Source organism: Haliotis rubra, unplaced genomic scaffold (assembly GCF_003918875.1).
Source record: "Haliotis rubra isolate DU_JTF1 unplaced genomic scaffold, ASM391887v1 Scf259, whole genome shotgun sequence".
Classification (NCBI taxonomy): domain Eukaryota; kingdom Metazoa; phylum Mollusca; class Gastropoda; order Lepetellida; family Haliotidae; genus Haliotis; species Haliotis rubra.
This window is the reverse complement of record NW_025766658.1, coordinates 212,521-284,609: the sequence shown is the minus strand read 5'-3', so window position 1 is coordinate 284,609 and position 72,089 is coordinate 212,521. Positions and strand designations below refer to the sequence as shown.

The following is a 72,089-nucleotide window of genomic DNA, read 5'->3' as shown; positions in this document are numbered from 1 at the left end:
TTTGGCTAAACTCGCTTAAAATCGCCAGTCGCCAGAAGGATGGTATAAACCCAGCTTACAATCGCCAGTAGCCAGAAGGATGGTATAAACCCAGCTAGGGTCCAGCATCGGAGTACATTTTCATATTGTATTGTTATTATGATAATATAAATGTTTTTACTGCTTATATACTAGCTTTAAATTATTATCTGTGGTATTCTATTTTTTTTACTGTTTTTTGTTGACAGGTTTTATAGTCTACAATATGTATTAATGTATGTCATGTTTTAGTCACGATATCGCTGACATATCACCGATGTGACTGTAACTATAATCTCACTCACTCACTGATGTATGTAGTTTTACTCTCTTGACGTCACGCCAAGTAAATGTCAATTTTCAAATGTACTGATGCGTGCATCATACAGGTTCAGTGAAATCAAGCAGCACCAGCTCTAAAAATGAGGTTACACTGATTGTTTCCGGTTGGTCCAACCGTCCGACTCGCTTCGCGGCATTAAACTTTCAGAGTTATGAGTGGAAGAACTTTTCAACAGGTAAAACGATCTTCTTTTTTCATTTGTTATGTGTGTATGCGAATGTTTTTGGTTTGGATAGTTCCCTCAAAAGACATTATCAGTGTTGTTTGTTGTTGACCACTGACAACGCCTATACAACCTCAATACCCCTGCTCGCACGACTTCAATACCCCTGCTCGCATGTCCTCAATACCACTTCTCGAGCGACCTCAATACCCCTGCTCGCACAACTTCAATACCCCTGCTTGCACGACTTCAATACCCCTGCTTGCACGATCTCAATACCCTGTTCCCACGACTTCAATACCCCTGCTCGCATGGCATCAATACCCTTACTCGCACGACTTCAATACCCCTACTCACAGAACTTCAATACCCCTGCTCGCACGACTTCAATACCCCTGCTCGCACGACTTCAATATCCCTGCTCGAGTGACCTCAATACCCCAGCTCGCATGACCTCAATATCCTTGCTTGAACGACCTGAATACCACTGCATGCGAAACCTTAAAGCCATTGCTTGTTCGATCTCAATACCACTGCCTGTTCGACCTCAATACCTCTGCTCGCACGACCTCAATACCCCTGCACGCACGACGTCAATGCTCCTGCTCGCACGACGTCAGTACCCCTGTTCGCACGAATTCAATACCCCTGCTCGAGCGACCTCAATACCCCTGTTTGCACGACTTCAATACCCCTGCTCGAGCGACCTCAATACCCCTACTCGCACGACCTCAATACCTCTGCTCGCACAACTTCAATACCTCTGCTTACATGGCCTCCATAACCCTGTTCGCACGACTTCAATACCCCTGCTCGCACGACCTCAATACCCCTCTTTGCACGACCGCAATATCCTTCCTTGAACGACCTCAATACCACTGCCTGCGTAACCTTAAAGCCATTGCCTGTTCGATCTCAATACCACTGCCTGTTCGACCTCAATACCCCTGCTTACACGACCTCAATACCCCTGCTCGCACGACCTGAATACCACTGCCTGTTCGACCTGAATACCACTGCTCGACCTCAATACCCCTGCTCGCACGACCTGAATACCACTGCCTGTTCGACCTGAATACCACACCTGCTCGACCTCAATACCCCTGCTCGCACGACCTGAATACCACTGCCTGTTCGACCTGAATACCACACCTGCTCGGCCTCAATACCCCTGCTCGCACGACCTGAATACCACTGCCTGTTCGACCTCAATACCACACCTGCTCGACCTCAATACCACACCTGCATACTACCTAGATGATAGGTTGTTTGTATGAAAGTATATTTGGTATGTCGTTGTCAAGGGGTGTGTGGAATCTATTTTTGCTATGTCTGCTTGCAGAGTCTGCGTTTGGAGGTTTGGTCTATCATCCAGGTGACGGAATGCTGTACTTCTCCTCTTGGGGTTCAATGGGGCTCTTCTCCTGTGCATGGGACTCTTGGCCGTCGCCCTATACGAGTGTTCAAAACTTTCACAAAACGCGTGAGTGTGATTTTACGCCGCATTTAGCGACACATCAGAAATATTTTAACAGGGGACACAACCTTATGGTTCAAGAACTCGCCCATTGTATCCATGAGGGAATCGAACCCGGTACTTTGGGGTTATGAGCAAACGCGTCAGATCTTAACACGTTTAGGAATGAATTCAAATCCTGAACTGAATACACATTTGGTGTGTTCCATCAGAATCTGGTTAGGGAAATGCGCTATCGTCTCTTAGCTTAAACACCACATGGGCATGAACACGTTCAGAATTTATAATGTTGAGGATGCATATAATTGTAAATTCTCCTAGTATTTAAAACACGTTGTTATCTTACCTTATTTTATAACACGCATACCATTGGTCAGGAATTCAAGTATTTATACAGTTTATGCCAAATGGGTTGTGCGATTCAATACACCGCCAAGACGAACGACGAAGTTACAATATTGACACAATATTATACAAATAAACCGAACTAAGATAATTGTAACAAAGTAACCAAATTCAACGTTGCACAAATGGTTGCACTTATGGATAAAGAGATTGCAGGTTCGTCTCCAGCTGTCTAGCTCGTTCGTCAAGCTTGTCCATGTTCTAAATGCCACAAATACTTGCTTTTACGGATTTTATATTGTGTAAAGTCTACAATAAATGATTTCAGCATCATACTATTCATTCTGTTTGAGAAAAAGAACTTACGAAGCATTTCTCGTGTTTCAGAATCCTTTGCTGCTATTGTCACGTTGTCATTAGACGTAAAGGAAAACTTCCTGTTTGTCCTGATTCGCCATGGCAAGGCGATGTGGAAGCCAGCCACTTTAGTTCAGGTGGTCCGTGTTAACCTGAAGCATAGGGAGCAAGATGCTGTGATGAACAGAACAGGGAAATATATGCAGCTGGGAAATAACCTGGCAGTTGACTCAAATTCAAGGTAGAAGTGAGTGAGTGAGTGACGAATGAGTAAGTTGGCCAGATAAAACTGAGTTAGTGAGGTGGTCAGTAGTCCTGGGCCTAGATTTTCGAAGCTCTCTTAGCGCTAAGATAGTCGTAAGTGCCATACATTCACATTAACTTACGACTATCTTAGCGCTAAGAGAGCTTAAAAAATCTAGGCCCTGGGCCCTTATTCTCGAAACGTTCGTAGCCCTAAGAATTCTTAACTTTGATCGTAACCAATGTGTTAAGAATGGGCTTAAGACGTTCGTAGGGCTACGAACGTTTCGAGAATAGCTAGCCTGGTTATTTCATTGACCACCATGTCAGATACATGTTTGTATCATATCACGAACCCACTCCTTAATGCAGATAATCACAGTACCGACAAAATCGAAACACGTAATATATGCAGAAGACAAATTCACCGTTTGTACCTTTTTATCTTATCTAATAGCCATGTTAAAATATACATTTTCAAATTAAACCTGAATGTATGGACAAGGATACGAACGTTTCGAGAATAGCTAGCCTGGTCATTTCACTGACCACCATGTCAGATACATGTTTGTATCATATCACGAACCCACTCCTTAATGCAGATAATCACAGTACCGACAAAATCGAAACACGTAATATATGCAGAAGACAAATTCACCGTTTGTACCTTTTTATCTTATCTAATAGCCATGTTAAAATATACATTTTCAAATTAAACCTGAATGTATGGACAAGGATATTTCTTTGTGTTATTTCTATGCGTGCGTGCTTGCGTTAGGCAATACATGTTGTTGATATCATATATGTATACTTAGCGTGATTATCAACATAAAGTATTGATATAGATATGTTTACTTGTCATCTACCTATTGCAATGTCGCATATACTGACGGGCAAAATAACTTCCCAACTATCAGAATATTTAATATTTAAAAACATCCATTAAATAACACTAGACCCAACGAACAATGAACTTTTATGAAATGAGGTTTGAACACAGGTAGGGTATAAAAACACTTTTCAAAATGAAAACTTTTTTAGCTCTCCAGTTGTTGTTCTTTTGCCAATACACGTCATCGTACTGGGTCGTCATAAGAGATTCTACGCCGTGACTCTAAAAACATCTTGCTCCAGTTGTTTCTTTTGGTTGGTAGGTGTTAACGGTTTCAAAGTGGTGCCTCAGGTGTTTATTAGGCTTCCGAGGAACTCTGTCTTGCTTGCAGAATGGTAAACTGAAGTTTTCCGCGTAAGAATGGTAATACAGTCGCATAGACCTTGACCAATGCAACCGGGCTGGGCGATATCCGAGAGTCAAAGTAATCCCACGTGATGGGCAATCGGTCCTGATACACATGCCACGTAGATGTCGTTTGACTGGTTCGGCCGATACAGTGTTCTAGTAACGCTGCTGCCATCACTGTCGCCCTCATCAACCTACTGCGGTGGTGTATGGTACGGATGTGTCGGTCGTCCTGTTGGGTTGTAACCTGCAGTGACCCTGTGCTAGGCCTGTCACAAACCTGTGGAGAGCCGGGTTAAAAGTGATCTTCAGTAAACCATGTTTGTCGGAAGAGGCGACTAACGGGATCGGATGGTTAGACTTGGTTGACATGTCATCGTATCCCAGTTGCTTAGATCGATGCTCATGATGTTGATCACTGGGTTATCTGGTCCAGACTCTTTTATTTACAGACCCCCGCCATATAGCTGGAATATTGCTGATTGCGGCGTAAAAATAAACTCATTCACTCACTTACTCACTAGGCCTGTCACAGGTTCTGCCTGTCAACAGGCAAGGTTGGAAAAGTACATACACCATTCTTCTGGATCAGCTGAAGGATCCCATTTTCGCCATACCAATGTTTCTCTGTGCTCTTCTGAAGTCAAACTGGAAACATATAGAAAAACTCATCAGGATTCAAAAGAATATTATTTAGAGTGGGAAGTTGTTTCTGCGCGTCGGTATAGTTCGACCAGTCGTGTACAGTGTTAAATATCAACAGAAAGACACGCTTTGTTTTTCAGATGGTTGTTCCTTGCATTGAATGGCAACATTTATAAATATACTTACGACCTGAATTCTAACCCAATCTTGCTGTGGAGAATGACGGCTGGTGTTGCAACACCTCTTGACTTTGATGGTAAGCTGTCGATTTCACACTTGCCTATGTCTATATATCTCACACCGAGCATAGGTAACTAAGCTTGAAAAAGCCGACTGACGACGGACGGTGATGCTTACTGAGTAATTGTGAGTGGTTTTACGCCGTTTTTAGCAATATTACAGCAATATCACGGCGGTAACACCAGAAATGGGCTCCACACATTGTGCCCATGGGGAATCCAACCTGGGTCTTCGGCACCACCACTACCCTTCAGCTCATAGCACCACTCACCACTACCCTTCAGCTCATCACGTACCCTTCAGCTCACCACTACTCACTCCTCTTCAGCTCATAGCGTACCCTTCAGCTCACCACTACCCTTCAGCTCATCACGTACCCTTCAGCTCACCACTACCCTTCAGCTCATCACGTACCCTTCAGCTCACCACTACCCTTCAGCTCATCACGTACCCTTCAGCTCACCACTACCCTTCAGCTCATCACCACTACCCTTCATCAGCTCACCACTACCCTTCAGCTCATCACTACCCTTCAGCTCACCACTACCCTTCAGCTCATCACGTACCCTTCAGCTCACCACGTACCCTTCAGCTCACCACTACCCTTCAGCTCATCACGTACCCTTCAGCTCACCACTACCCTTCAGCTCACCACTACCCTTCAGCTCATCACATGTACCCTTCAGCTCACCACTACCCTTCAGCTCACCACTACCCTTTCAGCTCATCACTGTACCCTTCAGCTCACCACTACCCTTCAGCTCACCACCCTTCACTACCTTTCAGCCCTCAGCTCACCACTACCCTTCCAGCTCACCCTTCAGTTCACCACTACTACCCTTCAGCTCATCCACGTACCCTTCAGCTCACCACTACCCTTCAGCTCACCACTACCCTTCAGCTCACCACCACCCTTCAGCTCACCACACGTACCCTTCAGCTCACCACTACCCTTCAGCTCACCACTGCCCTTCAGCTCATCACCCTACCCCTTCAGCTCACCACTACCCTTCAGCTCAGCTCACCACTACCCTTCAGCTCATCACTACCCTTCAGCTCACCACTACCCTTCAGCTCATCCACGTACCTCACCTTTCAGCTCACCACTACCCTTCAGCTCATCACTCACCACCCTTCAGCTCACCACACTACCCTTCAGCTCACCACTACCCTTCAGCTCATCACGTACCCTGTCATCACCCCTTTTAGGCTCACCACACTACCCTTCAGCTCATCACTCACCACTACCCTTCAGCTCACCACACTCACCACTACCCTTCAGCTCACCACTCCCCAGCTCACACCCTTCTTCAGCTCACCACTCACCCTTCCTCACCACTACCCCTCAGCTCATCATGTACCCTTCAGCTCATCACTACCCCTTCCACTCACCACCACTACCCTTCAGCTCACCACTCACCCTTCAGCTCACCACTACCCTTCAGCTCACCATTCCGGTACCCTTTGGCTCACCGCTCAGCTCACCTTACCCTTCAGCTCACCACCACCCTTCAGCTCACCCTTCCAGCTCACCACTACCCTTCAGCTCACCACTTACCCCTTCAGCTCATCACTTGCCCTTCACCTCACCACTTCCTTCAGCTCACCACTACCCTTCAGCTCACCACTACCCTTCAGCTCACCCAGCTCACCACTACCCTTCAGCTCACCACTACCCTTCAGCTCACCACGTACCCTTCAGCTCACCACGTACCCTTCAGCTCACCACTACCCTTCAGCTCACCACTACCCTTCAGCTCACCACTTACCCTTCAGCTCCTCATATACAAAACGAGTAGAAGAAAGCATACACTTGAAACACTCAGACGTTTTACAGACATTACTAAACCGAACTACTGCAATATGTTGCTAAAACGTACCATCGAGGGACCATATTTTGTTTGTTTCACCTTCAGCTTCCATCAGCCAGGAGTTTTCTGTACAGTATGAGGGAGATAGTTTTTGACAGTGTTAATATGCATTATCTTCATACAGGAGAGGTTATTTACATCGGGCAGGGTACCACCGTCATATGTTTGATGAAAGGTCAAGGTCACGAGTACATACGGACAGGCGCATGCAAGGCGGCAGCAGATGATAAAAACGTCACCGACATCATTGCAACACGAGATCTTGTTGTATATATGCACGATGATGGGTGAGTACACGACACTGTGAAGGATGTCACCAATGCATGTTGATAGATCATGATGGAGAAATATGATGACCGTCACTCCGTTCTGATTCCAAGGCACATATATCCCCGTACCCCCTGCTTGCCTCCCTATGGATATATTCCAGACAGCATCTGTCTCCCCCTCCCTCGTACCCCTTGTTTGGATCCCCGTGGGGATTCCAGGCATAATGTGCCCCCTGTATTTCCACCAGACTCACTCATACACCCACTCTCCAACCAAAAATCAAAAAATCCTAACGCATTCTTCTACAGGAACGTCAGCATGTGCTCCGAGGGCAAGCGCGAGAACTTACCAAAACCTGGTTTCACAACCATCAACGTGGCTGCACTGGTGGCGCAGTAGATACCAGGACGGATACAAATACTGAGGTTTTCGGTTCGATTCCACACGTGGATACAACGTGGAAAGCCGCACGGGTGATACACATTAGTAATATATATATATTCAATAAAAAATATTCCTCCCTCATCCGTCAATTTCTGTAATTGATGATGATGACTTAACGTTGAAGGAAAATAGTGCTGTAGTGACATCACTTTGTGTTAGCTTGACGTGGTGGGTTAGCTCTGTATATGGAAAATAAAGAGCCTTTTGCACTTGACTATCACACAACCTAACCAAACCTGATTACGTCCTTGGCCTCAAATAATCAAAATGATCAATGCCGTTCTTTTTTAAAAGTTAGTCAACGGTCTGTAAATAATCACTTGACCAGGCAATCCGGTGACTGACATTATGAGCGTCCATCTAGACTACAAGGTTTCGATGACATGCATCAACCAAATCAGCGAGCCTGACCATCTGACTGACTGACTGACTGACTGAGTTTGGTTTTACGCCGCTTTTAGCAATATTCCAGCATCATCACGTCGGGGGACACCAGAAATGGGCTTTACACATTGTGCCCATGTGGGGATTCGAACCCGGGTCTTCGGTGTGACGAGCCAACGCTTTAACCATTAGGCTACCCCACCGCCCCTGACCATCTGAACACTACATGGTTGGTTTGTTGTTGTACTCAGCAATATTCCAGCTATATGGCGGCGGTCTGTAAATAATCGAGTCTGGACCAGACAATCCAGTGATCAATATCATGAGCATCGATCTACGCAATTAGGATACGATGACGTGTGTCAACCATGTCAGCGAGCCTGACCTGAAGTCGCACCCGTTAATGACGCCAAGCATTGGCTGCTGAAAAGCATTCTAACCCGGATTCTTTCAGGTCAAACATAAAGGTGTACCTATTTACTGAAGATCAGCAGTGTAGAATTGTGAAATAGATAGACGTAAGATTTGCTTGTCCGTTTGTTACTTAACGCTTTAAGGCGGTGGTATGTAAATAATCGAATCCGGACAATCCAGTGATCAACAGTATAAACGTGGTTCTACGCAATTGGGTACACGTTGGACAACGACATAGTAATTTAGTTTATGTTTTTGTGGGGAAACACTGACATTTGTTATTTACATATGTAGCTGACATTTACGTTTATCCCAGTTCTGGGCGCTACAAGTAGATCTACGACTTCGTAACCCTCAAACATTCATAGCACCCTCAGTGAGGAGAGGGTTCCAGGCCTGCATCACTCAAGGTGGACATACTCGCTACTAACCGTGTTGACGTGCTTGTGAACCCCATCTGAGTCGTGGCCCATGTGCATATGCCAGGTGCGATGTTTTGATGGACTGTTGATCATTACCATACACTGAAACGTTTGTCTTTAGAAATGTTAAAACTAATCGCGGCAGTAAAGGTATGAGTATAATCAAATGTAAGGTGTCCGGTCATACATTCAATGAAGAGCCAATGCCCATGATATGTACCGATGGTAAGAGCATGTTGTCAAAGCCACAGTTGACCCTTCAACCAGTGGAAAGATCCTTTACATTGCATGCATACATACAGTTACCCCCTTCACCTGTGGAAAGATGCTTCACATTGCACACATACAGCGAAGCCCCAACTACCATGATCTGGTCCGATGACAGACCATGCTTAATGACAACCGTTACCCTTCCACCTGTCGAAAGACTCTTTACATTGCGTACATACAGTGAGGACCTATGACAACCTGTAGTAATGGCACTGTTGATCCCTCCACTAGGCTACAAATATCTAACATTGCAGACATTCTTAGGGGCTCCCGGGTCTTTCCGTGACGTACGACAGTGCTGTGTTACTCAGCTCCAAAGCCTGGATCAGTTCCGAATGTTTTATCACTTTATGCAAATATATGTATATATGAACCAGGTATTTCTGACTCCACCTCTGAGGCTCACGAACCATCGTGTGTAGAATATTAACTCTGACTGTAACTCACTCGCTAAATATCACAATGTCATAATATTCGCAGTTAGAGAATTATAGCGTCATCTGGACCAGTAGAGTGGGGACCCACTCATCTCGTTTTAACTTCAGTGATTAGGTTTGTGTGGGTTCGAATTCGGGAATTGAAGGACCGGTTATGGTTCTAACTCTGTTAGGACAACATTAGTAAACAACAGCAGAACAACTGACACGTCAGTTGTTTAATACGAACAATAAATCACTATTGTTAATTTAAGTTTAAGTTGATTGGTAGAAATATGAAAGCTATACAACGTACAATAGAAATATGACAACGCTGTGCGCATTCCCTGCGTTGACCTTTAGAGTTTGGACCCGTGAAGAACAGGGTTAGAATTGGTCTTCAGCAACCCATGCTTGTCGTAAGAGGTAACTAAAGGGGTCAGGTGGTCAGGCTTGCTGACTTGGTTGACACATATCATCGTATCCCAATTGCGTAGATCGATGCTCATGCTGTTGACCACTGGAGTGTCTGGTCCAGACGCGATTATTTACAGACCGCCGCCATATAGCTGGAATATTGCTGAGTGCGGCGTAAAACAACAAACCAAACCAAACTTTAGAGTTTGCTTTTCTGTTTTTCTTCACAGGTCATGACGAATGTTTATTTACTGATTGAATGCAGGCATCGCACATACAGTTACACGCCCAGGTGTCGAACTTCGGGTGTCTCGAAGTAAAAGCCTTGTATGCTTTTCTTTGGTGTACATTTTGTACTGGTGTCGAACTTCGGACAATTCGAAGTACTTACGTTGGTCCCTTGAACTTCGACACAACGGTGTTAAACACAACTCTTCTTAATTACTGCACCAACTGCTGCCTCAGGGTTATTGTTGCTGTGCGTTTTGTCCTTTTGAGAATACGCTATATATGATACTACATGGACAAATGCAAATTTGAGGTCAACACAACCAGCGTTTTAACCTGAACTGAGTTCAAGGAAAGTTGACACGTTGGTTTAAAGATACCTAGTATATAGAACCAAAATGACATAATTTGGTTGAGAATACCAAAAGAAGACAAGTGACAAAGTGAATGCTTTGTAAGTACTCATTCTTTGCGATAAAATACTCAGTGGAAGAGAATGGGATCGTGATCAATGCATTATGGCCTTACTCGCTCTGTGGAATAGGTTTTATACCTTATATTATTTGATAGACAACGTACCACTTCTAAATGCAATTCAAAAACTTTTAAAGAAGTGCCATAATTGAAACAATGTTCGGGGTAACGTTAACACCTGAATATGTGATTCCTGTGAACAGGATATTGTTAATAAACCAAGGATCATATTAACAATTTTACGACACTGATGCTCCTTAATTACTTTCAACAAAGTGGACATGATAAATGGAGCTACTGTCGGACATTTCCACTGCCAGGAAAAGGAATGTAAGCGAGTGAGTATGGTTTTACGCAACTTTTAGGAATATTCCCGCAACATAAAGGCGGGGGACACCAGAAATGGACTTCACACATTGTACCCATGCGGAGAATCGAACCCGAGTCTTCAGCGTGACGAGCGGGCGCTTTAACCATTAGACAACTCCACCGCCCCCAAAAGGCATGCACACATTCATTTTTGACGGTGGCTCAAAATGACAAAAATACACGAAAATGTTCCATGGAAATGTATTTGATACGGGCATCACATGTGTTTTGGACCCAAACCTGCAATACTTTGGCGACTATTTTCATGTTTAGCGTTTTGAGAGCGTTTGTAATTTTGTGGTAAAATCTATTTTTTAAGTGTATGCTTTCATTTGCCCGACATTTCATATCTTGCCCTGGCTAAGCCTTCGGGCAACACTGTTTGTACCATAATCACTGAGGATGGCGTGCTTTTGTATACGTCATCAAGCTGGTCAATGATAAATAGTACGCATATCTGTCAGTAGGGTCCAAAGATGGCTTAGAGGATTTGCGTATTTCACCGTTATTTGGGGTAATACATGCTTTCACATGCGCCATCAAATAAGGGAATTATTAATAATACATACATGCAGTTTAGGCAGCAATGTCCTGAATACGTCACCAAGACAGGATTTGTTGTTGTCGCCTAAACAACCATGACATATTGCCACGCTAAACAAGGCGCCACCTGCTGCTGGCGGTTTGTGTCGCCGCGAAAAGAATGTCATAAAATGCGATGATGTTTGCATAAATGAAACACTTAATAAATTGCTGTGTCACTAGAGGACAGGAGTTAATGTTAATTTGATAGATCTATGTTTCATTCATAACCTTTATATTGTGACCTCCATTAATTTAAAAGGTGTTGGAGTGAAAACGTCTGTTCCGTATACATGTACGTCAAGATCACGACTATCTTAGGTCGTCATAAAGTGGGATTGGTACCTAATGGGTACAGAATAATAGTAACAGTCATGCTTCTTTGGGTCTTGTGGAAGTTCATGGAGTACTTTGGAAATGTTTTCCAGCCAAGAAACTTGTAAACCGAATTGTAGTCCACACGAAGTATTTTGTAGAGTTTTGAACAATATTCAGAACGCATGACAGCTTGACAATTTTCTTGTTTGATGAAAGAACAAAGGGGATGAGGTCACATATAGGTGATAATAGGTAAGGTGCTCCAAGACCAAAACTAATAGGTTTCCTGTACGCATCTCTTCCCAGTGAATGGAAGGGTGTCAATGCGACCCATAGGGAATATAGATGTGGATGTAGGTTGCAGGCATTTTGCGTTTACGATTAACGAAAAATGAGGCAGTTTGTGACAAACCCCAACGGCTACCGTATCAAACTCTCGTAAGTCTAAGGTTTTGAACTTTAAAGTAACATGAAATGTTTCATGAAACACTCGTGAGAATACCATCCATGAGTATACTTGAACTCTTATCCCCACATACTCAAACAAACATAAAGTTTCGGTAAACTGTTCTTACTGCTCGATAATTTACAAAATCACTCGATTTTGTTGCCGATAAGCGCGACCTCCTCAATTGACAACTGCTCAAAGACGCTCAAACAACAGCAAAGATATAACGTTAAGGACCGTCAGCGTTCAGGTCGAGGACGCAGCCCTTCTCAGAATCACAAGAATCTATCCTTTCATGTGAAGTAGTTTGTTAAAAGCAGAGAGCCTTCCACATTGTCGCTTGTCCAACAGAACGGTCCAAAGTCTTTGAGTGGCATTTTAGAAATTTTGAATACAACATTGACAAACTTAATGGATAACAAAATTGATTCCTTTATTTCGTGAATGGGACGTTTTGCTACAGTTTCTTGTACCGTTGTCATTCCTGCTTGCCAACGGTACAAGACTCGGTATCGAAATGTCGTACTCAAAGAGATCCTCCAGTACAAAATCCTGATGTATTGCAGCAAGGCCTCCATCAAGAATGGAAAGCATTACCTCAACGACAAATTCCACGTCTGATACATTAATGATGATATGGATTCTTACAAGGATTATTCTATATATTAAAGTGTGCTCAAAGCGCTAACAGAGTTAATAGATGTAACATGTTTACAATCCATTTCTATTGAACAGGATGGTCTTAAGATGCTTCTTGAAATACGTTAGAGTTGGAGTTGATTTCAGATCAATTTGGAGAGCGTTCCATTCAACGGCAGCATTATATTCGAAGGATCTTCCGCCAAATGTCTTGAGCCTGGCGTTAGGGACCTTAAGTAGCATTTGATCGCTGGAACGGAGAGTTCTTGTAGGGACATAGTCCTCCACTAGATCACACAGATAACCAGGACCTGTATCACTGACACACTGATATGTGAGGGTGAGGGTCTTATGATATGTATCGGTTCTTTGACCGGCAGCCAGTGAAGATGCCTGAGTACTGGAGTGATGTGACAGGACTTTTTTTTGACAGTTTGACAATTCTAGCCGCTGATTCCTGGATGTTTTGCAGCCGTCTCATTTGTTGCGCTGGAGCCCCTACAAGCAGACTATTTGATTTAAACATATTTTATTCACAAATGTGAAAGAGATTGGGGACTATTACTATAGTCAATCCTGGCGAGCATCATTGAATGTGCAAGTGATGCAGCTGTTTATTCTGTGAGAAAGTGGCTTATGCTACCTATGTTTCGGAGGTGAATTAGCATGTTTTGACGAGGTCATTGATGTGCTTGTCCATGTTGTGTGATGATTCCAGCTTCACACCCAAGTATCTAGCATCTGTCGCAAGTTGATTTCATCACTGTCGACTGTGATGTGAGTTGCTTTGATCTTGTGCAGCCTTTTGTCAGGTCCTATGTGGAAAGCCTTTGTCTTGTCTTTAACTTCAGCATGTTGGCGCTAACTTTGGATGTACAGTCTTCCATCGTACTTTCATTGAGGAAGAAGGTCAGGGATGCTATTGCAGTTGGTGGAAGTTACACCAGATATTGACATTGTGCCGGTTACCGTTACTTGTGCAATGTCTTGAGGACTGTATACCGAATCTTGAAAATGAAATTATTTTTGCCATGTTTGCTTCTCTGAATAAACTACAATTTTTAGTTCTTTTTGCGTTTAGATTTGCCATTCAATAATTACTTAAAGGCCAATGTAATCAGACAGTAAGTTAAATTGAGGTTTTGAAAAGTTCCTTTGCTATGGTTAATAGAAAAATATGCTTTTCCATGTGTATATATTGCCACATCCGTGTCTGGTTCATTTCTTAGAAATGATGTTAAGACTCGCGTACTAGCCCCAACTCGATTACGTACAACGCTGAAGCGTTTCCAAGGGCTACGTTAAACAACAATTAACATAAGTATTGCAATTAATTCTTGTAAACCTGAGTCGTCAAGGTGTCCACTTACCAAACCAGTTTTGGCTGGGGGCGGATGGAGTGTCCCAGCGGTCTAAGGGCCAAAACATGTGCAGAGTTGAATGATTTGGGCACTCCTGCAACCTCTGATCAAGGGTTCAAATCCCGGTTTGCCCGATGATATTCCCAGGTTTGTCAGCACCTACCGCTTGGTCGGGTGTGTACCAAAAAGAAACTTTAAGAATAAAAGCAACTTCATGACTCCTTCATACATCTGTAAATGTGTTGATGGAAGCGTACAATGTTGCACTGTTACCGATGAGAACATAATTCCCTCGACTGCTCGGTACAGTTAACACTATCATTACAAATAAAGTTTGAATTTGAATGTTTCACCTTGGCTACCAGTTTAAATATCGTGTTCAGATTATCAATATCAACAAACCCGGACTTTCATGCAAGAGATGTAATCCAGGATCTCTGTGTGACTTGTTTACTGTTACGCTCCCGTGACAGACGTTACTAAGATTTATGATGACAGTTGAGATGAAGAAACAGCATGTGAAATTATATCAGCTGTGGCCTCGTGTTGCCCTCATAATGACACGTACATAGTTCCATTAGTTTTATGATCCGAGGTTAGAGGAGGGCGGACTCTGCCTTCACCAACATACGCATTTGAAGACACCTACCAGATGACGTATCTGTAATCGGTAAGGATCTGTGGTCTGTGAGGGTCTGTGGTCTGTGTTTACTGGTTTCGTGCGTCTGTGATCGGTGATAGTACTGAAGGGTTATTACCGGTGTAAAGTTGTATTTACAGTTGAGGGTGAGTACTGAACATTTTCATCGTACTGGCAGTCATACAAGGTTGTATGTTCGTCCATCTTTTCTTCAGTCTTACCATCGAGACCATGTCATGTTGGTGCGGCTGGAGGTAATGTTACTTATATTATGTCGTGGGATAGCCTTGTGGTTGGAGCGTTCGCTCGTCAAGCCGAAAGCCTGAGTTTGATTCCACACTGGTTCAATGCAAAGGCAAATTTCTAATGTTCGTTGTCGTTGCATTGCAAAAGCGGCGTAAAAATACTCATTCACACTAACTCACTAAATGATGCATGAATGTTCTTATATTGATATAATATATCATTTCTGTTACTTAATGATGCCTTTTTTGAAACATAATGTAGTTTTGAACAGTATATACTTGACTAGTTTTCATATGACGACGTACAATTTAAGTTCTATGCTTCCATGCAGGATGTCTTAGCCGTTTGCCAATACCGGTTTATGTTGGCATTATACATCATTTACAATTGTGTAATTTTATGACTTTCTATAACAAAGCTTTGCCATGAAATGTTTTCTGAGCATAGCTGTATATCTTTAGGGCATTTATATATAGATCATAACGGTTTCATTCCACAGACTAAACTGAACATTATGGCATATCATCCATTTTGTTTCCATTAAGTAGCACAAACTGAACCTACTCAGTGCCCAGCCTACACCAGGCACGTCAGTGTGTTGAGATGGTTGTGTCCAAAGCAACAATCAATTACATATTTCCGTTAAAAAGGTTTTTGAAAAGTTGACCCTTAAAGTAGTCCTTACCGATACATACTAATACAAGCAACAAAACCCTTTCCACACCCTTAAAAAATCTTAAAAGTCAATTCCGATTACATACTTCTCATCAAACGTTTAGACTCACTAGTGTAAATATAGCCACTTACGTCAGGCAACTGTTCTAAACTCAATTTTGCTAAGGCACGTTCAAGGCACGTCAGTTGTTCACCTGCAAAAGAATTCATTGAAAAAAGACCAAATATCGCACACAGTACACGGGGATTGAATAGGACGTCATTTTGGTCACTGATGCATTAGAACTTTTGTGCTGAAGACTTTACTAAGGCCTTGATCAACCCCCGAACAAACTACTGGTGAGTGGTACTGTAAGGTAAATGTTGCTACACAAATCTAACTGTGATCTGTGAATGTGTCGATATCCAAAAACTACTTGTCACGACAGACAAGGACAGTTCCATATCATTGAAATACTTTTGTCTCTGTAAAATCTTTTGTGTATGTAATATAAACGGCCTTTGACATATACTTTGCGTATTTAAAGGAGGCAAAAATATTGAAAGGGAAATTTTAAATTTTAAATTTTAAACAAAAGTAAGTTGAAATCGTTAAAAAAAACCCTTTGCGTGTTTTGCTTTTAATTCGTTTTCGTTATAGTCTGGGAGGTATACATTAAAAAACCCATCAAACGCCAAAGTATTAGAAAAACATTATACCCTACGTAGTGTCAACATTCTATTCAAATGTCATTAAAATGCTTTAAAACGTTCTGTTCAGAAAATAAGTGTACGCATTAGGAAAGTTCTTATTTTTTAGTCCCAAGAAAAGTTCATTTCGAATTTGGGTGCTTCGTGCAATAGATTCATAAATTTCACTTCGTTAAACCACACAGTGAAACTCTCATAATCCGGACTGTACCGACATCTGTGCACAGAATACACTCTCGGTACTTGTACACTGTACATTTGCTGTTTAACACTCAGTAGCATACAAGCTGTAAGACTGCTATTTGTGGATGCTAAAGTCCGGACCAGAACATCTGGTGACCTACATCATGACCATTGATCTGCACAATAACGTGCATCATCAAATTCTCCAATGGTGTGTGTGTGTGTGTGTGTGTGTGTGTGTGTGTGTGTGTGTGTGTGTGTGTGTGTGTGTGTGTGTGTGTGTGTGTGTGTGTGTGTGTGTGTGTGCTTTCCTGCTGTATAACCGTGAGGTGTAAGTATTCGAATATGGCATTACAAACCAATCAGTTAGGAAATGAAAGCATTAGCAAGATCTATGCCACCAGGTTAACTCGACACAATGGAAAACACTGCCTGACCATCCGATCCGGATGAAGTATTGTGAAATAATTAACAGACAATAAATTAACCCATTGTGGGGATTGTACTCGGACGCTGATGTTCATTACAGGTTGTTGGGTTCACGTTAACATTTCATCGTCCATACAACCCTGTTGAGAGTGGCAAGTCTCAGATTTATCACCACGCCAGAGGCGACACTCCCAACACGTAGGGGGGATCATCTACAAGCACGTGCTAAAACCCTAATTTACTGTTATTGTATGTATATTGAGATTAAAAAATCATGAATATAACATTAAATGTGTATTAGGAGATTGCTCAGTGTTCACCTACCGCCCTGTGTTCTCATGCATAACTACTTAATCACCTCTATACGTAGAATCGTGAAGTTTCTTTTCCTCACATAATTCTTAACATAAAAGTAACTTTAACTTTTAAGTACGTTTTCTTAAAAGAGTAAGCATGTCCTGCGGTGCCGTCCACCATTCACACATTTTTATAAAGATTAAGCATTAACTGATGCTGTTCAACAGTAATCTTGCCATGAGACATCTTCATACAGAAATCAGCTTCTTGACCATGATGTTCAGTATATATGAGATAAGGCCATTTTCAAAGGGGAAATGTCAAATTATGTCAGTCTTTTGAACAAACAATTGTTTTCATTTAATGTTCGATTTTGCTTTAAAAAAATCTTCAAAATAATGTATTGTAGCTAGAGGTTCTATTTTGCGGCTATTTCCCCGCATCCAGTCACGAAAAAGCTGATCTTTCTTTCAAAACCATATGTGTATGACATCCACGAGTATCCAGAAATTGTGTCATTATATACGAGTCGTCTACGTGCCAAAATACAACGTCGATAGAAGATATTTACACCCTGGTTGACTAATGGCACCCTTCTATATCAAGCAGTATTCACCGCCTGCATGAGGCTGGCGAGAATTACATACACTCCCGGACAAACGTAAGTATACCAAAATGAAACAGATATGAAAAAAAGTATCGGTGGAGATGTATTTCATACAGCTGTCACAGTTGTGATTTGGACCTAACGTTTGAAGCGTTTCGATGTCTGTTTTCCACCACTAGTAAAGTTTTGATGACATTTGCAAATTCTTTGGGATTGTTTTCAAATCCAGTGTTACTTTCTTTTGTCTTTCTGACTCCAGTATGTAGGTAATAGGAGCATGGGCGTTGACGTGTATGGACGTCAGTGAGGAAAACGTGTGGAGCGATGATGCATCATAAAGCAGCTACATGATTTCGACAATCATACTTATTCATAATCCGAACAATAAACGTCATTAACAATAGTTTTTAACACACGATGATGCATCTGACAATATAAGTTTATTACAGAGATAGATCACTTGTATATTTAACGATTAATTGAATTTAAAACCGTACACGCAGAAATATTTTTCCGACGATATTATCTTCTGATGTGATGAGGTATTCAGTCAGAAGGTGGTTATTTTGATTTGATACATGTAATGAACCTGCTAAACTCGAATGCTTCGCGCGGAACGGCAAAACGCTATGTCAACAAGGAATCTGACGTTTACCATTGGAGACGGTCTTAAATTGGACGGAATATGTCTGTGATTTACTCTTGTGGAATAGAAAGCTACTTTACTGTTCTGGTGGTGATAAATATGCCCGAGTTGATCATTAATGTCACCCACAACCCTTCTTACGCATACCTCACGCAGATAGGAATAAAAGGTTGTCGTTCCAAATAGTTTCGTACGTATATGTGAAGACGTATCACACTTATGAACTACTTTCATAATAAATTTGAACACTGGTCAGTCCAATTTTGAATGTATTTATATGTATACCAACGGATAAATAAGATATGACAAATAAAAAATATATTGCTAATTTCTTTCGATATAAGTCACAGAACAGACATTTATGATTTTACGAAAAGAAACAACGTCCGTTGTACAAAATTCCTACGCTATCATCAGCATGGAGTTATGAATCATCAAATTCGTGTTTGCGTTTAAAATATAATCTGACTAGCAAATTATTCAATTCTAACATGTTATATAGAAGAAAACCTTTATCACTGTAATGTAAATATATTTATTTATTTATGTAATTCCCCATCATATATGTACATGTATATGTACTATAGGCCTGTGGCCTCTTCAGTATGAAATAAAGTTTGATTGATTGATTGAGCATGGAGTTATGAATCATTCAATTCGTGTTTGCGTTTAAATAAAATCTGATACGAAAATTATTTAATTTTAACATTGAACTTAAGTTATAATGAAGTTTAAATTATTTGCATTCCCCATTGACAGCTGAAGGTCGTGAAGGAGAGAACGTTTGATTTTCATTCCTTGAAGCGGATTAGAATGAGCTGTCTTGACAAGAGTTATATTTTATATGTAGTTACTGTAAGACGATTGATCTATGTGTATATTGGAAACGTCAAGAATAATCAATATTGATTATTACTAAAGGCAGATTCCATTGGACATAACTGGCAAAATAGATAAACCACAGGCAATTATTGATAACAAAATGTGGTTGCAAAAGGTCATATCCCTATCATAATAATTATTTTTGTTCTCAGTTTAAAGTAATTATTTATAACCGTGTGAAAAATATACTTGTATTAACGCAGTGATATTCAGTCTATGCACATAAGATCCGATGGTAGGTGACCAGATGGTGGACACACAAACACGAGCAGGCACCTTGTTGGTGGTATAGAAACGTGCAGTATCATTGGACAAAATGCAATGACTATGTGTTCCAGTTCACCCAGCTGCAAATGGGTACCTTGTGAGGATGAGGCTGTGTGATACCTCGCTGCGCCTAACAGGCTGCATGAGTTGAATACGCCCCAGGGAGTTGAGTTGGTTGAAAGAATGACAGAAAAAGGACATCCGTTGATCAAGGGAACACTCCAGCGCCTTCAGCGTGTACTAGTTGCTCGGATATGTGCGCTATATAAATATCCTATAACAAGATGTAATGTTATTTGGGCGGTGCTGACCTGTGTACGAATGTCAGAGTAATCTGTGTACGCCAATGCAAAGGTAAACTGCACGGCCCCTGACTAGCATATTCATGCTGTGAAATGTTTGGAATGCACAACGCGCATATCACAAACTTTGCTCGTATTTGAATATGTTCTTAGATGCAAAGAAAATATACCGAGTTTATTTTTTTAAAGTAATTTAAAATTCTAAGAGCTATTGTTGAATTGTCATTCCTGCATAAGTTTGTGAAAGATAATCTGGAGCTTGGTAAGTTTGTTTAAAACTAAATTAGTTCAATGAAGCAGTGAAGACAGAAATGAATTTGCAACCACATAAGCCCAACCATATTTCAAATGTAAATTTGTGATGAAAAATGCAAATATATTATATTTTAAACATAAAATTTCACTGGTAGCCACCAGCACTTTTGAAGTATGCTTTTGTTTTTAAGGTTTAAAAGCTTTCATTCAAATTATATTTTGATAATTACAGCCGAAAACGTGTTATTAGGGTGACGAAGCGAAAGCACATTCAGGTTTTGGATAATATCGCTAGCCAAAGATATTTGCAATTGAAAATGAATCAAATGATAAAAACAATTTATAAACAATCCACAATTTATACATGCATACTGACAATTACACTGGGCGGTATGTTCTGATTTAAAATGTCAATATCGACGTACTGTAAGGTAGTATAATACGTCAGTGCTAAATGATTTCAAGTCTTGGCTGTCATCAGTGTATAGAGGGCAAAACAGTTGTGAGAACAATATAAATGGCCATCTGAAAATCAGTGATGACACATTTTTCACAAGTTGTTCACATATGCAAATAAAAAATTAAAAAAAAAAAAAAAAGGCAGAAATTCTGCCGACCAGAAATAAGTGACATGTTGTAACCTCCTGGACCAACCAAAGCGTCGTAAGCCAACCAGACAATAAATCTGATTGTCCGGAAGTTATTGTCATCACAGCACCTACAATGATTACTAATTACAATAATCAGGGACTTCCTCCAAATGAAATAAACGTTGCATGACTTGTTGTTATCGTTATATGTGACGATATACATGTTCTTGAGAGGACACCTCACATTTGAACTCACTGGGTGGTATGGTTCGTGGCTACGGTTTAGAACTGCTGCCTGACTGTAGTAAGCTTGTCTGACTCGGTCATGCAGGTAACATACAGCGCAATACACGATATTAAACTCTTTTTTGGTTAAATTAACTAGACAGCTATGCTTCACCTCCCTTGCACGCTATTCAAGGTAGTAAATATAAGGGGTTCATTTATTGTAGCCCTGACGGGAGTCGAACCCGGGCCTTCGGTGACACTAGCGAAGGTTTTAACAAGAAGGATACCCCATAACCCCACATTTTCCAGATATATAGATGGATGTTATGATGGGTACGAAGTTCCCGGGGCCACTGTTTTCAGACAGTGACGCCTCTGTGACTGACAACGATGGCTCTCCCACATGGCTCTCACACGTGCCAGGCTGTGAGCCGGTCGATCTTGCCCCAAGTCACACAAACAAGGTGCACGCAGCTCCCACCTCCCAGTGTAACTGGGGGTATTGTGTACAGGGCACAAATATGGATAGATCTGATGACGTTAATTCGTGGCATTGGGTATATCTCCATGCACTAGTGTTAATAAAGAACACATTTGGCACACAACGTGACATGTGACGTACAATTTTTTTTTTTTCCTGTTCTCCAGTGCTAGGTTGTAATGCTAATCCATCATAGGGGCGTTGGGGTAGCCTAGTGGTTAACGGGTTCGATAGATCAGCGTGCACGGGGATTTCAACACTCAAACAACAACAACCACTTCTATTACCACTACTGTGAGGTGAGGTGAGGTGAGGTGAGGTGAGGTGAGGTGAGGTGAAATTGGGTTTGACGTCGTGCTTGAGAATATTTCGCTCATATGACGACGTGCATGCGTGTGTATGTGTATGTGCGGATGCTTGTACTAGCCCAGACTTAAGCTGGTTTTATAGTGCTAGCCCACTGAGATACCATGCCGCAGTGAAGCATGAATACCCCACTCAGACACATTATACTGACTCCGAGCCGACTAGTCCTTGTTGTACCCATTAATGCCGAGCGCCAGGCAGGGACCAACAAGTACCATATTTTAACGTCTTTTGGTATGACGCGGTCGGGGATCGAACCCTCGACCTTCCGCTCTCCGGGCGGCACTACTGCTAGGGGCGGTGGGGGGGTAGCCTAGTGGTAAGGCGTTCGCTGGTCACGCCGAAGACCTATTTTCGATTCCCCAAATGGGTACAATGTGTGAAGCTCATTTATGGTGTCCCCCGGCCGTGATATTGCTGCAATATTGCTATAAACGGCGTACAAACATACTCACTCAAAACTAATTATCATTATATACTGACGACATTTTCATGATACATCAAACACCTTATTGATGACAAAATGATTGCACGTTAGGAAAATGTTAAAATCATATTGAATGTATGTTTGTGACCAACTGATGACACACGCTAAAACATTGATAGTGTATTGATACACTGATGACATATGGTGAAGCACTGGTATTATGTTGAAGCCTTATTGGTGACATATTGGTGACATGTTGAAACACTGAGATCATATTGATGTCACATTGATTGTGAACTGATGACATTTCGAAACATTGATGTCATATTGAAGACTCATAACAAACTGGTGACATGTTTTAAAACATTGATGTCATACTGTAGCAACAGTGACGACACATCGATGCCATCTGTAACACATTGTTTTTATATACATTTTAAGCCACATTACATCATTGCAATGGCATTGATAACATACCGATGGCACGGCACCACATTGACGTCACAAGGGACACACTGATATCCTCGATGCACCATTAATGGCACCTTGCTACTAAAATGGTGATATATGCCAATGAAACATGCTGAGAGTATGATATATACTGATGTCACATGTTGAAAAGATGATACATATCAATGGCACATGCTTGCAAGAGATGACATACTAATGCAACGTGTTGAAACGATTATATATGCCACCAACACATCTTGGCAAGATGATATATACTTATCACACATGTTTGAAAAATGATATATACTAATTACATATGTTGAAAAGATTATATACTAATGACACAGCTTAAAAAATGATATATACTTATGACACATGATGAAAAGGTAATTACTAATGTCACACCTGAAAATGTAACGTTCAACTTATCGTTATACTGATGAAACATTGAAGAATACCCATGGAAGGTGTTAACTCATTGATGACATGCTGTTGACACTGATGACGTGGTGATGACGCGGTTTTCACCAAAATTGTATATCTCTAACACGTACATCACGTTTCTCCCATATTTAGTTGAACCGTGGATACACTGCCAACACAATTATAAGGCGGTACACCCAGCTCACTCACTAACGGACTACTGCGTCTAGAGGCGGTCCACGTAACATGGTCACACCCTTGACTGTTTGTCACGAACTTAGGTGACACGTGAGTCCGCAGTGATTTACATGTGTCCCACTACATGGAAGGATTACCGGCCAATCAGGTGGCAGTGTGTATACTGTAGTGTGTTCAAGCTGGGCAGGCTGGGACAAAGTGACAGTCGACCCATGTGACAGTTGGTGTGACTTATCTCCCTCACATAGGTTCCAGTGTCAATAAATCTGTTGACTGACATTGGGGGAGTAACCGGGTTTGCTGCCAGAAACACAGCCATTCTGACACTCTTGGTAATGCAGAAGGTGGCAGTGCTGGTTTGTCAATACATTATCCAAATGTGCCTTGATCACCTAAAATCCCTTTCCTGCATTTACCTATTTTTGTTCTTTAAATAATTATTAATTATTCCATTCACCATCTGAAAACTATTGACCCCAAAATCATTACCCCCAACCAGTAACTGAGCAGACAAAAATAAATTTTTAAAATTCCATTCCAAGACACGCATGCAAGTTCCAAAGAGCTATCCTTCAGACAAGGATCACATAATGTGACAGACCAAAACCACAAGAAGAGCCTTGTCACTCTCACCAGCTTAGTAGATATACATGGTATTCCTGCAACCCATCTGAAATAGTTTATCTCCTACTATTACAAGAAGCTGTTTAAATCCAGTAAACATAAAACTCATACGAAAACTAATGATGGTATAAAAGTCTTTGAATGTAACGTTCTACTGGAAGAGGTAATATCTTCCTCACGACAATACCCAAGGTAAATGATGAGGGGTAAACGTCAGGCGAGCCCTGTTCTGAGGAGGAGAGGCTTGTGAGCGACAGCACCAGGATCCCAGGCCTATCAAACTGTGACACCCGTCACCCATCCCACCATTACTCCAGTAATTCGGTCCTGAATGTATAATTGAATATCTGAGGCGAGTTTCGTGTACTTTATACACATGAGGCGGCTCTGTGCGTTCTGACACCTTACCGGACTTACACGCAAATCCTCCCGAGGTAAGATATGTTAAATATATTTTTGAATATGCAAAATTGCTAAACTTGTATGTCATTTGTAAATGGATGAGTATAGTTTCCCGTAGTAAGATAATGATAGACAATGGACAAACGATATATTTGTGAATGTGCAAAATTGGTTAACTTGTATGTCATTTGTAAATGAACGAGTGTAGTTTCTCGTGGTAAGATAATAATGGACTTGTGTGATTAGTTTCAGCTATGTTAAGGACAACGCACAAGTAATTTGCATTTAATGTTTGAGCCAGCGCCTTAAAACGTGAATTTATCTGACTTACATTTCGGCCTGAAAGTAATAAAAGTAATAAATCAGTAATAAAATACACTATGAACGCTGAAATAAATTAAAAAATAATAAAAATATATAAATAAATACTGCACAAATACAGTTGCATGGAACTTTCATACAATACTGTTATTATACGTGAGAATCTTTACCGTTATGCTTCGATATCCAAGTTGCATTTCAAGAAATCCGTACACTCATACTGAACGTTCATTCCGTGAAATGTGGTGGGCACTTCGTTCAGTTATCAGGTCTTTGGGTTATATGTTATTCAGCTGAAACTCTCGCTACATACGTGCCTTAGATTGGACCTCATTATTGTCTGTGCCTGTAGTAAGGTTCTAGCTGAATTAATATTTATAATGGATTTACACTGAAAAAAGGCATTATAGCTTAATAAACTACACTTTACCCTCCTTGATAATTACAAAGTTGGTATCAAGAACTACACTAATAGGTTATCATAATGCCATTACGTGATATAACAAGGAGCCCATACAATACAAAAAAAATATGAAAGTCTTTCTATGTTTAAGAAGATTAAACATTTAATTCACCCGTTAATGTCATCATATGAAAATGAAAATGTGACAGTGTCGTTCCGAGGGTTGATTATGACGTTTAAAGACATTAAAACGTACTCTTCTTTAAAACAAAACCCTTTCTAGTAAGCGCTGATTTCGTCCTTCATAAAATGGTTCTTCTGGCTTTGCAGGCCCATATAGTAGACAGGCAGAGCCAGTTCACTAACTCTGTTTTGCTTCATATGTTCTGTTATCGCTGTGGCCGAGACTGGTCACTCCCTAGCCCTGTAGATTCTCATTGATATCATACATGTGAAGGGGCGGTGGGGTAGCCTAGTGGTTAAAGCGTTGGCTCATCACGCCGAAGGCCCGGGTTCGATTCCCCACATGGGCACAATGTGTTAAGCCCATTTCTGGTGTCCCCCGCCGTGATATTGCTGGAATATTGCTCAAAGCGGCGTAAAACTAAACTCAGTCAGTCAGTCAGTGATACATGTGATATCGCCTATGATACCCAATCAAATACATCACCATCGAATAATCTTTTCTTGTTTGCATAGTTTTAGCTATCATCAAACATATGCTTTAGTTTCTTATGCCTGGAAGTTTAATACAATTTCCTTTCTACTTCTTGTATCAACATCTGCAAATTCAATAATGTGTTTCAGCTATGACAGCTATGAGATTGAACACTTATTTGTTGAAAAACAGCCTGTTTTCGTGTATTGTACAATCGAATGTTGAAAGGGCTGTCGTTTTTGTTTATAAACCGACTAAATATAGACAGATATGCCTCACAGGGAAATTATATTACATATTAGGTATTGTTATCACCTCACAAAAGGACCAAAAAAGAGTCAAATCTTAAAAATCTGCGTATATTTACTGGCGTTACTGACAGTGGCTCCGAGAATATATCATAAAAAATAGTTCATGAAAGGAAATTTTGCTAGTCGGCATATTTCTGCCATGCTTCAAAGACGGGTGGTTGTTTTGGCAATATCTTCAAAGCTGAATATGACATATCGATCAGGTGTGGTTTATAGCCGTTTGTGCACTTGTTGGAACTCTAGACTTGTCATATTGAGTAATGTGGGACGGCCACAACTCACAGTAAGTCGTTACTCAACAGCCGATACGGACTGCCGACTGTGTGGTGAGTTATAACAGTGTATTTTGCTGATGAGTGACATTGATCAGAACTGCTGATACAGCGCCCAATGGTCATTGTATGAAAATTGGTACTTCCGGTCAATGTTGAACGTGTCCACGTATATCTTTTTCAGCTGTAGAGTTCTCTTTATGTGTATGTAATTTTAATAATAATATTGAATCCCATACTTTGTGATTATTAAGGGACCTATGCAAAACATTCATTACTAAAGTCCTGGACTCAAAATATTGCTTTGAAAGTACAATGTGGTTCCTTTGTCGATGGGATGATTTGAGGACTGCGATTGTTGCATCGCAAAATGATTGGTTTGAGGGAATACAATTATCGCATTGCTGAATGATTGATTTCGATGAATTCAGTTAAGGCATTGCCGAAGAATGGTAACTAATGCATCAAGGAAGGACTGAAGTGAAGTACAGTTATGGCATGTAAGAAATTTGGCATGGATATATTATTAATTTGAATAAATAAAATTAAACGACAATGCCCAAAATACTTATTTGAGGGAATACAGAAATGGCATCGGGAAAGGGCACCGGCACTAATTTACCTGAATACATGAAATGTCATCCCTGAAAGATTGTTTTGAGAGTATACAATTATGACATTATCGAGAAACACACTGATGTTTTACACATGTAGCTTTGCTGATGGATTGATCTGAATAAATTCAACTAAAAGACACTTGTGAGGGACTAGTCAGGGGAATACAATTTGGGAATCTTCCGAGCAATGTATGTCAAAGAAAGTAAACAAGAAATAGCCATTCCTCTGGGCAACAGTTATGCTCTGCTCCTCACGGCATATGAATCAGAATTTCCGCCAAGTTTGGCTAATTCCGTATTTTTGCTCAGACGTTTAACTTAAGCCCTGAGTATATCGATGGTTTATTGAATAGACGATTCCTTTCCACAGATTTCCTCACTTGAACGTTAAGAAAATGAGACCAGTGGAACCGCCTTGTGTGTTTCATATTTAGATCTATGCATATAAATTCAGAGTGACAAAGGCCCCTCTACGAGGTTGTATGAGAGGAGGGGTGATTTCAGCTTTCCAAAAGTTAAATTTCCCGTTACGCCAAACAAAGCTCCAACCTTTTGTGTTTGCATTTCAAAATGTTTTGGGTAAAATCGAGCCATACCACTCAAGCTACAAAAACCGTTCGATCAAGGTTACAACATTTAATTGCCTAGGACAGCTATCAAAAGACTTTGATGGTAGACATGAGGAGGATATAAAAATATGCCCATCAGTGACAAAAATATATTTTGCGATGCAATGCCCAATTTTGACTTGTACCCTAGGTTCCCGAATCTGTTTAATGATTAACAAACATTGCACATGTTTATGACGGATGCCACCGGATGGACAGGATACGCTTACCATTTCGCGAACACCTAGTGACAAAACTATGTGATAGTGTTTCCTAAACACATACTCAGAATGTAGTCGAAAAGACATAAATTGAGTTTGCTCCTAGCAAGGAGTGTCTGGTTATCAGTTTTGTGTGTTTTGTAACAGTAGCGAATACATGATGCTTTTGTGTTCCTTAAAGTCGTCTGGTTATCAGTTTGTTGTAACAGTAGCGAATACATGATACTTTTGTGTTCCTTAAAGTCGTCTGGTTATCAGTTTGTTGTAACAGTAGCGAATACATGATACTTTTGTGTCAGTCTGTCTAACTGAAAGTGTCGTCTGGTTATCAGTTTTGTGTGTGTTGTAACAGTAGCGAATGCATGATACTTTTGTGTTCTTTAAAGTCGTCTGGTTATCAGTTTGTTCTAACAATAGCGGATGCATGGTACGCCTGTTTTCTTGAATGTGTCGCCTGCAGCTGGTTATCAGTATGTTGTCTTGAAACATTTTCATGATGGAGCAGACTTATTTAAGCTTATGTGGTTTACTAACAGTCTATCCATCAGTTGTCATCGGGTGTATTAAAGAAGCGTTAACAAGACTTTGTGTTTTGTCATTCATGATTAATGGATTGGTTCATCCGAAACGACGGTCGCTGCAATTCGGGACAGTTATGGCGTTCTTTCAGAAAACGCCTGTCACACGTCAGATGTCCCTACACGAAAACATGACAAATATGCACTTGAAGCTAAAATCAAAATTTCAAAATTGTCAGGAATTGGCGTATTTAACATAATGTAAATAAATATACTAGTATTTCACAATATACGAACATTTTGATATATAATATTGAACTTAATCAAACTGTGACGAACAGATTCGTCTATTTCCACACATTGTGTTTGTTTTGTTGTCAGTGTTTACGGACAATCAGTAAAACATACCCCCCATTACTGGAACAAATGGTACATGTAAAACAGGGCAATGCAAACAGGACATAATTGTTTTCACTTACCTATCATCTATGTTACCACCCTCCACGTGTAGCTATCATCTATGTTACCACCCTCCACGTGTAGGCTGATAACAAACGTTGACGTGTGTAACATGAGTAGACTATTTAGAAAAGATACTTTTACCAACATTATTACAGCAAGTGAATCGACTATAGGAGAACAATATTTCATTAAACTTAATCAAGCAAACGTTCACCACGAATGGGGCTTAGTGAAACAACTGTTGTCGTATCATGGCAACTTCACACTGAATGAAGCTGAAGAACCAGGGCGAATTCCTCGTTGTATGTGTAAACTGTATACACAAACATTCTCTCGGTTCCAAATCTTGGTTTTGTTGAACCGAGTAAAAATTCTTACTTCCATGTGTAAAGACACAGGCCAGCAAAAGCAAAGGAGGACATGTAGCGTCTATGAGAACGCTTTTTTGTTGGGTAAATGTTCTATTCCCTAATTCCATTATATGCACAATAAACTTAGTCAGCACCCCCTGACACCCTCTGACATATCCCATTATTGAATGAGCCCCGATGCTAACCGTTTGGACTGACTGACTGACTGAGTTTGGTTTTACACCGCTTTTAGCAATATTCCAGCAACATCAAGGCGGCGGACACCAGAAATGGGCTTCACACATTGTACCCATGTGGGGAATCGAACCCGGGTCTTTGGCGTGACGAGCCAACGCTTAAACCATTAGGCTACCCAACCGCCCCGCTAACCCTTTGGAGCATCTCTAGGACATGATTAGTCGTCGTGTGCAACAAAGGGATTTTCCTGTACAGAACCTGGCCCAACTGGAAGCTGCTTTACACGAGAAATGGAGTAAGAGGATCAGGAGACTGACATGGGGTATGAGGAGGAGAGTGCTGGCTGTCATACAGTCGCATGGAGGTTACACTTGGTATTGGCCTTGAATCGTGTGAGACACGCAAAATGACATTTTGAATGTTCACATTCACCAATACATTCAACAATAAACATTCCACGGCCATACTTCTACATACATGGTCTTGTATGGAAATCAGTGGGGTTTTTTTAAATGAGCAATTATCATCATAAAATCAACATGGATTCCAGCCATTTTGTCGTTTTTGCTGAGTCAAAGGATCATACGGGTCAGAAAAACTCATGTTTTTCCATCGTGGTCATCACGAGAAGCTTTATGTACGTGTTGAAAACCTGTTATTGCAAAGTTACAGGGGTGCTTAATTAAGTTCTTTGTGTATATTATCATAACTGGGTTTTGAACCTTACGTCTGTATTGTCTTCAGCCTAACATTTTGATAACGTTCAGAAGTTTTAGGTCCAGTTCATTTGGGTTTAGGTGTCATTTTCCCGGTGGCTAGTAATGGAAATGGTTTGACTGATTCTATTTTGAACATTAAATATATTTTGTAGTGTAAACATGTAATATTTGCAGGTACTAAAAGAAAAGAAATTACCAGTTTAAACATGTTAATGCTTGGAACTAACACCCCATTTGTTCAGCATTACATGTTGGATTCCAGTAGTTAACGTATTTCTTAGTTTGTAAATCATTCTACATTATTAAGTCAGCGTATTACATTCTGAAAAGAACCGTAATTAAACTATTAGTGTAAGAGGAAGCAATATCTGAAACTGGAATAAGAGAAACGCCCGATATCACTTGTTAAACACGTTTCCTATTCTTTAAAAACTAAATAGACAACTATGCTAATGACGTAAAACGACACAATTCATATATTGCATAATAAAAAATGAAAGTTAAATTGTCCCGAAGTCTTTACAAAGCCAACCCAAAGTTGCATTTACTGAATATTCTACATTAGATATTTTGCATAACAATAATTGAATGTTAAATGTTCATGAAGAGTATAAAAGCAAAGTCAAACTTTCAATTACTGAACATTCTATGTTAGAACCATTGCAAACGGAAGTGTAATCAGGCAGTGAAATAACATAAAGCTCTAACTTTTTCGTTCAGTACGTTTTGGTGCAGATTCTTCTGAACTGAAGCGTTTGGGGCAGTTTAAAGGAGTGAATTTGGCACAGACAAAAAATATATGCATCAAAGAGGGTTCGAGTTGACCCTGGTTTATCACCAGCTTGGGGCCCTTGCCCCTCAATCAATGACGATTGGAAAACATTTCAACATAACTGTTAATCTTATAATCAAACAGCTCAATTAACTTGAAATCCGTAAATGGCCACTTTTTTCAAACATGAACAGACAGGAATAGACCGTTCAAAGCCCGTTGTGTTTGTGGTTTCATGCCTGACACAAGTACCTTGTCAATCAGAGACGGCACTTCCTTGCCACCAAGGGTGTTAACACCTTATATTATTCAGCCACTAAATATTAATAATTTGCGACACACATTCCAGATTGTATGTCATTGTCCTAAAATGTCAACAAAGGGCCACATTTCGTACATCTATCACTTTTTCTGTCTAACTGTCCATCAAACTCCACTTTATTTCAGGTCGTCCATTAAGACATTTTTTCGGGTTCGGTATAAATCACTATAAAAGAGTCAATTGATGTAAGCACAAAAGCGAGGCTTGTGCTCGGTACAAGACCCTCCCTTCTGGTGTTATGTAAATCCTGGTATGAAGCTGCTGTCGCTACGATTTATATCCTAGCCGAAAGCAAGGAAATATTTATAAGACCACAGACTGCCCGCCTTAACCAGCTGCTGTGTTTATAATGGCTGGTTTAGCAGTACAGCTGGTACAAATTGGTCTTTATCGGCCTTTGGTTTAAGCATTGGCTCGTCACGACCGGGTTCGAGTCCTCACAAGTATTCTAGGTGTCCCAGTCATGGTATAGCGGAAACATTCCCTTAAGCTGAGTACAGCCAAAATCATACAGTCTTCATAAGGTCAGTTTAAATCTGATGATAAGTCTTTCTATCCAGCTTTTAAAGTGCTCGACTCTTGATCGAGTCTTTTGATCAAGGTTATAACATTAAAGAAATCAGCTTAGCGTTCAAAAGTTTTATAATATAGACATAAGGAGGACATTTTCAAATGTATGTTTTTGTGCCGTACATGATGTCGGGTGCCGCCTGTGGGACAGGATGGACGGGAAAACACCTCTTTATTAGTGATATCAAAACCACATACATTCAAATAATTTAGTGGAAATTGTGGTGTTATTTACAATGTCGCTTGTATTTAAAAGTTAACGGATAACCTGTGAATGAGAACAACCCACACACATACACACTCTAGGAGAATGTTCATGGAAGGAGCACCACTCGCACATCGTACCCTGGATCGAATCCAGTGGGACAAAAGTTCATTTCATGTTGAAAATGTTTAATACTATTGCGAACACATCATGTTCTGAGTTAACAGAAGTATTTGCCGATAAGTACGTAACTACGCGTTTACAGAGATCACGTTTGAAAACACATTTGTCGCCTTGACATGATGGAGATAAACGTACATTTTTAAAAACAATCGATGTAGTTCCAATGTAGATTACATACCTCATATAAATACATTTGAAACCTCCCACTAAAGTGATCGACTCCAAACCACGCTATATACTCAGTCAATGAATGTTTTATGTTTCCATGACAACATAATGTCAGCAGAATGTGCGAAATAAATTAATTCGAATTTGACGGAAGAACAGATCAAGTTATTTTAATTATGTCGCTTTCATTTTCAAATGGCACGATATGTTTCAAAATCATGAATATCAAAAGAAATATTTATTCATATGCCAAGATAAAATCGATGGATTTAACGGATCAAATATAACATAAACTCATATATAAGTTTAAACTGTTATTCCTTCATAATATATATTCACCTGTTAACTTTCAAATGTTATTGATCAGTGACCAAAATTATTCCAGTTGTGACTTCCACTTTTGACTTTTACCATACATTTTCATGTTTGCTAAGGTGTACAATTGACTTGCCTTTGCATGTGATGACGGGTCCCATTGACGTGATGGTATAGGTTCACCTTTCACGAACACCTTTAGTCATCATTGTGATTTATAAACACCTGCTCATGATATGGCCTGGAACACACAATGCTATAAGCAGTGTCTTTTTCATATAAATTAACCCGACCTGTTCGTGGTCATTATTCGTTGTATATGGTTTCTCTTCGTGCTTCCCGTTTACAAAGATTCATTGTTTTCGTTTCTGTCAAGGAATATTTTTGCACAAATTATTTACGGAAACACAATAGTCTTCACCCTAACAACAATCAATGTTTTCTTCTAAAGGCGACAAGAACCGGAGCGAGTATTTCAAATGTACCTCATAAAACCTTACTTTCAGGTTGAACAATTTTAAGGATAATGCCATTGCAATGTTATACAGCCCTTGTCAACTCTGTTTTCATAATTATTTTTCATATATTCATCAGTACAAATGAGGTGAGGTGAAATTGGGTTTAACGTCGTGATTGAGAATATTTCGCTCATATGACGACGTGCATGCGTGTGTATGTGTATGTGCGGCTGCTTGTACTACCCCAGACTTAAGCTGGTTTTATAGTGCTAGCCCACTGAGATACCATGCCGCAGTTAAGCATGAATACCCCACTCAGACACATTACTCTGACTCCGAGCCGACCAGTCCTTGTTGTACCCATTAATGCCGAGCGCCAGGCAGGGACCAACAAGTACCATATTTTAACGTCTTTTGGTATGACGCGGTCGGGGATCGAACCCTCGACCTTCCGCTCTCCGGGCGGAAGCTCTAACCACTACACCAATGAATATAGAACATTGTATTCTATTGAGTGCTTCCTGGATCTAGGATCTTGGTTTTCCTGTTTTATACAATGAACTGAAGACTGAAGATGTCCTCCCTTGGACCAACGTTCCCACTTTTTGTAATGAAACTTTGTGAATCATAGCTAGATCCGGGTCAGAATTTGTCTTCCACAAACCATGCTTGTCGTAAGAGGCAACTAATGGAAGCGTGTGGTCAAGCCCCCTCTTGGTTGATGCATGTCGTTGTTTCCCAACTGCGTCGATCGAGGCTCATGATGTCAATCACTGGATTGTCTAGTCCAGACTCGACTATTTACATAAATAGTCATATATACAGCTAGGAAAGTGGTGAGTGTGGCGTTAAACACCAATCAAGCAAAGAACAGTTGTGTTACAATATTTGCTAAGCTGTTATCCATATCCACGTTGTCTTGCAGGATGGCTACTGTCCAGTTGTGGTGTGTTGCAATGGTTCCCATGCTGTTCTTCATTCAATTGATCAATGGTCTGAAGAACGGCTACGTGATGGAGTTGAACTACATGTGTAAACCACGACCAAAGACTGGGTTGATGGCCGTCCCATGGGACTGCAATGGCTTCGTGCAGTGTAACCATTATTTTGCTATATGGACTAACTGTGCTACCAGCTTGGTGTTTGACCCGGTACAGCAGACCTGCGTGTCACCGCCTGTCTCAGGACCTTGCAGATATCCAGAAGGTAATCACAGAAACAGCGGACACTATTATTTATTAGTCAGCACACCGTAAAAAATAAAGATAAACTATTTGGTGTGATTTATGGTATGTAACTAATTTGCACTAAACCAGAAATCAGGAAAGTAAAGAAATTAATATAGAACCATTATGTTTTTGTTTAACTCTGTTTTATTTCCTCAAAACTGGAGTAAGAACTATTGGAAATAGCGGTATTCCTATCTAGGCATCGTGAACATTAAACAAATATTTTAGAATTGAAGCCTAAATGTTTTCAGAGAGAGCTAAAATGTTTTGCCCTGGAATGCCTGGTCTGAAGTTCCTTCACCCCAAGAGCTGTGCCATGTTCTACGACTGCAGCCAAGTGGTTCCCCAGTTTGGCCTGGGCCTGTATGAGAACGAGTGCAAATACCCCCTGCTGTTTGACAAATATGAACAAATATGTAAGGAGCCGGGAGATGCCAAATGCGGAGACAGTCCCAGACCTCGTGATAAATGTGAGTATGCCATACTTATCTGCATGGTATTGAACGGAGAAAATGTACATGTGGTAGTCCTATAATTCTGTCATTGTTTTTATAATTCAATCAGACATTGGATGTGGTATCCAAACAACTTTAGAAGTTATAAAAATACGAATACAGTTATTAACAACACCCCCACCCACCCCCAAAAAAATAACAAAAAACAAAAACAAAACAACAACAACCAAAAAAACCCCCCAAACCCAAACAAACCAAAACAACAACAAACAAACAAACAAAAAAACCAAAAAAAACAACAACAAAAACCCCAGAGTTGATGCAAACTCTACATGGTAAATCGAGTCCAGAAGTTGTATCCTACTTCAGCTCTAGGTGCAAGTGCAGCTAGCCAACCGGACTCTAGAATACCGGTCTAGAATCCTGAACTATATGTTACTCGACACTGTACAAAAGTTAAGTAGTACAGAGGCTATAATTCATAAAAGGCAATACATTGTCCAGGGTGCTAGTAAGTAACTCTGTGGCAAAACCTTTGTTAGAACTAGATCAGGTTTTGTATGACTTATGAAGAACTTATGAAGGTAGATCGGCACTCTTGGAGGAATTAAGCTATCTTATGAGCAGGCAAGTAAACAGTTGCTTATACGACAATCAGTAAATTGTCTCAACCACAGAGCATATCCCGCGAGTGTCTATATAAATGTCCCTAGCACTCAATTGTGTGAAGAGGAAAATGCTCTCACATTTAGGGAAAGAGACTACTTACATTGTTAAACATAGGGGGATTTGATCAGCAGCATCCGTCTAAATATTCTTGTCGGTCTTTTACGGAGTGAACTTATGACCAGTATATTTCCAGGTGCAAGACTACTCCTTACATTTGTTCATAAGTGAGACAAGAATGTGTAAAAGATTCCTCTTGGTAATGCGTCGTTGATTCCGTTTAGACCCAAAACGATGCACGTCATCCAGTGTTTTATTTTAGAGATAAGTTAAAATTCCAACAATAGTTGGTGTAAGTCCCCACTGTTTTGTACACCCAGGTTCCTACCAGCTTGAGTGTCTGGACGAGGCGTGCAAGGGTCTTCCCGACGGCAAGAACCCAGTGGTTGGCAGACTCTTCCTTCCTGACTACCTAGAGTGCGCCTCTCAGCTCGTGGTGTCCAGATCAACGTGTACGGGGGAAATGGTGTTTGACCCTGTAATTCTTCAGTGCTCAGAGGATGTCAAAGGTAACGTTGATACATTTACTTGTAAATGGTCATATTTAAAGTAATACTAATGCACCTTGCAATAAGTTGCCTGGGATTGTGGAGTACTACTACCATCGCGAAGGCTGCTACTTCGACGTATTCGAATCGAACTACTTCTACTACCACCAAACACTACTACTTCTACAACTACTACTACTGCTGCTGCTGCTACTACTAGTATCTTGACAGTTAATACTTCCACCACGGCCATCCTTTACAACTGCTTGTTTCAACGCTCCACAACAACCACAATACTGCTGCTATTGATACGACTACAACGACTACTGCTACTGACTACATATGTGACCGCACTGACTACGACTCCATTACCGAGTGCAGCTATTCACAGTTACTCTTAACACCCCATACCAATGCTCATGCTGTCGATCACTGGATTGTCTGGTTCAGAGTCGATTATTTACAGACCGACGCCATACAGCTGGAAACAAACAAACAAAACAAAAATAACACTCCATCCACCTAAAATGATTCCACAACTCACTATAACTACTACTTACTACTATTTCTAATACCACAACCACAACAACTACTTTTGACCACGTCTATGACTGGAACGACGGCGACTGCTGCCATCAACGATAATTACAACTACCGTTTCTACTGTTCTACAGCATCGATCATCAAGATATGTGAGCGTCTCCCAGGCCTGAAGTTCCCGGCGTCCACGAGCTGCTCCAAGTACTACGACTGCAGCAGGCCATCCTGGGACCCCGCCCTCGACCCCTACCAGAGGGAGTGTCCCTACTTCCAGCTGTGGGACTCCGGCACGTTTACCTGCAGTCAGTACACTACTGTCAACTGTGACAGCAGGTTCGAGCCCCGGGCGCCATGTGAGTCATTATTCTCATATTGATCAGTAGAAGACAAATACCATGTGAATACACAATGTCATTCAGAAAGTGGTCAAATGTAACGCGTGTCATTCAGAAAGTGGTCAAATGTAACGCATGTCATTCAGAAAGTGGTCAGATGTAACGTATGTCATTCAGAAAGTGGTCAAATGTAACGCATGTCATTCAGAAAGTGGTCAAATGTAAAGTCATTCAGAAAGTGGTCAAATGTAACGCATGTCAGATCTGGCGTTACACTTTCTCAGTAATACTTTCTCAGTCCCATCCAGGACTCTCAGAGTCCGGCCCCTAATTACCACAAAGTCAGCCACTTTCCAAGCAAAAGGGCGTTTCACAGACTAGAACACGTACTTTGTGTACCCTACTGACAAAGTATAAATTGGTACAGATCTCAACGACAAAAGCTGTGAACACACACTGTCATTTACAGAGGGGTACACACACTTCGCGATCTAGACTACCAGTTGTGGAAGCCTGGGTGGTTGAGTGGATTAGATGAGTTGTGTGATGGCGATTAGCAGCCTGACTGAGAATTTGGGTTCGAAGCCAGGATGGGGCTCAGCCCAAATAGTTATAGAATCTGCTCTTTACTGACATAGCATGCGTTAATTAGTCCAGCTGTTTGTGTGCTTGTTATCAACAACGATATTGACACACACCACGACCCCTCTGATCACCTGTCTAACTTCAGGTGACTACACTGTGGGTCAGTGCGCCACGGGCACCTGTATTCCATGTGAAGCCACGTGTGTCGGAGCCATGGACGGTAAAATAGCCTTCCCGGGCGACAGCAGCATGTACATCGAATGTAAGGACGAGAGGACCATCAGTATCGACGACTGTGCCGGAAACTACGTCTTCTGGGCGGACCGGGGGAGGTGCGTGGACCCAAGTATCGGTAAGTAGAACCAGTCCAATAGTTTAACTAGCATGTAGACGGGTCCACGTTATTTCACTTGTAAGATTTCGGTGAGCAAGGAGTTGGTAATGGGGATGATTATTACATCTGAATACAACCTCGCCAATTGAAATCAAATCACATGAAGCGTCCTATAATCTTCTTGTTTACTGCAGTGTCAGATGTTTGAGAATATTCATGTAAGGAGGTTCGATAAAAGCTTGTAAAATAATAATAAAAAAAGAAATAAAAATAAAAATATACCATTGTAGCCCTTTGGAAGAAATGCGAGATCATGGGCACTTGGTAACTATGTTATAAGTTCTCGAAAGACGGCTCACAAAACTCGTAGCGCTGCGGACGCTATGTAAATGCGGAACCTGGGATGATACCGGCACCATACACCATTAATTATTAATTTTATCAAAATTCCAAATGTTTTTAAGTATTCAAAGACCTGTAATTCATCACCCGTCGATTCCATACAGTGTATTGTTTCCGCGCACTTTTTACAGTACCTGTGACAACTACAACGACTATACCTACAACGTCTGGGGAGACCACAACAACCAGTACAACTGCAACGACTAAAAGTCTTACAGCTTCGACAACAACAACTCCTACGACGACTGTTACCACGCAAACAACAACCACCACCACAACCACCACACCTCCTCCATCTACTACGACAACAACTACTGTATCTACTAGTACAGCAACAGATACAACTACAACTACTCCATCTCCAACAACTACACCGACGACATGTACTGACAATGACTGTATAAGAGACAACAGGATAGCAGCCCTGGAAGAATTTCAACGGAGAATTGAGTCAGGTAAATGACTTCAGTTATCAGTAAATGAAGTAATCGATTCCATGGAAATGCGGTAAAGCACATCTGCGTAAATATAGCAGGAAAATATATTTTTGAGAAAATGTATTGCCTACAAAATCTGGTAATTCCATACCGTTGTTCCATGCTCAGTGTTCAGGATGTAGAACCGACAAAAAAATCTAATACAAAAGAAATTAGAAAATACACACCGTCACATTTTGACAATCAACTAAGGACACCAAGAGTCGAATAACATCAACTTGCCTAAAATCAGACAGATATAATATGACTACCGGAAAATGTTCGTGGGAACAAATATTTCTTCAAAGTGAAGCCAACGTTTAAAATACTGAAACGAAATTGGCTTGGCAGAGTTGTGTCCCTTTGCCGCACCAGAGACTTAATAATGATTCTTATCAGATTCGCCCCGATTATGGTTCTTAGTTTGTCAGCAACATTTCCATGCTCGTGCATTATTTCAAAGTGGTAAGCGTCAACGATATGCTCCACTTCACATTTACCTCCCACATGGTGCTGTGATATAATTGGACTACTTTCAGAGCGGCGTTCACCCAAGCTCGCTTACTAATGCTGAAATGATGAATTATATACGCTTCACACCTCTTGTCATCTCTATATACTACTCAGCTTCATTTTCTCTCCCAACTTTACCTTACTCAAAGATTGAACTCGTTTTGCAGCAAACAAATACTGTTTTCCTCCTCCGAACGACCAGTCAAACAGAATTGTCTCCCTTTCCTATTCCGCGGGAATTACCAGAGCTTCATACACATGCCCGACTGGCCACGCGATATGTGGAGTTGCTGCCATGGGAACGTGTGAAGGGGACAGGTGGCAACAACCACCTGGCCGGTGTGTACAGAACGTGTGGGGCCCGCCGGTAAGCACTTTGTTACACCTGTTGTGTATTTACTTCTTACTCTGAAAGTTTGATTTGTTTAGTGACAGGAGTCAGTCTAACTCTCACTCAAACGTAAGGGGTGAGTGAGTGAGATTAGAATTACGCCGCTTTTTAGCAATATTCCAGCAACATCACGGCGGGGGACACCAGAAATGGGCTTAACACATTGTACCCATGTGGGGAATCGAACCCGGATCTTCGGCGTGACGAGCGAACGTTTTAACCACTAGCCTAACCCACCACCCCCAAACGTAAGGAATATATATGAAGGCTTTACATGACGTCGAATTTATAAACTGCTTCCTTAGTTTGCTGGTTGTTGCGATTGGGTGTCCAATATGTCTTTTCTTCATAGATGATTCTAAGAGAACTAACTTGAACCATCATGTTGGACTGGTTTTAATACATCACATTCGGGAGCTAGTATTAGGTATCCTAGCTGTGAGAGCGTTCACTGGTCACACAGGTGGGTTCAATATCTCATTGCAGTACGCTCCCTGAATACAATTTATGGCGAATAAAATTATTGAATATTCCAAAACCGTACTCAGTCACTCATGATAAATGATATTTTTGTATCGGAGCAATGTAATACCTTGATTGGTTGTTGAAGTGATTAAGTCTGTATAACATGTTCGTTCCAGCTGACGGTCTCCGACATCCAGATCGGGTGTCCCCTGAAGCCCTGGACTCGGATCCAGGTGATGGGCATCCTCAGCAGCTTTAACTCCACGTACGTCCTCACCACTCCAACTATCACAGTCCTCGTTATAATAAGGAGATACGATGTGCTTTCAGATTTCTCAGCACTCAAAAATCCGAATATAATGGTTGTCGCTATTATGTGATACGTTATGTTATGACTTATGTTCTGCTGTCAGTCTTCGTGGTCTATCACAATGGACTGACAAGAGGTTGCATTGGTTGACGTAACTTGTTTCGTAATAAATTGTTTTCGGAATATGAAACTCAACAATTAAAATCGAGAAAAAAAAACAACACTTTGAGGAAAGGTTTTCAAAGGCAGTAAATAAGTCCGAAGGCCTTCGAGGATCTAATGCTTGTCCACTAAGTTCAGCCCTCAAGTGGAAGTATAATTTCCATCCTCAATTGGTAGCTGAGTAAAAGGTGAACTACACCGAGCGCACAAATACGTCTCGCAGTTTGGAAATCTGCTGGTATTTCTCTACTCCGTGATGGTATCTAATGGCATTTAAGGCAAAGCAAAATGACTAGCTAATAGCGTGCAGTATGGGCTCCATTTGGGAATACATATCAATTAATGATAACAAGGTTCAATTTACCAAACATTGCATTTCAGAAGCTTTAACCTCATGAAGGGAAATAGTCCACTTCTAGAAGTAACCTTCACCTTCGTGGATTCAACGCCACCTTGCCGTGTGGAGGTCAGTCGCACGGTAGCGTCAAATACTGTTATAGAGGGGTCAAAGGACATTGACCTGTATCCTGGAGATGGCCTTGACCTGAACGTGCGCCTAGGAATGAATGAATATTTTGTGAGTACATATTTGTCAATTACTAGTATATAGCTGTATACGATTACAGGCTATGCTATCGAAATTATCTAGCTCCTAACACTAATGCTGTTTTATCACCGCCTGTCAGCTTGCTGTTTTATTTTATTTTTATTATATTTCACGAAAGTAGGCTGGAAGCATTCTGTGTTTTCGAAAAATATTAAGAAAATAAAGTAAAAAATCAACTTCATCATAAAACTTGAAAACCTTTAATAGATGTTTTGAAGAAGGATTTTTATGTACGTTTGCACTTGGTAACGTGAAAGAGCATTTGGTTCATATAATTACAATGGAACCTATTTCATGTGCTGCAGAATACAATAATTCGAACTTCTTTCCAGGTATATATTAACGACGTCCACATAGCACCCGTCCCCTATGCTGAACCACCAACCACAGCTGACCGTATCGTGCTGGACCAAGGTTTGCAGATGGGCAGCAGACTGGACATAACACACTCAAGTAGGTTGTCGCTTATCATCCTAGAATGTTGAACAATCCAGTGTATTGTATGTCCACTCTATTGATAACACCCTTGACTCATTCGCTACAAAAGCGCCGTCCCGGAAGTCACGAACTTAATTAGGGTTTCTTCAGAATTTCTCCAGCTGTAACCGATATGTGGTACGTAGAATTGGACGCAAAATCAGCTCTAGTAGTGAATGGATCCAGGGTACAATGAGCATACAATCGGAGTACAATACCTGGACCAAGGTATCTGATACATGTGGGTACTCTACAAACAAACAACAGTAACAATTCAGTCATTAAATAATCTTGAAAATTAGGATTTTTCTCTGCACCGTGGGAAAATGTAATTAAAGAAAGTGAGTCCTTTAGGGTGTTATCTAATAAAGGGAATGGCAGGTTATTTTGGGCGATTATCTTATTCATCATCAAAAAGCTACGTCTCTTTCAGTTCAGAACTACATATCTCTACCAGTCTTGGCTCATTGTGTGACATCGTAACTCCACAGTGTGGGCGTCATAATATCAATCACTGGTTGGTCTAGAATGCTGGCATAAGGCTGGAATATTGTTTAAAATTATTCTCCCTTCCCTTAGCTTTTAAGCTGCTATAAAGGGAGGTAATTCTTTGGCCCACTTTATTCTGATGCTTTGTCAATACCAACATCATTTATTGTTAAACCAGATATTCTACAGTTGGAAACTGATGGCAGTTCCGCCGTAGACCTCTCAACAAGAGGCTACATGATCGACGGCAACTTTTTCACCTTCGGAGTCGAGGCATGTGAAGACATCACCGTCACATTAAGTCTTTCGTCGTCGGATGTCGACACCATCACCATCAACATCGGCAGCAACGGTAACACCGTGTCCACAGTCACGGCTTGCAGCACATGTTCAGTGATGACCAAGAGGCACAGTCCTCTAGCGTGTGGAGAGTCTAGACAATTCTGGGTTTCCATGTACAGCACGAACCCTGTGAAATTCAATGTTGGAACTGGTTTTGTGGACAGTCCCGAGGCCGACCTCATATTCAATGGTGCTGGTTACCGACCATCAACAGATTTGGGTGAAGGCGTATTACAGAAAGTTACCGTTATGTCAAACAAGGGCAAGGCACGATGGAGTATATGTAAGTATTAATATGTTCAAATATTTAAAAACGCAATATATTATTCACCAGATATATCCGGAACAAAAAAGGGATGACTATTATTTTGGAAAATAATCTTATGAAATTTTGTGATGATTGGGTCGTTAATCAATACTGCACTCACGTCAATGTCAATTTATGTGTACTTCAGCTGTCAAAACTCATTAATATAAGGGGAATTATAGGTTCAACGTTCCTCATTCTTTTCTCAGTAAGGAAAATTGTTTGGAAATTGTGCTTGTTAGTAAAGCAATAAATGTTGGAACGTGTGATTAGCCTTCGTGATGTGGCTGGTTCACAAGGAGTCTTTGATGTTTTAATGGATGATACAACTGCGGTCCTATGGACATATCAGAAAATTGTAATCAAGGGTTGGAATCCCGCTTCGTCCTGTTTTAAGGTTTGTAGGCGCCATCGTCGTGCTCATGTATTTTAATGTCTGAAACCTGCGTCACTTCCGGCTTTAGTCGTAGAGCTGACAGGAAGCAATAAAATAAGACATCGCTCAAAACAGCGTCAAACCCAAATCACTCACTCACCCGAAACTGCAATACTGTTGACCGCGGCGTGACTAATGACCAATACACCCAGAGTTGAAAGTTCAACTGTTACTTTCTGCTCCAGCTCAGCCCGACATCGAGCGGTGTGGTTCGCCACGTGCAATGACTAACAGTATTCCCCTTCTCCTGCCGGAAACTGCCGAGGTACAATACCGGTGTTCGGAGGACTTCGCCTTTTGCGGAACCTCGGATAAGATGACATGTGCCAAAGACAATCTGTGGAAGGGGCTTATGGGAACATGCGTGAAATCCATATATAATAATATTCAGAAGGTGGGTGCTGATTTGTAAAGAGATTATTCCAGGAATTGATACTGTCAGTTAGTTTTGCAATGCATGCTTCTGGGTAGAAACACAGGGAGACGCCACTGATGTCATAGTCACTGTGGATGATGGGGTATCTAATACAGATGTCCGATTTCCTATCACCCACCCGCCCTGGATTTTCATTTTGACTTGAAATAATGAGAAATATTTATTATGAAACACATAAAGGTATCTTATCTGAATTTCCCCGAGCCTATGTACTAAAGGGTAATCTTAATTGTGCACAATCGTAAAAAGCCCACGTCACCTTGATCACGAAAAACTGTTTCCGAAGCCAAGCAACTATATCTAAATAATAAATTCATCAAATTTTAAAGACTATTATCGAGTGATAAAAATGGAAAGTTTTACACAAGTAAGTTACACCATTCGTTTGAAAAAAATGTTAATTGTATGTTCTTTCCCAATTCTAATGTGCTCAAAGCACACACTTTTGCCCGACAGAGTGCACTTGAATTTCATTCCCTTCTCCCTTATATCATAACTTACTTACGTTTGGCGCTTGAAGGTTAACAACATCGTCACTAAATGATCCTACCGGGTGCCCAGTACTGGGTTCACTGGTGGGTCGATATAGGCGTATGTCCAGCAGGTCACTTGCCTGTGGGGACACCTCATGTAATATTGTGGGGAAGGACGTACTCCCTTAAAACTGTAAGGCGTCAATTTTGTCAAAAAACGATCTCCCGTTCAGCTGCTGTCAGCAATCAATGCTCCTTAACTTCACCTGTGGCATGAACGCTGAACGCGGGACCACGTGCTACACGTTCATTCGACGGGAGGTCCGTATTCTTCCAGTATTCCTTCTGGACAATGTATACAATGTGTGAAGCCCATTGCTGGAATATTGCTAAATCATTCTCGTTCACTTCCTGTCTTCACACATCCATGAACAAATGTAAGCTGATATAAGTTAACTTGCGTGTGTCAGACATGACATTTCTCTGTTGACGTCTTCAGCCACCCGTCGGTCGATCATCCATGTTGAAGTTGAAGTGCAGGTTTCAAGAGACGTCGGCAGTGTCGCTCCATTTAATGAAAGGATCTCAAAAGTAGGTGGCGTGTATCATTGTCTGGATAACAACTTCTGTACTGCTTGTAACGTCTAATCAAGGCTTCTCTTGCCACTTCCCTGTCTTCAGGTGAAATGTACACATTTGCGTTAGGATTAGATTGAAAACAAAAATAAACTAACGAACAAACAAATTTGAAAAAAAAGAAAGAAAAAATACAAAAGAAAGTAAAAACATACAAAAAGCAAACGATAATAACGATAAAGGACTGCTTACATCCTACCAAGGTTCAAGTTTCAATACTGAGACCCGTATCCAAAACACGACACGAATAACCACTTCTTGTTTGCTTGCGTTGTACTCCCATCAAACTCATGTGTACATTTTGTTTATCCCGTCAGATCATACACATGTTATGTGTTTACATGTTTGCACACAGAATGATGAAACGTCTTACAAGCAATTTAGTTGTTATACATAAATGATTTACTCATATAGTGGTCATTTGTGGACTTGACCCGTGAAGATCCGGGTTAGAATTGATCTTCAGCAACCCATGCCTGTCGCAAGAGGCGACTAACGGGATCAGATGGTGAGACTCACTGACCTGGGTCTCCTTTTACTAAGGTTAACCTTAACTCCCATTCTTTAACATTGCACTAAGGTTACCTTAGTGACTTACGATCAACTTATTGCTTGGTGAAAGGAGGCCCTGGTTGACACATGTCATCGTATCCCAATTGCGTAGATCGGTGCTCATGATGTTGATCACTAGATTGTCTGGTCCAGGCTAGATTATTTACAGACCACTGCAATATTTGCTGGAATATTGCTGAGTGCGGCTTTAAACAACAAACCAAACATCTAACTCTTGGTTTCAATCTGTAGGGGTAATATCTAACAATGAATTCCTTTCTGTTTTCAGAATTACGATTAAACTGAGTGATCTGGCAGGGGACATGAATCTTGTGATGACGATATTTCAAGGAGGGTTTGACTTACATAGGGTGAAGGGCGGGGTGGAGATGGACGCTGCTAACGTCCCTGGCGTGTCATTCACGACGGGAGAGGAGAGACACGTCGTCATCTATAACTCCTACACAGGCTACAAGGTGATACAACAGTGTCAAACCTCGATATGACCATCTTCAGATAGTTGTTAAGCTGTTTTCGACCGCTTGTAACAATATTCCAGGAACAACTCTTTTGACGTTGGTGTGGACGAAAGGCGTTGTGATCAACCTTTTCGTTGACAATATATAGCGTTTTATTAATAATGCATCCATTTATATAACGCCAAACTCCACACCAGGTATGTTCATAGCGCTAACAATCAAATCACAGCACATTATTACCCTAGATAACCCAAGCTGTCTGTTAGGCACTAGAAGGTTATAGTCACATGACTTATCCCGCCTGATACCCATTTTCTGCTGGGTTAACAGAGGCAACTCTGAACAAACTCACTAGCCTAAGGTGAGACCACATGGATCACACGTGCTTCGTTGTGGGGCAGGACTGAAGTCCTAGACACATTTACTTTTACTACATGCATCGCCGAATCAGTATGGAGGCCAAAGGCTGACTGATCTGTGTGTTTCTAGATCTACGAGGTTGGTATCTTACTCATCTATGTCTTTCCGATCTCTCACAGATATCTCACTGAGATCTCTCACTGACCGGTCCGTGTATTTCTAGGTGTACGTGGATGGGCAGCTAGCCGGGACGTTCAACCACACCGACACAGCCTGGAAGAAGGTGCAGAAGGTGGATGTTGATGGTTTCGAGATGATGAAGAGGGCGGAGCTGGCACCAACAGGTAGGTCACTCGGCTCAACAGTGGAATGATTTGTTATGTGGCTCAAACTTGGTAAAAACATTTAGACATATAACATGTCTTACAAGTGGTATAGATATTCTCATATGTCGCAGGTCTTAGCATCGGTATTGATATCTAGATATTGTGTATGGCACAAGATTGTTAGTGATATTCTAATATTTCGTATGGTTTGATATTCAGAATTATATCCAGAAAGCTCATGTGGGCCAACACTGGTATTGATTTCTAAATTTTTTGTACTGCTCAACGTAGGCATTATCCAGAAATTATCCAGAGACTGAATAGATATTTTTATACAATATCAACTTTGATATGTTTGTTGAAATTGTATAGCGAAACCAAAATAATATATACCTCCAAGCAGAGAAGAGGACTTTCGGAAAGGAATCTTTTGTGTAGATATCCAGATTTTGATACGTCCTGAAGTTGTTTTTGTCAAAATGGTTTGAATGATTGTCAACCCTCCCCTAGCCTGACTCCCACCTTATGTCCCAGTGACCGGGATGCCAACCTGCCCTCCCCCACAGCTGAAGGTTCACAGTACCGTGGTAGCAGAGGACCGCACCCTGGGAGGTACGGCAACGTACGAGTGTGTCCCAGACTTCACCTTCTGTGGCGACACCGACACCATCACGTGCTCAAGCGACGGCAGCTGGAGGGGTGGACAGGGGTCATGCGTCCAGACCAGATGGCTGGTCAACAAGGTCCTCACCGAGGAAGTAAGATTATTCTCTTGATCGTCGGGGAACCAAACGTCAGCGTGAGATTTAACCAGACTGAATTAACTGCTGAACAAATTCCATGCGGTGTAATAGATTATGTAATGATGATTATTATGAATTGATCACTGAACATCCTTGATGACACCAGGTGTTAACGAAAAGGGTGAACACCATTTCTCTTTTCATGCAGTCGCAAACCTTTAACGAGTATTAAGGTAGTACAGGGTTGTCGTGATGGCAGTTCTGTTGCAGTGTTCTCTTATAACTAAAATATGTTCCCTGCAACACGCCATTTTCCCTCTTCCCTTGCTTGACAACGACATTAGAATCTATGTCGAAACGTCGCCTATATCACCACTTGCTTGACAACTACATTAGAATCTATGTCGAAACGTCGCCTATATCACCACTTGCTTGACAACTACATTAGAATCTATGTCGAAACGTCGCCTATATCACCACTTGCTTGACACCGACATTAGAATCTATGTCAAAATGTCGCCTATATCACCATTTGCTTGACAACGATATTAGAATCTATGTCGAAACGTCGCCTATATCACCACTTGCTTGACACCGACATTAGAATCTATGTCAAAATGTCGCCTATATCACCATTTGCTTGACAACGATATTAGAATCTATGTCGAAACGTCGCCTATATCACCACTTGCTTGACAACGACATTAGAATCTATGTCGAAACGTCGCCCATATAGAATAAAGAAGTAGTATATCCATACAAATAGTCCTCATTCTTCTTGTTCCTGCAAGTTACATGCGGTTTGGGTGCTGGGGCAGCTTATTGGTTAAAGTGTTCGCTCGTCATACTGAAGATACGAGTTCGAATCCCTACGTGGGTACCGTGCTGGAAACAAATGATATCCCATTTGAATTACGCTAAAGACGTCCTGAAACAATATCTACTTATTTACCCAATAGTTTCAATCTTATAACACCCCCTGGCATTCCATTTAGGCCAAAGTAATACGAAAAGGGTCATTTGACATGTGTGATGCTTATGTGTGTGGTCTAGACACGTGATGTAAACGCGTGTGACGTTGACGTGTGTGATGGTGATGCGCGATGATGACGTGTATAATGTAGACGTGTGTGATGCTGACTTGTGTGTTGTTGACGCGTCTGATTGTGACATGTACGATGTTGACGTGTGTGATATTGACAAGCCTGATTGTAACGTGTGATGTTGACGTGTGTGATATTGACAAGCCTGATTGGGACGTGTGATGTTGCAGGAGATGACGTTCCAGATCCCAGTGTGTCTGTACACCAATCCCGGGTTGGTGGAGGTGAAGGTCCAGCTGGAACTGAAGGGAGGCCCGTAAGTCCACAATGACTGTCTCTCAGATCCTCATACAAATACGTCACTATCAAAAGCAAATCTACAATTATTTTGCAAGTCGAAATCTATTTAAAAATCATTTCAGAGACTAAATATCCTGGCACGTCTTTGTTCCACAGCTTTAGATAATATATCACACGACATGTGTATTTATCTGTCTACGAAGCACATAAATCTGCCAGTGTATATTTAAGTAGAAAGTCAGATTGGATTTTCTTTGTTGAACAGAAAATTACACCAGTGCCCAGGCATGGCAGGTCAAAACAGTTCCTAGACTTGACCTTCTTAATAGAGGTGTGACGATATTGAAATGTCACGATACGATACGTATCGCGATATCTTGGAACGATACGATGCGAATCACGATATGCTGTCTTTAGTTATTTTCTTTAAAAAAGTGTATTTTGATAACAAGTAACAGTGTAAAGTTTGACATAACCGTCAATTTCTAGTGAAAATTCACAATTTTTAGGTCAACGATACATATCACGATACGGAAAAAAGTATCGATATATTTATTGTCAGAAAAATTATCACGATTATCGATACTACGATATATCGTCACAGCTCTACTTCTTAATGTCCTGAGATCCATCTGCAGAAGTAGCGAGAACTGCGTTCTCATTTTAATGAGTTTGGTGCCGGGCTTGAATATTTCTCAGATGATTTGTAACGTTGCAAGTATTAATATTGTTGTTTTATTCCTTATGCGTACCTCTAATATAATACGTCTTTGTCCACGATCCTCAGGTTCTACCTGGAGCTCCGGCCCCAACACGCTGGTTATGATACCCACAGACTGGACGTCACCGAGGGGTCGGGCACCTTAAACATCGCCTTGACCCCAGACGCGACCCCCGTAAACATCCCTTCGTCAGATCTCGTCGTGACCTTCACCTTTAAAATATCGACAGAAACAATAACTGTAAGTACCTCCATCAGCAAAAAATACCCCAACAACAACCCCCCAAAACAACAGAACTAAAAGAATAAACCCAGAAACGAAAACCGAAAACGCCGAATCCCTCCTTTTTACAAAAATTCTTTCTCGTTTTCTAACTGGCACAGCTACTCATTGTTCACAATTGTTTACTGTCACTTTCGACACAATATGATAACTATATATTGTTGTAGACTGAAGTATTACATTGATGGGGTTTCCCAGTCATCACTTACCACAGGAATCATTAATATAAACGTGCATACATTCATGTATATTGACGTGACTTTGTAAGGACGTGAGACTTTGTATGCACATTAAAGGTCCTAAGATAGAAATAATCACCTTTTAAACCAATACTTAGGTAATTAATCATGAACACCTTATCCCCCATCTGTCCAATGTTAAACAAGTTACCTTACGACTGGATGGCCTAATGGATACAGTGTCTGCCCACAGAGCGGAAATTCAGTGGTTTGATCCCCGACCCATATATCAAAAGACGTTAATAGATGATACTTGTTGTTTCCCTGCCCTGGGACGGCATTTATGGTGACCAGCTGACCAGTCCGGATGCGGCGTAATACATCTTTCAGTCATCTACTTCTTTGTTTCAGTATATGCTGGGGACGAAGGTCATCATGATAGTGCCCACCACTTACTCTCACTTCAACATGCTGGCCGTTGGGAGAAAGGGAATCCTTTTACAGACTGTGGCCATGAGCAATCAAGTACAATCTTGATGATTGAGATGTGTCTTGTGCAGCAGTTAATTATTTTTTAATTAAACATGTGGCCTCGCTAGTTTACCGTCAAGTCAAGGGTGCCACAGCCCAGTGTGCCTAGGTTATGTCCATTAAGTATACAGGCATCCTTGGTTTCGAATGCAAGGGTCGCCTTTATTATATGGGTATTTGTTGCTTGCTCTATACTTTTCGATAACATCCTCAAACTTCTTTCATGGGCATTGAAGAAGTTGAGTTGATGAAGAATGATGACAATATTTATGGATATACAACTTCCTTTATTGTGTGAAAGGCGACGTTTCCACATATATTCTAATGTCGTTGACAACGACATAAGAATCTATGTCGAAACGTTGCCTTTCTCAAAATAAAAGAAGTTGTATATCCATAACAATTATCATCATTCTTCAAAATCCTAAAATATAGGAGATTACACCTCCCCAAATCTTTCAGTTCAAGTGTATTTAACCTGACAAATCAACCATGATATAAGAAATAAGATGCTGTTTGACTAGTATATTAGATAACAATTGAATTTGTTTGATCTTTTTATTATCTTTAGGGATAGATGTATTTCAAAGCTGTATTGAAACAGAGTTTGCATGTAACAAGAGATGTCACCACTGAGGGATTTAGAAGTGGGAGCAACAAGGAGGGGTAGTAACATATTGATGGACAACTTCTTTATTACAAATGATCACTGATTTGATAACGGTGTTAGAACCTTCGCCGAAATTTCGCTTCCTTTGTAAAAAAGAAATTCTTCATATATTTATTTGTATCATTCCTTAAAGGGGATGTCGTACTGGCAATAGCTTTAATGACGCATGGAATACCTCTTACACTCCGTGCACCAGAATGCGTGTTTGTGCTTGTTGGATTGAGAAGCTAGTGTGTGACGAAACTGTAGAAACATCGGACGTAGGTTATATTGGCAGGAAGAAGGAATATCAAACAGGTTATAGTGATTTATGGCAAGAATTCATTTCTTATGCCTAGCGTAGCTTGTAGTGGTGTTATAACGGTTCATATAACGGTACCGTACGATAGCGTTCACAAGATCAGTGTTTTAGTGTTGTTTTAGTGTGAACCATGTAACGTTTAAAGGTCGAGTGTACTCAGTCGTATTAGAACCCTCACAAGTCGATCCAGTTGACAGATTGACGGATCAAGACGGTCTGGTCGATTAGAAATTGTCAGAGGAACTGTGGAGCACAGGTTCTCATATTGACACAGTTCGCACTAACTGCTGTCTGGACCTTGACAGGGAATTCTCAGAGAACATATTGGAACTCGTCGCACTATCTATTGTCTAGACCTGGAATGGAAAGTGTCAGAGGATATGTGGAGCACAGTCTTTCATATTTGAAATTGGTCGCACTATCTACTGTCTAGACCTTGAATGAGAATTGGACAGTCCCTCTTTAAAGCGTTTTGAATCACTGCTAAATAACATTAAAGCTTTCGTCACCACATGGGTTAGTGAGATCACTGTGACGTCATAATAATTACATTGACGTTATAATGACGTGTTATAAAATGATATTTTCCTAAGAGAAAATGCTCATGTTATATCACTGAACCATCTCGATATTTCATTTAAAATGTGTAGTGGGGGAAATGGGAGGGTGATACTTCATTACACCGTAGCAATTACTGAAACCTTTACCCATATCTATCATTTTATTTGTGATTATATTCACAAAAAGAACCATAACGCTAATTTATGATATACTAGATTGTATATGAAGGTGCATAAAATAGAAAACAGCGACATCTACAGTGGCACCACCGAGCTGTTGAGACGATTCAGGATCCGGTACCATGACTGGCTCAGACGATACAGGATCCGGTACCGTGACTGGCTCAGACGATACAGGATCCGGTACCGTTACTGGCTCTGATTATGACCCTTCGTATTTAAGGAATATGTCCTGTGACCTTGAGTTTCATCAGAGTGTGAGTCAACGACGTGCATCATTTGAGTTTCTCCTCATTTATCTTGCACACCGTGCCGTAACTGAAATACTGTTCAACGCGGTTTGAACCCATATAACTCACTCACTTACACACATGTCCGTTGACGTGTAATAAACAATCTACAGAACTGGCATTATTTATTTTCCGTGTGAAGAAACTGCATGTTAAACATTCGTATAAATGAACCGTCGTGACGATGCGTCTGTATGCTAATAAATATCCATGTATTATGTATGAATAAAACAGTATTGGTATAGAAATAAACAAATAACTATCGTTTACATCGTGTGTGTTTATGAATACAATTGTACTATGCTGTTGGTAAAAAGAAAGTCTACACAAATTTTGATGGAAGCAGAACATTATACAAACAAGGAGTGGTCATTCGGTGTTGAATTTTTTGTTGGGGTATTATCGATATCACATGCATTCTATATGCATCGCACAACAAGTGATGTGACGTTTCCAGGGAAAAGGGCGTCGCAGTTTCACGATAACAGAGAGAAGTACTAATTTTCAAGTATTAACTTTCTTTGCCCGGTAGGGTATTTCTATAAGCCCAACAGAGCTGCCCCGGTCGTGCAGCTTCAAGAGGGAGAAATGATTTCTTTGTCTGTAGAAATAGCCTCGGCTTGTGTGTGCATTCACTTCACTTATAGACCGTGCGCTTTGAGGTCCAGATGGGGGGCCTGGAATTTGTCCCAGACAATTCTGGAAAAATATCAAGAATGCTTTAGAAATCTGAAAATAGAGGAAACTCTCTGTCCAAAAATACATCACTTCAAACCATTTTGGGTTGTCCTTTTAATTGTTTTATCTGCTGGTGGACAAAACACATCTTGTCTCAGAGCTCCCTGTCCATACGTGATGAAATATTACAAACACGCATTTTGAAAACAACATACATCTTTATTAAGTGCGGATTGCATGACTCTTATACAGCGACCTTGGGTTCGTGGCACCAAACAGTACCCTTATCAATAGACTGAGGAACGTACCTCAGATAGCTTAACTTTGTAAAAGTACATATTTGCATTTTTCGAGACAAATTTCCACCATTGCAAATCACAGGAGGCCTCACGAGGTTCGAATACATAAATATTATTACCCTCGTCCTCACTGAACCAAATTAGTTTTACACAAAATTACACTGGCACGGATAAACAAGCTGTTGGAGTGATGAGTGACAGTAAAACAGACAAAATCAAATTAGGCAACATTTTTCAGTTTACAAAAAGAAGAATAAAATACTCAGTACACCTTCTGTCCCTTGGTACCATGTAAGTCGATGGTCAGGAATATGAACAACTTTGGTGAATGAGTACAGTTAAATATACAGTGAATGAGTGTAGTTTGACGCCGCTGCTAGTAAAATGGTGGCGTACACCTTTGAGAACAGCAAATATTACTGTTGAGAATCTAAACCGTCTTTAGACTTGACTAGCGAACGCTTTACCCACTGAACCACTTCATTTGCATGAGGCTTTACACACCAGGGTGATTATTACTCTTTATTAAGGACGGTCAGAGACCCTATCTTGGTGCCTGAAGATACATTGATGAGCTTCACGTTCCTTAGGGAGGATTCATATGGATACGTGAAAGTCGCTCCCCCACTGAGAGAAATCTGTAATAGAATGTACAGTTTGTTTAATGAAAGGCTTGAAAAGAGCTATTGAATCACAGCCTTAAACATATCTCAATAATCGTAACATGTTTAACATTTTATTATTTTAAAATACTTAAACAAGTAAATCCCTTTAGAATTGTTATTTAGAACATGTTTATGACATGTTCATCAGTACATTGTGTAGGATTTAAACATGTTTAAATAAACTGCCTTTCATTCGGCACTAAGTCAAAGAAACGGACTTTAGTGATGAAAACATATATTCAGTTCAGTTCATTTCCGTAATTAGGCCACCAGCCCATATTACAAATCCAAGAAACCAGTATTAGCAACACTTGAGCACCAGTAGGTATGTTTAAGGTGTTAACATGTCATGAATTTAAACGTGACGAAAACATACATATGCAAATTCGTATGCCGATGAGGTTCTAAATGTGATGTGTTCCTATATCTTGTTTCTTCTGTGCTATATATCTCACAGGGGCGTGTCTCGCTTAGAAACAGCGTTAGAAAGACATATAGGTGTATAGAACCAACCCTATTACTATATAAAAGGAAATGTATGTAACGACGAAACCACCCTTGGCTGATCCAAGCTTTTGGCTTTGAATTGTGGAGGTAGCTGTTTTCGGTGAGTTGTGGCGTATAACTTTTGAAATAATGATCCGATTGTGACCATTTATAGCTCATTTTGTAGGGAAATCATCTTGCTTTTGATTCCTAGGCCTCGGCGGGGCCTTAAAATATTTTACGTGGTGAAATCTAACTTTGATTGAGGAGAAGGTGGTTTCGTCGTTACATCCCTTTCCTTTCATATAGTAATAGGTTTGGGTCTATACACCTATATGTCTTTAAGCGAGACACGCCCCTGTGATATATCTCACATGATATACGGAGGTTGTTCATGAAGTATATCCCATTACAACTGCAGTCACTTAACTTTAGTTAGTTTATATTACCTAGTACGTATATATACATCTATTTACATATTATCTAATTATATAATATCCATAATTATAATTATCGAAAGACGATTCTCAAAGATACATTCACATTACATTGAAAGCCGTTGGAGTCACGATGATGGTCAGGTCGATGTTTGCGGGGATGAAGCCGTGGTGCTGTATAGCCTCAGATTGTACACTCTTCCGTCCCAGCAATGCACTAGCGGTCAAACTGTCGGACGGCCTAATGTACCTGATACGCAGCACGATTTCCTTGTCAGCTACCAATTGCATCTGAAACCTTGATGTTAAAAGAAGCTATACTATTAATTTAGAGGAATACAGGCATAAACAAGGTAAAAGACTGGATGTATGAAAACATGCATGATAAAAAGTCATAACACTGGAATAGACGAATACACGTGTAAAAGCATGCTAAAAAGTTACAATACTTGGTTATATGAATGCAACATGAAAATGAACAGCATTGCAGAAAATGATCTCATCGAACGTAAAATGCACAACATTGGAATAAGCCTACATAATATAGACATAAAACAACAATAAATAAATACATGCATATTATAGAGATCTGCGTGCATTACACTAGAAGTTATGAATACATGTACGATAAAATAATAATAATAATAATAATAGTTCATTTATAAAGCGCATATGACCATGCACAATGAATGCTCAGAGCGCTGATGTCAGGACGAAAAGGCTTTTTGGAAAAGGTGGGTCTTTAGCAATGTTCGAAAGGTTGAAAGTTCTGTCATTTCTCTCAAATGTTGTGGGAGATGATTCCATTCTGAGGCTGCTGCATAAGAGAAAGTTCTTTGACCAAATTTAACTGTTGTGACTTTAGGAATACATAAAAGATTATGTTTCTCGGAGCGGAGGGATCTTGTTGGTTTGTATGGAGAAAGGGGGTCGGTATGGTGGCTGATTAGGGCCATCGCTTTCTCGCCTCAAAATTCGGAGCCATAGGTCGGACAGATATTGAGGTGCACTTTCATAGAGACATCTGAAGGCAAGTTGCGGAGTTTAAAAGTGATGCGCTGTGGAATGGGCAACCAGTGGAGGTCCTTCAACACAGGGGTGTTGTGCACTGACTTGGGTGAGAGAGTGGGTAAAAAAGACTTTATGATGAAAAAAGGTATAAAAAAGAATAAATGAATGCATGCAAGATAAAGAGGGACCAACACTGGAATGAATGCATGCAAGATAAAGAGGGACCAACACTGGAATGAATGCATGCACGATAAAGAGATGACAGTTGCTCTGGGCCTTACACATGTTTGGGTAAAGTAATATGATGCGTCTTTTGGTTTGATTTAGAATGAATAAAAAATCTTTACGCATGTTTCGTATTTTCTCATTTCAATTGTAATTCTTGAAAGGCAAGGAGAATATTTACCCAGTCTAATTTTAAAAAGTGGGCCCACCCGAAAAATCGGTTAAGATCGCATGACAAAATCGTCAAAATGTCGGAGCAAATGAAAGCAAGCATGATACATATCTCGCAACAGTCGGAGTAAATAAATGCATGAATAATACAAAGTTCATGACAATGAAATAAACTAATGCGTGCATGAAAAGAGGCATTAAAAGAGAACGAAATTAGTGGGTGCATAATGAAAAGACAAAACATGGAATATATATGAATGTGGGAACAACATGAACTTATTTTTGGACAAAAAGGGCACAACTTTGGAAAAAATAGTGCATGCGTTGTCAAGACGTCGTGACCATGGAAACAAAGAAACAGAACACGCATCCTTGGACTGATCCTTGGACCCATAGTTTTGCATTCATATGAAAACGAAATAATACCCTCGGTACTGGATACAGAGTTGACTGACTGACTGACTGCGTTTGGTTTTACGCCGCTTTTAGCAATATTACAGGAATATCACGGCGGGGGACACCAGAAATGGGCTTCACTCATTGTACCCAAGTGGGGATTCGAACCCGGGTCTTCGGCGTGACGAGCCAACGCTTTAACCACTAGACTACCCCACCGCCCCGGATACAGCTGACCTCAATGAAGTGAGTCTGAGGCGCCAACACTAAAGCATACATACGCTTGGCTGGCGGAGTTCATTGCAGCTTGCAGTTTGATGACGGTCGTAGACGTCAACTCACAGGGCACTCCGAAATCAGCATCCTGGAAATGAATCCAACAACCAGTCAGTTACCTTTGTTGGGCCTAATAACAGTACTTGCTTGCTCGTGTGCACACATGGTAACTGATGAGAGTCGACTGTGTACTATTACCACCATGGAGGTGCTGTCAGACTTTTACTCAGAAAAAGACTGCATGGTGTAGTGGGTAAAGTGTCTACCCCTCCATGGAAGTTCGATCCCCAGTCGTGTCATAAGAAAAGACGTTAAAAGATGGTACTTGTTGTTACCATGGCTGGCCCCTAAGGATTGTCAGGGTCTGGAATCAATGTACTGTATCTGCCAGAACACGAACACGAACACACATGCGCGCGCACGCACGCACGCACAGGCTCCCTCTATACTGAGAGGTATGGTATTGGAGCCTTGATATTAAATGAGTTTTCCTGTGCATCAAGTCCACAGAAGTTAATGGCTATTTTTGGCAGCCTTCACGAAACGTTACCCCAAATGTACTTCTATAGAATTTTCAAACTGGAACACGGATCCTGCGTTGTGACAGAATAAACCCCTTCACACGGTATCTCTGTACGACTTTAATGACATACCAACTTCTATTCGGATAGTGACCATATATACATCATATATACATTTGCTTCGAGTCACCTGTGTCAGCTCGGCCACGTCAGTCCAGGTATTACTCTGACAGGCTTCATGCAACGGTTCGTTAAACCTCCACGTGCCGTCGCTCCAACACGTGACACTATTTGAAGTCCCGCAGAAACTGTATCCAGAGTGACACGTGACCGTCCCTTCAGCACCAACCGATGTCTCTGAGCTCTGAACACTACCATTCCGTACACTGGCCGACGAGCAGTCCTTGTAGCCATTCTCTAGAAGCGAAGTGATGTTGTGGTAATTATTCAATCAAATAATTGTTTTGTCGGTATAATTTAACTATATGTCAATAGATAATAACAAACCCAAAGTAACCAAAACAAACCCAAAGTAACCAAAACACACTGCAAGAAAATATTTAAAAATCCATTTAATTTGTTTCAGCATCTTAGTGGGCTCGAATTTCACGATAAAATATAATTGCATTATATACAATTAGAGTTCATAATATTCTAGAGACATGGCTTTAACCCAGGAACTGAAATATTTAAACATGGCACACATACATCTCTCCCGAACCAATGTTAATCGTCAAAATATGTTATGTGGTGGTGGTGGAATTGGGTTTAACGTCGTGCTTGAGAATTTTTTCGCTCATATGACGACGTGCATGCGTGTGTATGTGTATGTGCGGCTGCTTGTACTAGCCCAGACGTAAGCTGGTTTTATAGTGCCAGCCCACTGAGATACCATGCCGCAGTGAAGCATGACTACCCCACTCAGACACATTATACTGACTCCGAGCCGACCAGTCCTTGCTGTACCCATTAATGCCGAGCGCCAGACAGGGACCAACAAGTACCAAAGTTTAACGTCTTTTGGTATGACGCGGTCGGGGATCGAACCCGCGACCTTCCACACTCCGGGCGGACGCTCTAACCACTACACCACGGAGGCGGTCAAATATGTTATGTGATGAACATATTTGTCAAGAACATATTTGCTTCAATAGGTAAGATGAAGGTGAGACTCCAACTGACCAGGTGTAAAGATGCGAACAACTTCGGCGTGTTCTGCTTGAATAATGGCGTAGGCGACCTGCCTGTAGTCAAGGGTGTCGTTGTAGGAAGCAACTTCAATACCGTCTACACTGATCTGCAGAAATAAGTGACATCAACTGTTGATGTGTACAAAGGAATCAGTTTCATGAGTGAGTGAGTGATTTTAGTTTTACGTCGCATTCAGGAACATTCCAGAAATATCACTGCGGGGGACACCATAAATTGGCTTAATACATTTTACACACGTTGGGAATCGAACCCGGATCTTCGGCGTGACGAGAGAACGCTTTAACCACTAGACTACCCCACCGCCCCCATCAGTTTCATGGTTTTACGACATTTTAACCAGTGATATCAGCATTGTGTATTCACACTGATATCACCTCGTGTAGGACGAAAGCCAGAGGTGCTGTTAAAATCGCTACCGCCTTGGTGAAAACCACGGGTAAGCAGTTGACGAAGTACTATTTGTAGTTTAAGACAACCACCTAGTCTGTTAAATATAATATTATATCTATTTTGTCTTAATGGGGTCTTGCGTGTGTGAGAGTGTTTAACGACATATTGACTATCGACATAGCTACGAATATTTGTGCCGATTTGACATACAGAGGTGTAGGGCAGTGGTTAAAGCGATCGCTCTCTAAGCCTAAGATCCGGTTCGATATCATACAAGGATACGAGGTGTGAAGCCCATTTATGGTGTACACCACTGTGATATTAATGGATATTGCTATAAGCGGCGTAAGACAATACCTACCGACTTAGCTTAAACTTCGTTTATGTATAACACCCAGTGGCTAGTTATTCCACAATGCCATAAAACGTTACCTTAAACTGTTTATTGGACAACGTCACAGTCATATGGAACTTCTTATTGATCGTGAAAGGAAACGTCGATATATTTTTCTGGGTCTCCGTGCCAACTTTTGGTTTGTGTCCAACAGTCAAAGTTGACGGTGAAAAGGACGCGTCTAATCGGAGTAGTGTGTTCCAGAAATCGCCGAGTTGCACTGAAAACGTCCTGGGAATCAAATCAAATCCATTATTGACACAGCCAGTAAAGAAGATATCCTAATAAAGTGTGCTGACAAAGGTTTCAGGATAATTAAAAGTCTTGACCTAGGTTGTATCGATTTTAAATTGATCTGGAACGTTTTTAATCAATCTTAAACTTGCATCTTTTTGTGCCCATGAAACAAATGGCAGAAATGTATGTATATTCATTATCTATAATAAATACTCATATGAAATAAAGGCTTCGGTTCCCCATGGTCGGAGAGACACACTGCTATTGAGCTCGTGGTGGACATGATCGTAAATAGCGTAATAAGCGAATTGTGTCAGCCGCTGAAGGAGAGGACAAGACGCCCTCAAATTGTGACAGAGAGATGCTTCTGTGTGAATGGCTGTTTGACTTTGACCAGGAGGGAAATAACCCATCACTGATGAAGGCATTCACTTACAACAGACATAGTCTTTTCTGTTCTATTGCACACTGTCTACACAGCACAAACATGTACGGTGCATTGTCATGGCTCTTCCATTTTCTTCCTATATTTCCACCCGTGAAGTATCGGATTAGAAACGACCCATGCTTGTTGCAAGAGGAGACTAACGGGTGTTCGCCAACTTGACGTGATCAACCGATGCTCATGATGCCCAGGGCCCCGTTCCTCGAAGCGATCGTAGCTCTACGACAGTCGTAACTCCCATGCTTTAACATAGACTTACGACTGTCGTTGCGCTACGATCTCTTTGAGAACGGGGCCCTGAACGGATACAACTTTTAAAAAGGGGTCCACACTCATTTTAACCCGAGTTTCAATGGTCATTAAGCAAACTTTCAGCACAAAAGGGGGTCGCGCACCTGCACCCCCCTCTGGATCCGCCTCCGATGTCAGTATTGCTGAGTGCGGCGTGAAACAAATGAACCAGAATATTCTTAATATCCATCAATACTAAACGCTTTCCCTTTTATGTATGATGATAAATTCTGTACTCATATTTCCTTATACAGTATACACAATATAGTTGAGTGATTATCAAACATGTCACTTAAATCTGTGTAAAACATACCGAGATTCAGTGAGGTAAAGAGACAGTGTTGACCCCTCCGTCACCTTGCAGGGCCAGAAGGCAGTGAAGTTAGTGTTCTGAAATTCAAGAAAGAGCTGAGTTTTACACGCCAAAGGCTAGCACAGTATATATCAGGTGAAGAATATACTTGTTTACACAGTAGTTCAGAATATAACAGTTGTTTAACGGGATACACAAAAGGACCAACGAAACCCGTGACTGAAAGTATCTGTACCGCCATTAGTGGCCACTGAGCCATATTGTATTGGACTACGACCAGGAATGGATACAGTGGAAAGTTTTCGATTCGACTACTTAATGTTTAGGTAACATCCTGTGCTGTGTGTCAGTGTCGTAACTGATATAAAATAGTGTCTCTAAACATATGTCCCTTGGAGAGGGTATTCTTTATTTGGGGCAATTTCTGTCTATTTGCGTGCTAAACCGTGAAGAAAAACACGATATGTCACGTTGTGTGCACTGTTACGAAATCGTACGAGTTGCACTCTTGTGTGCAGTGACGAAACCGTAAGGTGAGTTGCTTTCTTGTGTGCACAGTGACAAAGTAGTGCATACGATTCTTCATGTTAGAGAACGTAGTCCTATGTGTCTAAACGTCGACGTCGTCATGTCGAAGAACGTCACCGTCACTCACATCGGGCTGCCACGTCATTTTCCGGCATTCGCCTTTGACCTCGCTGCCCACCACGCCCTTAGTACAGTTAGCCACATTGTCCTGGCCACAGAACATGTACGTCTGGTCAACACACGTGTATGATACCGATGTAGATTCCCGGGACTGACGCTGATATTTGTCAATGACCATGTTGAGGGGAGGCGACTCTGGACGCCCACAGGTTTCCAGGTCTTCAACTGAAACAGTGCATGGATACCTAGTTACATACAGATATATGTTGACGTAGGTTTTCACCTCTTGGAATATATTACAATCAATATAAGACTGCTACGGGAAACGGAAAGTTATGACACGATATAGTTCATGTGATGTGGTGGTGTGTGGTCCTGTGCGTAGAGCTCAGATCACACATCAGTTGAAGTTTAGGAACGATGGACGCGGAGATTCCTTGGATGGGTGCCCGTGTTTAGCAGATTGACTCCTGAGCGTTTCTAGGACTTCAGTCCTGCCCCACAATGAAGCACATGTGATACATGTTGTCTCACCTTAGGCAAGCGAGTTTGTTCAGAATTGCCTCTGTACACCCAGCAGAAAATGGGTACCCGGTGGGATAAGCCATGTGACCATTAACCTTCTAGCGCCACACAAGCAGCTTGGGTTATCCGGGGTAATGATAATCAGATTGTAGCGCTGCGGAATTCAGCGCATCACAAATGCCTATATTATCATATATTATTATACGAGATAAAGACAATTCAATACAGCCGAACCTCTCTTATCCTGACACTTTCATTGACAAGAAATATTAGATTAACGATCCCCAAGCCCTCCTCAGAACATCCAGCATATAGGAAATACACTCACATGAGTAAATGTTTAGCTAGGTGACCACCATCAACAGTAGTCCTGGATCCGGATCCACAAAGCGTTCGTAGCGCTACGACATTCGTAAACCTAGGGTAAAGTATAGGGTTACGACAGGTCGTAACGACACGAATGCTTCGTGGTTCGGGACCCTGCTACATTATAACCTCATTGAAACAACCACGTCTATACAAGGCATCAAACCAGTGATTGATATGAGCAAAGTCATCCGGTATATGTTACCATGACAATCAAACAACGCATGATCCAATTAATCGTTATATAACATAATAAATTTATTCTCACCATTAATAACATTGGTTGTTCCTGATATTTCTATCCGAGCAATTTCCGAGGAAAATGGAGCTTGCAGGATCAATCCTACACCCATTACAGACCCCGCCCCTATCTTAAGGTCAAGGCCGTTTGACCAGTCCAGCCAGAATGTCCTGTACTCATCGCACGACAGAGGGCTGTGCCAGACTGAACTCTGTACTGGACACACTGTACAGTCAGTCTTTGTATTCTCTCTGGCACCAAGGGTGAACTGAACGTTGTGCTCCAGGAACAGACCTCCTTTGACGTCAATGACGACGTCTTTACACGCCTTGACTCGGAAGTACTTCGCTGTTTCTGTCGTGGTAATCGGAAGGTCAACAAATGTATTGTCGTCTTCTGGTTTTGCGTGCATGTCGTGGTAGTAGGTCAGCTCGCCTGCAACCACAGCCTGATGTGAATGATAGGGTCGACACGTCTCAATGACACACGAACACTATGGAGAAGGCAGCGATACTTGATTAAGAACTTTAAATCAGCTGCATAATTACGATGAGGTGAAGTGAAATGAGGTTTAACGTCGCACTTAAGAATATTTCGCTCCTATGACGACGTGCATGCGTGTGTATGTGTGGCTGCTTGTACAAGCTCAGACTTAAACTGGTTTTATAGACTACTAAGTGCAAGCCCACTGAGATACCATGCCGCAGTTAAGCATGAATACCCAACTCAGACACATTATAGTGACTTCGAGCCGATCAGTCCTGGTTGTACCCATTAGTGCAGAGCGACCAAGAAGTACCATATTTTTATGTCTTTTGGTATGACGCGGCCGGGGATCGAGCCGGGAATATTGCGATGAAGCGGATACTAATCACCAGTGCTGAACCATTCAAAATGAGGAGCAGTTTCTCACATGTAGGTGTTATGTTTCTGATTATAGACTTTCAATAAGTGTCAAGAAAGAGTGAGTGAGCGAATGAGTTTAGTTTTACGCCGCACTCTGCAATATTCCAGCTATATGGCGGCGGTCTGTAAATAATCGAGTCTGGAACAGACAACCAGTGATCAACAGCATGAGCATCGACCTACGCAATTGGGATACGATGACATGTGTCAACCAAGTAAGCGAGCCTGACCACCTGATCTCGTTAGTCGCCTCCAACTTCAATCGTGGATTATTGATGATCAGTTCAAACACGCGTCTTCATGGGTGTCAAGAAAGACAGTGATGAAGTGAGCAATGATGATTTGAGTGTTTGAAGATGACGAGAAGGGAAACACAATGTAACATGTAGGGTCTTGAGAAAGGATTCGACTACTTAATGTTTAGGTAACGTCTTGTGCCGTGTGTCAGTTTCGTAACTGAAATAAAATAGTGTCTCCAAACATATGTCCCTTGGCGTTACAGGCATTCTTATGGTGAAATAAATCATATGAAAATGTGATGACAATAGTCGCAAAATAACCTCTACTGGCAGCCTCCATCACAATGTACATTGTGCCTGTCTAAGAACATCAGTATGCCTGTTACACGGCCTCTAAGCAGTCGCGTCTTCGCCAGACAATCAAGAGACGGGCAAGACAGTTTAATGACACAATAGCGCGTCAACTGATACTCAATATACATTGACATTAACAAAGACTCGAATTCCTACATTACTACACAACAATGCCTGAATACTGTTGTTTGATCACCCACTGGGCATCTCAAAGCGTAGTTCCCGGACGGCCATTGGTCCCCAAAATGAAACTTCAGGAACGACCCCATCATGGACTTTACTAGGCACGTCTGTCACCAGGGGTATAGAGTTGGCTTCGATCTGAAAATATAAATGATTTCTTACTGCTCGAGAGCAGAGGTAGCCGAACCGTCCAAATTACCCAAATTTGCGGTGCAGAGGTGCGTGCCAGAATCGTTTGAACTACGGCACGAACCATCAAAGTAAACTAGACCTGCATCTCTTTATGTTCGCGACGTGATATAACTTTAAACAATGTTCAGAGCCGCGTTAGACTGACTCACTTTCACTCACATCACATTGACACACCCTGATATAACTGCTCAAATACTTGAAAGCGGCGTTAAAAAACTACCTCACTCACATATATCCAACACTAAGCTGAGACGCCGTGATATCATTGTAACACTGTACATAGCGGCGCTTCAAAAGCTAACTCATTCCCACATATCCAACACTAAGCTGAGACGCCGTGATATCATTGTAATACTGTACAAAGCGGCGCTTCAAAAGCTAACTCGCTCACATATATCCAACACTAAGCTGAGACGCCGTGATATCATTGTAATACTGTACAAAGCGGCGCTTCAAAAGCTAACTCACTCACATATATCCAACACTAAGCTGAGACGCCGTGATATCATTGTAACACTGTACAAAGCGGCGCTTCAAAAGCTAACTCATTCCCACATATCCAACACTAAGCTGAGACGCCGTGATATCATTGTAATACTGTACAAAGCGGCGCTTCAAAAGCTAACTCGCTCACATATATCCAACACTAAGCTGAGACGCCGTGATATCATTGTAATACTGTACAAAGCGGCGCTTCAAAAGCTAACTCACTCACATATATCCAACACTAAGCTGAGACGCCGTGATATCATTGTAATACTGTACAAAGCGGCGCTTCAAAAGCTAACTCGCTCACATATATCCAACACTAAGCTGAGACGCCGTGATATCATTGTAATACTGTACAAAGCGGCGCTTCAAAGCTAACTCGCTCACATATATCCAACACTAAGCTGAGACGCCGTGATATCATTGTAATACTGTACAAAGCGGCGCTTCAAAGCTAACTCGACATATATCCAACACGCTGAGACGTGATATCATTGTAATACTGGTGTCCCCGCCGTGATATTGCTGGAATATTGCTAAAAGCGGCGTAAAACTAAACTCAGTCAGTCAGTCAGTGTACAAAGCGGCGCTTCAAAAGCTAACTCGTTCACATATATCCAACACTAAGCTGAGACGCCGTGATATCATTGTAATACTGTACAAAGCGGCGCTTCAAAAGCTAACTCATTCACACATATCCAACACTAAGCTGAGACGCCGTGATATCATTGTATCAACAGCTAACTCATTCACATATATCCAACACTAAGCTGAAACAACACACGCCTACTAGCGTCTCTCACGTATGATTGACAACACCAATGCTATTCAACAGACACGCCTACTAGCGTCTCTCACCTATGATTGACAACACCAATGCTATTTAAGAGACACGCCTACTAGCGTCTCTCAACTATGATTGACAACACCTTTTCAAGAGACACGCCTACTCGGGTCTCTCACCTATGATTGACAACACCAATGCTATTCAAGAGACAAAACCTTCTAGCGTCTCTCACCCATGATTGACAACACCAATGCTATTCAAGAGACACACCTACGAGCGTCTCCCACCTATGATTGACAACACCAATGCTATTCAAGAGACACACCTACTAGCGTCTTTCAACTATGACTGACAACACCAATGCTATTCAAGAGACACACCTTCTAGTGTCTCTCACTTATGATTGACAACACCAATGCTATTCAAGAGACACACCTACTAGCGTCTCTCCTATGATTGACAACACCAATGCTATTCAAGAGACACACCTACTAGCGTCTCTCTCGTATGATTGACAACACTATGATTCAAGAGACACAACACCAATGCTATTCAAGAGACACTATTCAACTAGCGTCTCTCTCACCTATGATTGACAACACCAATGCTATTCAAGAGACAACACCAATGCTACTAGCGTCTCTTCTCACCTATGATTGACAACACCAATGCTATTCAAGAGACACACCTACTCGCGTGTCTCACCTATGATTGACAACACCAATGCTATTCAAGAGACACACCTTCTAGCGTCTCTCACCTATGATTGACAACACCAATGCTATTCAAGAGACACACCTACTAGCGCCTCTCACGTATAATTGACAACACAAATGCTATTCAAGAGACACACCTACTAGCGTCTCTCGCCTATGACTGACAACACCAATGCTATTCAAGAGACACGCCTACTAGTGTCTCTCACTTATGATTGACAACACCAATGCTATTCAAGAGACACACCTACTAGCGTCTCTCACGTATGATTGACAACACCAATGCTATTCAAGAGACACACCTACTAGCGTCTCTCCTATGACTGACAACACCAATGCTATTCAAGAGACACACCTACTAGCGTCTCTCACCTATGATTGACAACACCAATGCTATTCAAGAGACACGCCTACTAGCGTCTCTCACCTATGATTGACAACACCAATGCTATTCATGAGACACACCTACTAGCGTCTCTCACCTATGATTGACAACACCAATGCTATTCAAGAGACACGCCTACTAGCGTCTTTGAATTATGATTGACAACACGAATGCTATTCAAGAGACACGCCTGCTAGCGTCTCTCACCTATGATTGACAACACCAATGCTATTCAAGAGACACACCTACTAGCGTCTTTCAACTATGATTGACAACACCAATGCTATTCAAGAGACACGCCTACTAGCGTCTTTCAACTATGAATGACAACACAAATGCTATTCAAGAGACACGCTTACTCGTGTTTATCACATATGATTGACAACACCAATGCTATTCAAGAGACACGCCTACTAGCGTCTCTCATCTATGATTGACAACACCAATGCTATTCAAGAGACACACCTTCTAGCGTCTCTCACCTATGATTGACAACACCAATGCTATTCAAGCGACATACCTACTAGTGTCTCTCACCTATGATTGACAACACCAATGCTATTCAAGAGACACGCCTACTAGCGTCTCTCACCTATGATTGACAACACCAATGCTATTCAAGAGACACGCCTGCTAGCGTCTCTCACCTACGATTGACAACATCAATGCTATCACCCAGTACACGCACTCTATTATGACACATCTACTTCAGACTCACATTGAAAGAGTCGGTGAAGTAGGTGATGACCACGTGGAATTCCTCTCCGACAACAAAGGGAAACACATCAGGCTGGATGTCCTCCATGTTGTTGGATACCCGTGAGACATTCTGGTAGTACCTATGGTTGAAGAAAATCTTCAGTCTCAAGAAGTCCTTCCCGTGTTCGCGGATGCTTATGTCCACACTGAAACAAGACAGAAAGTGAAAACTGCGGCCTATTTATTGTTCAGCGGCAGTGTATCGTATCCTTCGTGATGTCAGTCTCTGAAATGTCTGGTTCACACTCGATTATTTACTAACCGCTGGAATATTGCAGAGGGGGGGGGGGGGGTTAAACAAACAAACAAAGTTATTTACTAAATCCAGCTAATGTCCTTATACACAATTCGTCTATCTGTAACTGACTCATTATAAATCGTGTCCTGTTCACAAGCTTTCATTTGCCCTGGGGTATTTTAACCCAAGTGGGTATATACGCCTTCTTGGGGTGAGGTGAGGTGAAATTGGGTTTAACGTGGTGCTTGAGAATATTTCGCTCATATGACGACGTGCATGCGTGTGTATGTGTATGTGCGGCTGCTTGTACTACCCCAGACTGAAGCTGGTTTTACAGTGCTAGCCCACTGAGATACCATGCCGCAGTGAAGCATGAATACCCCACTCAGACACATTATACTGACTCCGAGCCGACCAGTCCTTGTTGTACCCATTAATGTCTTGGGGTGAATTTTAGCATTTAATCTCATTTACCTCTGGAGGTAAATTTAATTGTACCTCCGGAGGTAGGGTATATATTGTTTAAGTTAAATTGTGTATATAAACGCATTTCGATATTTGGATTGTTGCTGTCTTTATAGACATTATATGTGCATCAATTAAAGCTTATTTTAGGAAAATAACAAATTGTGTTTGGCTTCCTAATGCCCTATTGTGCAGTATAAACATATCCTCTAACTTGTATATTTGCTTCTCTATCCTGTTCATCACTTGCTTGATAACGGTGTTAGAATCTACACCGAAACGTCACTCTCACAGCAGGATATTGTTATCATTCCTTAATAACAAATGGTTTGAATTGTGCAGTGTGTGTGTTCAACTTCTAAACGTGTCTCAACTCTATAACCCGTAATCGTACGAGGTGACTATCGGGATCGGGTGGTCAGGTGACTTGGTTGACACATGTCATCGGTTGCCAATTGCGCAGATCGATGCTCATGCTGTTGATCACTGGATTGTCTGGTCCAGATTCGATTATTTACAGACCGCCGCCATATAGCTGGAATATTGCTGAGTGCGGCGTAAAACTAAACTCACTCACTCAACTCTGTAGTTGCGGAAGTCGTTAATGTAATGTGTGACGATTAGATTTCTCAGGCTGTAAACGTGTTTAGATACAACAGTAAACATATCAAGCTTCGGTTTAGGATTTAAACACTTCTAAGCATGTTTAGATCGAAACGTGTCTCGTATTTGTTTACATTCTAAACATATTTTATATAGCACTTTTGTGTGTGCACAAGCCAAGTAGATGAATGATGATATGTGTTCAGATCCAGATATAGATGAAAGTATACTTCGATTGAAAAATAGGATGTGCCGTTGAGATTGACACCCAATGATCGAGGGAAAAACAAAGCGCTTTCGGCGTATATGTATATTTGTATATATGGACTATAGCGCTATATAAATACCCATATCAAAATAACACTTACACTTGTCCTAATGTTGGCGTTGCGAATATGTGGAATCTTGTGGAATACACCATCGGGCAATTCAGTAAGAAAGACGTGGAACTGCTCTGAAACAGAAAACGAATTACGAAGCCACTTCCTTCACAACCACACTCAGAAAACAACAACAATCTCTATCTCAGTTGCATCATTTACAACATCCTGCGTTTATTTTGATTACCCAATAGATTCTCTTCCCCTGTACCACCAACACCGTCATACTCACAACTCGTGGGTATCTGTAGACTATCTGGTAGCAGGATCCTCTGATGGCTTGCCAGATTCCCCCCGGCGCATGCGCACGTGGGTGATTCCAAACCACAAGGGGCATAACCTGTCTTGCATGTGTAGATGGCCTGCATCCGGTTATCTGTGTATTCGACCTCCGCGTTGGCTCCGTCCAGAGGTGGAGGGGGGAGGACACAGTCATAAGGTCCGGAGTCTGCGAAGATGTTAAGACATTCTTCACTGCTATACTGAATCAGATCAAACTTATATCAGCAGCAGCAATGTTATTTTCACACGGCGTGGGAAACCGGAAATGGCAGTAATACATTGTACCCTGTGAGGAAACTACTCCAGTCACACAAGCCTTCATGCACAGAGCTCAACCACCTGACAACCCCTCCAAAAGAGTACCGTTGCTGAAATATAAATGTAATCCCCACGTCGTCAGCTGGGTATCGGAGAAAATGGCAATTTGGTGTTTGTTAAGTGCATGATCATAGTTTATGTGCTAATTGACTGCACATAAGCAGCTTAAAGTTATCACTACTACTACTACTACTACTACTACTACTACTACTGCTGCTGCTGCTGCTGCTGCTGCTACTACTGCTGCTGCTGCTGCTGCTGCTGCTGGTGGTCCGGGTTAGAAACTGTCTTCAGCTTGTTGTAAGAGCTGACCAACGGGATCGGGTGGTCAGGCTCGCTGACTTGGTTGGCACGTGTCATCGTATCTCAACCGCTTAGATCGATGCTCATGATGTTAATCATTGGATTGTATGGTCCTATTTACAGATAACCTTATTTAGAGGCAGCTCAAATATTACTGAATGCTGAGTAAATCGACAAACAAACAAACAATCGAAGCAGCGTTGAATCCCCGAGGAAGACTGTATGTTACTTACTTTTCTTTATCACTCTGTTGCCGTACACTTTAACCTCGCACACAGTGAACTCATCTCCAGACCTGACCTTGTGTCTGGTAAGCCGGGTGTATCTACCCGGGATAGGGGACTGACAGACGAGTGACTGGGTGGTGCCAGGAGGGAAGGTCCCGTCGTACGTGTAGCACCGGCGTCCTGTGTCGCCCGTCGTTGTGGGGTCGTTCATAAACACATCCACTGAGAAATCATGAAGCTGTTTGGCTGCAATACAAGACATCGCATTTTTAGACTTATGAGATATAAGGAATGACAGTGTATCTGTGAATCATGGGAAGGTTGCATTCAAGATTGAATCAACTTGAATCGCCAATGCCTGAGAATAACCAGTGTCGGTTATGTGCCAAAGATTCCAATGGGCGTCAATGGCAATACGGAATGGATGAGGCTCTGGACACCACTGATAACACCGGGTGGTCGCAAAAGAGGAACGCATTTCCTGCAGCAGCAAATCACACCATTCGCAGAAAATACCACAACTTGTTTTTGCCGAATGCCACACATATGATGGCGGTCTTTAAAGATCGGACAGACAATCCGGTGATGCACATTAATTATTCTTACGTTCTTGAAACTACTTTGCCGTTTTCGCATTGTTTCTAGTATTGCAGGTTATTCCCTTATGACGCCGTTTGGTACCTACTAACAAGCTGTAAGTTACCGGTTTTCAGGAAAAACTAACGCAGAAAATACAACTTGAAAACTCCTGACCCCATTATCCCATTTCCTGAAGGGGTATTAAGTGAGTGAGTGAGTGAGTGAGTGAGTTTGGATTTACTCCGCTTTTAGCAATATTCCAGCAATATCACGGCAGGGGAAACCAATAAGTTTCACACTGGGTGCCCATATGGGGAATCTAACCCGGATCTTCGGCATCACAAGCGAACGCTTTAACCACTAGGCTACCCCACCGGGAAGGGGTATTAGGGAAAACAGGTGTATTTTTGTTATGTTTGAAACGCCTCAAGTTTGACTTACTCGCATTACATCCAACACCACAGAGTTTCATGCTGGATATTTCAGTCTTCGTGACAATGTAGTAGCCCCCCAGATCCACCTGCCACCACACAGGGTCACTCGATGACACAGCTGACCAGCACGAACCGGACATCCAGTCGTCCCGCTCGTTCCCGTCCACCACCACAATGGCCGAGAGGACGTTGCTACTTGCCGTGCATGTCTTGTCGCGAGCAAAGTTCACCAGGGGCGGCTCTGACAGAGGAGATACAACAAACGTTCATAACGATGGAATGGAGGAATAATTAATCCTCAACCGGGTTAACGAACCTACGTTTGATTTCATTTTAGACCGATGAATTGCTCACTAACACAAAATCTAATGATTGCACAACAAAACCAAATGTTGCACAAAACCAAACGTTTTGGTAAAGTGTGTAATCTTTGGGTCAATCCAGTTTCCAAGCGTTTACTTCCTTCGGCACAGCAGATCTTTACCCACAAAACATGGAGTGTTTAGACGCTAAGGGAAGAAATAATGCTCTACC

At 41.4% G+C, this 72,089-nt stretch overlaps 1 protein-coding gene and 1 long non-coding RNA gene across 2 annotated transcripts; one reads left to right on the top strand and one right to left on the bottom strand.

The window, feature by feature from the left end:
* Window positions 1-15,071: 15,071 nt before the first annotated feature.
* On the top strand, window positions 15,072-52,756 carry LOC124279933. Its single transcript, XM_046715809.1, has 20 exons — window positions 15,072-15,184; window positions 34,283-34,563; window positions 34,838-35,056; window positions 36,088-36,276; window positions 36,930-37,148; window positions 37,861-38,067; window positions 38,583-38,906; window positions 39,608-39,807; window positions 40,473-40,561; window positions 41,150-41,345; window positions 41,708-41,828; window positions 42,520-42,966; window positions 43,612-43,820; window positions 44,835-44,926; window positions 45,813-45,999; window positions 46,586-46,706; window positions 47,223-47,446; window positions 48,705-48,790; window positions 49,562-49,736; window positions 50,369-52,756. The coding sequence occupies exons 2-20, from the start codon at window positions 34,284-34,286 to the stop codon at window positions 50,492-50,494; spliced, it is 3,711 nt and encodes a 1,236-aa protein (XP_046571765.1). The 5' UTR covers window positions 15,072-15,184; window position 34,283; the 3' UTR covers window positions 50,495-52,756.
* A 609-nt stretch (window positions 52,757-53,365) lies between these two features.
* LOC124279924 lies at window positions 53,366-55,344 on the bottom strand. Its single transcript, XR_006899529.1, has 2 exons — window positions 55,166-55,344; window positions 53,366-54,104 (listed from the first exon to the last, which is right to left on the bottom strand). It is a non-coding gene; the product is annotated as an uncharacterized LOC124279924 (long non-coding RNA).
* Between the last annotated feature and the right edge of the window lie 16,745 nt (window positions 55,345-72,089).

Excerpts from the sequence above, each read along its gene's own strand:
- LOC124279933 (XM_046715809.1), top strand. The coding sequence starts at position 34,284 with ATGGCTACTGTCCAGTTGTGGTGTGTTGCAATGGTTCCCATGCTGTTC. Across the intron at positions 34,564-34,837 it reads ACCTTGCAGATATCCAGAAG|AGAGAGCTAAAATGTTTTGC; the intron begins GTAATCACAGAA and ends AAATGTTTTCAG. Across the intron at positions 36,277-36,929 it reads GTGCTCAGAGGATGTCAAAG|CATCGATCATCAAGATATGT; the intron begins GTAACGTTGATA and ends ACTGTTCTACAG.